This window comes from Procambarus clarkii, chromosome 68 (genome assembly GCF_040958095.1).
Source record: "Procambarus clarkii isolate CNS0578487 chromosome 68, FALCON_Pclarkii_2.0, whole genome shotgun sequence".
In the NCBI taxonomy this organism is placed as follows: Eukaryota; Metazoa; Arthropoda; class Malacostraca; order Decapoda; family Cambaridae; genus Procambarus; species Procambarus clarkii.
Genome location: NC_091217.1, coordinates 3,939,994 through 4,012,082, shown reverse-complemented (window position 1 = coordinate 4,012,082; position 72,089 = coordinate 3,939,994). Strand labels below are relative to the sequence as shown.

General features: G+C 44.9%; 1 protein-coding gene across 1 annotated transcript; it reads left to right on the top strand.

The window, feature by feature from the left end:
- Positions 1-13,166: 13,166 nt before the first annotated feature.
- On the top strand, positions 13,167-65,250 carry LOC138355612 (pinin-like). The gene is made up of 4 exons (XM_069310926.1): positions 13,167-13,172; positions 16,201-16,776; positions 52,701-53,681; positions 64,246-65,250. The coding sequence occupies exons 1-4, from the start codon at positions 13,167-13,169 to the stop codon at positions 65,248-65,250; spliced, it is 2,568 nt and encodes an 855-aa protein (XP_069167027.1).
- Positions 65,251-72,089: the final 6,839 nt, after the last annotated feature.

The following is a 72,089-nucleotide window of genomic DNA, read 5'->3' as shown; positions in this document are numbered from 1 at the left end:
CCCCGCAAGCACAATTAGGTGAGTACAATTAGGTGAGTACTGGTTTACATTAACCTTAACACCAGACACTGTAACACTTAGATTATACTCTACACTTAGTCACTGAACTCCGGTAACACTTGATTGAGGTAAAACCTTGATAATACTAGTTTTTTTTTTTTTTTTTGAGATATATACAAGAGTTGTTACATTCTTGTACAGCCACTAGTACGCGTAGCGTTTCGGGCAAGTCCTTAATCCTATGGTCCCTGGAATTCGATCCCCTGCCGCGAAGAATCGTTTTTTCATCCAAGTACACATTTTACTGTTGCGTTAAACAGAGGCTACAGTTAAGGAATTGCGCCCAGTAAATCCTCCCCGGCCAGGATACGAACCCATGACATAGCGCTCGCGGAACGCCAGGCGAGTGTCTTACCACTACACCACGGAGACTGCTTAAGACGGAGTTATTGAACACTGATAATTTGTATGTAATGTAATATGTTCTGACATGTGGTGTTCCACTAATGTTTACACCACCGGAACCAGTGGTACCTTTCCAAGGAAATGCTACACAGAGATGAAACTTGTTAACTACTCTGCCACCATCCTGTCATGTTGAATATTAAATCAATTGAAGTAATGATACAGGAACCATTACTGAACGGAAAGAGTACTCTGTGTAATTACTAATTGACCGTAGATTAACTAAATGATGCTGGAGACCTTTCAGATGGTACACAAGTCCCTGAGGGACATCCCCGGGAGAGGACACTAAAGGGGGGGGGAGGTGGGGCAAATGACACTTAGATGACAAATTTATCAAGAGTTTATTAGGACAAAATTATGATATTCATCAAAGTCCCCTACCCCTAACACAGGCAATTGTTAAGACATCCTACATGGACCAAAATCAAGGCTCACACACATTACCTATTACATCTCACCTTTGTAAATGTACATTAATGACACTATGTAAAAGACACATCGAACACTTTATGTAAGGCATACGTAAATCTGTGTATCTATGTATTTACGTATGTAGGTTAGCTTAGCATTTTAAAAGCACCGACTCACCTTCTGTGGGGTATTGTTCAATAAACCCTTGAAATATATGTTTAACACTTCTCTAACCCTGTCCATGGAGGACAGACAAAAATGTATATATGCTGGTTAGCATTGTAAATGTGTGGCCACGTCAGTGGTAGAAAATAATAATAATTATAATAAAAATTACCTTCTGGATACTGCTCTTCCACCGGATTCTCTGCCTCTCCCTTTGACCGCGTCTGATGACCTGTGGTGTTGAGGAAATAGGAACAAAAGCTGTGAAATAATATTCTTAGAATGGAGAAAGAATCTGCGAAAACGGAAAAGGGACGGGATAGAAACTGTGCATGGAAGGGTTGAAAGAGAGTGGGGGGGAGGGAGGGGGAGGGAAGAGCTGGAAGAGGGATAAAGATAGGGATAGGATTACCACTGTGTAGTAGCGAGGATGTAAGAGAAGCAAGGATAACTCTTGACCAATGAGGTCTACGAATCCAAATAAACAGATATTTATCACAAATGAATTGGGCTTACAATGTCTGGATCTACTATCCAACAAAAAGAGTCAAATCGGTCGAAATAGATAGTAGCCCCCCCCCTTCAGGGGCACAGGGATCACACCCCCTTCCCCCTTTACAATGAAACCAAGTTAGTCTGTCTCCTATCCTTTTTTCCCAGGAAAGAGGCTTCAAGAGTTACATTTAACTGCTTTCCTGACCGTGGGAGCATGCAGCCCCCTCTCTCTCCCCTTCCCATTAAAAAATATATTGTGGGAGAGGCGCTTGGGAGAGAAACCTGGAAGAGTGTCGAGGGGTTTGAGTGGAGACTTGACCACTAATGACCACTCGTGTGACAAGCAAGGCTCGGGGAGAACTGGTGAGAGCCTGAGAGAGTTTGGTGGAGTTGGATGTGTTAGAAAACTTTGGATGAGAGATGGTTGTAAGAGTGATAGGGAGAAATGGAGAGAATTGTAATAAGTAGTTTGGGGGAGGAGATGACACCACTAATAATGACCGCTGGGGTAACTACCGAGGCCCGAGGGAACTGGTGAGAGTCTAGGAGAGTTAGCTGGGGCTAACGAGTGTCGGGAAGAAATGGAGAAAATTTTATAGAAAATTGAGTTGGAGATAAAATCGGAATGGTCGTACAGCGCCAAAAAGCTCCGGGTAGGTCACGAGAAGAGAATGAGTCGAATGGGTAGAGATTCGTCGGAAATCAAGATATCTGGTAGAAAGATATATAATAAATATGAGGTCATGAGAGAGAGAGAGAGAGAGAGAGAGAGAGAGAGAGAGAGAGAGAGAGAGAGAGAGAGAGAGAGAGAGAGAGAGAGAGAGGTGGAGGTGGGGGGGGGGGGAGTGCAATATAGGAAGGGAAACAACATGAGAGACTCATCTCTCCCAGTGCAAGATTTGCAAGCATCATAGCAGCATCTTCAAGAAGCAGCATCTTCAAGAAGCAGCATCTTCAAGAAGCAGCATCCTCATCCTCGCTAAGACTCCAGATATCATGTCTATAAGGGTTCTCACGAGTACACCTGTCTCCTCAATAATCATGTTCAAGGACGTTAACATGTCTCTCTCTAGTATACTCTACATTATTAGTTTACCCCCTGATATTTTCCCTCATGTGTTTGAAACCCTTCAGTATTAGTTTACCCTGAAGTCTTCTTCGTGATGTGCTTCGGTTTCCTTGAGTATTCAACAGTTTACATTGAGCTCTCTCGCCCCTCCTGGTATCCCTCGACCCTCACCCTTGAAGGAAAAATTGAGACGTGCTTCCCAGTAACAAAGAGTCGTCCCAACTTCTGAGCATTTCACTTAATTTTTTATTCCCACTGTCGTTTTCTAAGGGGGGGGGGGAGGAAGGGAGGGGTTAAGGAGGATGGGAAGGGAGAGGATGGGAAGGAAGGAAAGTGAGAGGGAAGGGAGGGAGGGATTATTTAGTGCTATCCATGTCCCTCTTTGCTCCTTCGTTGCTTGTTACTTCTCGTTTTAACATTAAGGATGGAGGAAGCGACTATTATTCCTCCTTCTAGTTTGTGCCACCTCCTTACTGCCCTTAAGGTGATGATCTAGTTCCTCAGAACACGTGTGACTCGTCCCGGCATCACCCTTCTATGGATGACAGATATGTGTATATATATGTGTGTGTATGACAGTGTCAGACCACGGAGGAAAATTGAAACAGGAATTTCCTTAAGTACTTTCGTATATTAATACATCTTCAGAAGGAGTCTGAAGTACTTTCGTATTAATATACGAAAGTACTTAAGGAAATTCCTGTTTCAATTTTCCTCCGTGGTCTGACACTGTCACATTTTTAATCACGTGTTTATTTTCGTGATATACACACATGTGTGTGTATGTATATATGTATATTTGTGAGTGTATGTACTTAACTATTTACTCAGTTCGTGCTGGTTAGGATCAAGCTCGAGCTTTTGGTCCCCGGCTTTCCAGCCTGACTTGTCTTCTTTCATATTTAGTTTGAAAAGTGTGTGTGTTTTGGCCTTATAGCTCCTGCTCCTCCTCTTCCTCCTCCTCCTCCTCATCTCTTTCATTCCTTTGTGGCTCATTCGTGTCTAGTATCCGTCCTCAGTCTTTCGTTCTTTCTTGTAACGTCTTAGCTTCGTGAGGCTCAACTTCTTAAGACTTTCTTCAGTTTTCTTTATAGACTTCTTGAGGTTTCACGCTGGGGGGGGGGGGGACTGCACATTCCAGGACTGGTCTCACGTAGGTAAGTTCTGCGTTCTGAAGGTCCTTCCAATCAAGGATCCTGAGGGGTGACCCGATGTTGAACAATTTCTCCTCTGGAGTTTGAAATTGGTATTTTTTCTTCCTCAACCTGTATGCCTTTTTTTTCCTGAATTTTTCAAAAGGCTGTTTTCGTTCATAGTGTATTATGTTGCGGGTTTCTTGTGCAAATTTCCTCGCCTAACAGGTACTGATTTTCAATTGTAGCAGCAATTTATCGGACTAAATCTGTATGTAGCCTGTCTTCCTACAGTATACTGTAGTCTTCGCCTGTTCTGATACTTGTATTTAATTTGCATCACATGCCAATGTTGACATGTAGAACTCATCCCCCCCCCCCACCACCCCCCATGGTTAGATCATTAGCATATGACAAATATTCAAGACAGCTATTTGACCCTTTACAAATATGAGTTATTCTCCCTGGCTGTGGCTGAATTCTGTTTCCTGTCTGTTGGGCATGACTGTTTAGTTTCCTGTCTGTTGGTATGACTGTTTAGTCTCCTGTCTGTTGGGTATGACTGTTCAGTCTCCTGTCAGTTGGGTATGTTCTCACAGAGGCCAGTCTTGTGCCAGGCATTATCCCACTTTATTCTCAAGACGGGAGCAATTAGTAATAGCTAATGAGGAATTGCTAAATAAAGACTTCTTTGGCCGCCTAGTCTGTCCGTTCTACTTTGTTCTGCAAAGTTTGTGGTCAACGTGCCGTTAAAGCCATTGAAGGCTAGTCTGGCACGATTTCTATTCACTAAAGAAGTGTTAGTGCTTGTTAATGTACCTCATTTCTCTCGGGATGATTTGCTAGTCGTATCCTTAGTACTCTTTTGAGTACTTTCATGTTATTTGGGCCAGTGACAGTGGTGTTTGTAATCTAGTACCTCTTCCCGCCCCCCCCCCCTTGTGCCCAACCACTTGGGCTGGACGGTTGGGCGATGGTCTCGCTTCATGCAGGTCGGCGTTCAATCCCTGAGATCGTTCAAGTGGTTGGGCACCATTCCTTTTCCCCCCGTCCCATCCGAAATCCTTATCCTGATCCCTTCCAAGGGCTATATAGTCGTAATGGCTTGGCGCTTTCTCCAAATAGTTTCCTCACTCCCTCCCGGTCCCCCCCTAATATACTACTATTACGTAGTAGTATAATTTACATCTTCAAGCTGCCGGGCAATTCCCCCCTCATCACCGCAAGCATTAAAATCCAATGCCCGAGGTACACAAAGGCCAGGTCGATATATTTTCTTCTCTCATCCACAACGATGTGTTTTCGGGTTCAACAGGTTGCGTTTCCTTGAGTATCCCCTCTGGTTGTCCCATCTCTGGTTGTCCCACCACCTCTATACCACCTCTGGTTGTCCCATCACCTCTATACCACCTCTGGTTGTCCCATCACCTCTATACCACCTCTGGTTGTTCTATTACCTCTGTACCAACACCGGTTTGCCTGGAACTGAAGTTAAATCCACACAACAACACGTTTCCTGTGAACATAAGAACGGCTCCCCCTGCATAATATTCCCATTTTCTGTTGCTTCTGCAAGACGGGGCAGAATCTGGGGAGTTCGACCCGCTCCCCTGAGGGAAATATCTCCAGCATATTAATTAGCCTCTTTAATTTTGTGGAGTCTGTCCTCTGGAGCACACGGGGGCGCCAGGCTCTCTGGGAGAGGGGGGGGGGAGCAAGACCAAAACCAGCTAATGAGTTGTTTGCGTGTTTAAGAATGAACAAGTGTAGTTCAAAGGTAATCTAACTCCTAAATATTTGTATGTAATTTGTTGAAGATATGGAATCTTTTTATTTTTTAAGAGTCTCTCATGGTTTTGTAATACACACACACACAACCCAACACAATACAACACACGCACACACACATACACACACACACACACACACACACACACACACACACACACACACACACACACACACACACACACACACACACACAACCCAACACAATACAACACACACACACACACACACACACACACACACACACACACACACACACACACACACACACACACACACACACACACACCATCCACCTGTGTAAATGGTGACTCCTCCCGACAAACACACGACTAAACTACGACGTTTCTACAACATTCTAACGCGTTTTAACACCTAATAACCAGCTGTAACAACCAATATACCAAGTTGTTACAACATTCTAATACGTCATAAAAACGCTATAACAAGACGTAACAACTTTCTTACAAGTTAAAATAAGCAGAAATCAAGGACAGTTACGTTGCGTATTTACAGGGTTCGAACCCCAGCATTAAATGTGAACCAGTTGTTGGCACAGTTATAAGACACTGTTTTAATTATAATAATTATAATTTTGAGGTGCGTCACCTGATGCTAATTTCTCCTGACTTTCTTTCCACGTAATTGTAATCTTTCTGGGATTACTCAGATGATCATTAACTTCTTTATTGACATCAATTAATCTACAATTTGGTCTAATTGGAGTAATTCATTGGGTCTTATTGCAGTGAGGATGCTGCTCATATTCACTGCTATTCACTGCCACTCATGACAGTGAGGATGCTGCTCATATTCACTGCCACACAGGACAGTGAGGATGCTGCTCATATTCACTGCCACTCAGGACAGTGAGGATGCTGCTCATATTCACTGCCACTCAGGACAGTGAGGATGCTGCTCATATTCACTGCCACACAGGACAGTGAGGATGCTGCTCATATTCACTGCCACTCAGGACAGTGAGGATGCTGCTCATATTCACTGCCACACAGAACAGTGAGGATGCTGCTCATATTCACTGTCACACAGAACAGTGAGGATGCTGCTCGTATTCACTGCCACACAGGACAGTGTGGATGCTGCTCATATTCACTGCCACTCAGGACAGTGTGGATGCTGCTCATATTCACTGCCACTCATGACAGTGAGGATGCTGCTCATATTCACTGCCACACAGAACAGTGAGGATGCTGCTCATATTCACTGCCACTCAGGACAGTGTGGATGCTGCTCATATTCACTGCCACACAGGACAGTGAGGATGCTGCTCATATTCACTGCCACTCAGGACAGTGAGGATGCTGCTCATATTCACTGCCACTCATGACAGTGAGGATGCTGCTCATATTCACTGCCACACAGGACAGTGAGGATGTTGCTCATATTCACTGCCACTCAGGACAGTGTGGATGCTGCTCATATTCACTGCCACTCATGACAGTGAGGATGCTGCTCATATTCACTGCCACTCAGGACAGTGAGGATGCTGCTCATATTCACTGCCACACAGAACAGTGAGGATGCTGCTCATATTCACTGCCACTCAGGACAGTGAGGATGCTGCTCATATTCACTGCCACTCAGGACAGTGTGGATGCTGCTCATATTCACTGCCACTCAGAACAGTGAGGATGCTGCTCATATTCACTGCCACTCAGAACAGTGAGGATGCTGCTCATATTCACTGCCACACAGGACAGTGAGGATGCTGCTCATATTCACTGCCACACAGGACAGTGAGGATGCTGCTCATATTCACTGCCACACAGGACAGTGAGGATGCTGCTCATATTCACTGCCACACAGGACAGTGAGGATGCTGCTCATATTCACTGCCACACAGGACAGTGAGGATGCTGCTCATATTCACTCTCATACCTCTTTCCTTATGTCCTCTCTCCCTTTGCTGTTACTCTCTCCCACCTTTCTTCTTCCCTATTTCCCTTTTACCTTCATTCTCATCCTCCACCTTCTATCCCCTTCTTCCCCTCCCTTTTAGTCTTCCTTTCCTCCCCCTTCCCCATCTTCCTTCACCTGTCCCACTCCCCTCATTCTGCTCTCAAACCACCACCACCAATGCCTGTGCTTCAACCCGGTAGAACTCAACAGTGCCAGAGGACCTCATAAAATATTTAGTGAGTGTGTCGGAACAGTGTAGGTCGGAGGCTTGGGTTGTTGTTGACCTCGGGAGACCTAATGGTTTCTGGGTGTTGCTGGGTTGGGTATAGGTGAGCAGGGTTGGTGTGTGTGTGTGTGTGTGTGTGTGTGTGTGTGTGTGTGTGTGTGTGTGTGTGTGTGTTCACCTATTTGTGCTTGCAGGATCGAGCATTGGCTCTTGAATCCCGCCTTTCCAGCCATCGGTTGTTTACAGCAATGACTTCTGTCCCATTTCCCTACCATACCTAATTTTTAAATTATGAATAGAGTTTGCTTCCACAACCTGTTCCCCAAGTGCATTCCAAATGTGTGTGTGTGTGTGTGTGTGTGTGTGTGTGTGTGTGTGTGTGTGTGTGTGTGTGTGTGTGTGTGTGTGTGTTTACTAGTTGTGTTTACTAGTTGTGTTTTTGCGGGGGTTGAGCTTTGCTCTTTCGGCCCGCCTCTCAACTGTCAATCAACTGTTTACTAACTACACTAACTATTTTTTTTTTCTCTCACACCACACACACACACACCCTAGGAAGCAGCTGACTAACTCCCAGGTACCTATTTACTGCTAGGTAACAGGGGCATTCAGGGTGAAAGAAACTTTGCCCATTTGTTTCTGCCTCGTGCGGTGTGTGTGTGTATGTGTGTGGCTGGGCGCAGCTCTGAATGGCTGGGTGTGGCTGGATGCAGAGCAGGACTAAAGGAATGCATAGTTTTTGAAATGAATCATAGTGGATGCAAGGAATAATTTCTTTAAGACACGCGTCTCTTACACTGACCTGAAAAAAAAACAAGAAGGCAGTTGGGGCTATTGCAACATTGCAATAGCCCATTGGCGGCTATGTGGGGCTGAAAGTATCTTTGATTGACTGAGTGTGATAGTTTGTAGCGCTGAAAGTGGATAGACGATGATAAAAGAGGCTGGGGTTATGTCATCGAACTCAGGAACATATTGGGGAAAAACAGCAGTTTTCTTGAATTTTAAGAAGAAAGAGGAAACTAAACACAAGTTAAAAACGTAGAAGAGCCTCAGTCTTACAACTGTTCAACAGAAGCACCCAATGAGATTCTAACTTGATTTTTATCCCTGACAAATTATAACAGAAATTAAAACACTTCCATTCACACGAATAGGCTGTTTGGATTGAGCCTGAAGCGCCATAACGGTAAAATAAATAAATGAATATAACTAAGCCAATCATATTTAAACACTATAATTGGGAACACCATTTTTTGTTTCACTAATTTTTGCCGTGTGTTGCCGTGAGCGTTGCCAAAATATTTTGCCATGTTGACCAGACCACACACTAGAAGTTGAAGGGACGACGACGTTTCGGTCCGTCCTGGACCATTCTCAAGTCGATTGACTTGAGAATGGTCCAGGACGGACCGAAACGTCGTCGTCCCTTCAACTACTAGTGTGTGGTCTGGTCAACATACTTCAGCCACGTTATTGTGACTCATCGCCTGCATATTTTGCCATATCTTGAGATCTTGAGGTTATCTTGAGATGATTTCGGGGCTTTAGTGTCCCCGCGGCCCGGTCCTCGACCAGGCCTCCACCCCCAGGAAGCCAGCTGACTAACTCCCAGGTACCTATTTACTGCTAGGTAACAGGGGCATTCAGGGTGAAAGAAACTTTTGCCCATTTGTTTCTGCCTCGTGCGGGAATCGAACCCGCGGCACAGAATTACGAGTCCTGCGCGCTATCTACCAGGCTACGAGGCCATGTTTATATTTCATTCACAACATTCAAGTTGCCACAGATTTTGGTGTTTGTTGAGTGAATCCATTCACCTGGGGGTTGTAGGAGTTTCGAACCATGGGCGCCTCAAAGTGAGGAACGAAGCCTAAACCAATCAGCCTCTCTCACAAAGCGTGAGTCAGGCCGATTTATCTTTTTGGCCATTGATGTTTACAGTGATGTTTACAGTGATGTTTACAGTGATGTTTACAGTGATGTTATATCACGGTTATTTTCTTGTTTATATCTCGTTTCAACTGTTGTCTGTTGACATGATGTTATCTTGCGTTTACTAACAGCCATTTCAGGAAGAAATAGAGCAGCCAAACCATGCGGGTTAACTTGGTGACGAGTCAGTCACGTACAAGCGGTAGAGTACGCGACTTGCAGTGCTGGGGTCCAAGGTTCGCGCCCACCTCACAGCCACATCCGCAGCCACATCCATCCACATCCACACGTGGCGTCCACATCCGCCAAACCCTGGCGGATGTTCTCGCGGAAATGAGAAATGGACTTATCCCTTCTCCCTTCCTCAAATAATGAGGAGTGGACGAGGAAGAGAAGTCCAGTGCAGTTTAAGTCCAACACGGCCTCGCTCTAACGTAAACGAGGGTCACAGTCAAGGACTTTTGGCTTTGGTGTTGGACTTGCCAACCAGCAACTAGGTCAGTAGTTGATGAACAACCAGTGAGTGTTCTTCATCCCTGACCATAGTTCAAGACTAAATGAAACTCAGAAAAAAAAGTTTTTTTTTTTTTTTTCCTTCAATCACCTTCTGTGGTTGAGTGTTCAATAAACCTTTGAACTATATGTTTAACACTTCTCTAACCCTGTCCATGGAGGACAGAAGAAAATGTATATATGCTGGTTAGCATTGTAAATGTCTGGCCACGTCTGTGGTAGAAAATAATAAAAAAAAAGAGGTGGTAGGAGAAGTGAACACTCATACGTATTTAGAGTTAAATGGCAAGTTATTCTCTGAATGCTCGGTATTCCCTTCTCCGAGGCTATGGGTCCCCGACAATTGCTCCAGAGGTGGTATCCCTACATATATATATATATATATATATATATATATATATATATATATATATATATATATATATATATATATATATATATATATATATATATATAATGTACACTGGATGTAGTAGTTAACTGACTTCGGCAGAAAGAAACAAGAAAGTATCCACTTTGTGTCCACAGAATCCAAGTTTTTTAATCCCAAGATCCTGCGATCTCTGTTATGCTGGGTGAATGCTCAAGCTGATGGGGGGGAACTTTAAACAAAGAGAAGTATTGATTCTCTTCGTCTAGGAACAAAAAGCTTTTGATGAGTACATAACAGCCAACATCTCGAGGAAGAGGGAGATGAAGAGCTGATGAGATTATGACAGGCATCACGTCCGCATCTCTACTGGTTTTGATGATTTTTTGTTTGTTGATAAGATTAAGGCATGGCAACCTCTGTAGGATTATTAAGGCCACTGCAATGGCTTGACTGTTGATCTAGACGTTAATCCATGATCATAGCTTACTTTCAGGGAACATTCACCCCCTCCTGAGAAATGGGCCACATCTCTCAGTGTGTGTATGCCTCTGTCCTCATCTGTCTGTTGCAATAAAATCAGATATGTGATGTTAATTTTAGGTCATAGTCTTATTTAGAAACACTGTAGAGGGACCATAGATTACAACTTTCTCACAGTATGGACCTATAAGTGGGTATACACACTGGGGCATTTCGTACACACTAGGGGGGGCATTTCGTACACACTAGGGGGGGCATTTCGTGTAATAGGCACTATTGTGGACTATAATTTAACTTCGTGGAGTATAGCGAATACATCCATTGTATCCAGGACGAGCAGTTGCAAGTCATGTAGGCTGATCTGTGAGACACCGATGGATTTAAGTGTGTCAGATCCATCGTCTGACAGTTCTTGAGGTTATCTTGAGGTTATCTTGAGATGATTTCGGGGCTTTAGTGTCCCCGCGGCCCGGTCCTTGACCAGGCCTCCACCCCCAGGAAGCAGCCCGTGACAGCTGACTAACACCCAGGTACCTATTTTACTGCTAGGTAACAGGGGCATAGGATGAAAGAAACTTTGCCCATTGTTTCTCGCCGGCGCCTAGGATCGAACCCAGGACCACAGGATCACAAGTCCAGTGTGCTGTCCGTTCGGCCGACCTGCTCCTCATGGAAAAGTTTCCACAATCACAGTTCAGCTCTCACCTTAAAAGTTCATAAACCTCTCACGTTGCCACTGTTTGTGGGGTTACTCATGCCCGTGCCACCTCTTGTGGTGGCTGAATTTTCATCAACCAATCGTTTCCACCGCCTTGCGTGTCCTGTATCATGTGCCAGAGCAAGTAGCATTACTGACGGCAGCACCTGAGACATTATTCTTACACAAAAAATCTTCACTTTACATTTCCATACTCGCGAAAGTTTCTCTGGACAATATCCATTACTCTTTTTAAATCCAAATCTGGACCTCTTCCCTCCTCCTGCTGATCCTGCTCCTCCCTCCTCCTGCTGCCCTTCCTCCCTGCTCCTGCTGCCCCCCCTCCTGCCCCTGCTCTCCCTCCTCCTCTCTCCTCCTGCTCCTCATGGAAAAGTTTCCACAATCACAGTCTGTTTCCTGCCGAGTCCAAAATAAAACCCACTGCAGCATTTCTCACAGTGAAGAAAAGAGGAAAAGCTTTATTATTTTTTTTTTACTTAGGCTTATGACAAATAAATGAAAGTCGCTGGAGAAGGCAGAGAGCTACAAAGAAGGTAAGCATCACTTGGGCGCATCACAGTGCCGGGCTCACGCCGTCCTCAAAAGCCCAGCGACGGTGTAGAGAAAATGAATACTTCTTTGGGGCCCCTCACACTTTTCCCTCTCACGATTCTGGGGGTTCTGACTGGTTTATTATATATATATATATATATATATATATATATATATATATATATATATATATATATATATATATATATATATATATATATATATATATGCAACAGTAATCACAAAAGCACTGATCCAAGTATGCAGAATAACCACATGTGAAAAATAGAGAATGCTTAACGCGTTTTCGGCTAATTCGCCTTCATCAAAGCAAAGTAGAATGAAGATCAATGATCAGATAATTAAAGAATGATCATCTTCATTCTACTTTGCTTTGATGAAGGCGAATTAACCGAAAACGCGTTAAGCATTCTCTATTTTTCACATGTGGTTTATATATATATATATATATATATATATATAACGTTAACTGGAGTGTGTAAACCGCTATTTCTTTCTTTCGAAGACTGTTACATCTAAGAAAGTCCAGATTGTCTTTTACTCTCCATTTCATAAGGGAAATCTAAGCAAGGAGAACGTGTTTCCATTCATTTACCTGCATTAGACGTCAGGTTTAAGTTCCATGTCAACTTGAACTTTCTCATCTATTGTACCTATATATAAAGTAATAAATAGTGTACTAATGGGGGTAAACCATCTATTAATACATGAAACCATTAGGTCTCGGGAAGGGTGATTTATTTTTTTTGAAGGGGGGGGGGGAGAGATGCCGCTTCGACAGATGAGTACAAATTGGGTTTCAGTGAATTTTGTCCACTAGATATAGTGATATAGATGACTTACTGTAAATATGTATTTGCTATGTGTGTGGATGACTCTATTTGCTATAGATATAGCAAATAGAGTCATCCACTGGAACGTAGATGAAGGTAAACTCAACAGTAAGCAGTGATTCCCTACCAGATCACTGTGAATCCCCACAATACATCGAACAGGTTTCTCTGGCGAGTTAAGACTGGATTCATATGAGACGAATATGGACTTAACAGAGTTCGAGGGAGTTTATTTATTGTAGGGTACAAAGGAATCTGGTATGGGGGGTCATTAATGGGTATCAACACTGAAACAAAGGAATCTGGTATGGGGGGTCATTAATGGGTATCAACACTGAAACAAAAGAATCTGGTATGGGGGGTCATTAATGGGTATCAACACTGAAACAAAATCCATAAAAATCTGTACTAAGACCCATATTGTTCCAAATGTCCATATTGAGGAAATAAGTTCATTCGAATTCATTCTGATCATGATCACACCAGAGGAAGACTCCTGAAGTACATTGTTTAATTAACAAGCTAATGAGTTGGTCTAAGAAATGGCTACTGGACATTAACTTAGAGAAATGCAAGGTTATGGGAACACCAATAGGAGTAAGAAAACCTCACATTATTGATGGGAGGAATTTCCGGTATTTTATCCTTAGTAATAAGAAAGATTTCCATATCATACAACGTGAGTTTCGATTTATCTCTAAATGGCTCAATTTTACTACAGTCTAAGATACAGTGTTCGAGTGTGTGAGTTCCTGTCTTTGTCCACACACTTTACACTTTACTTCATCTAGATCCCCATACAAGCCGAACTGCCAAAGATACTTGTAGCCAAGTCTTATTCGAGCTGTGACAACATCTGTTAGTCTAATTGCTTTGTTAATTGCCCCATACACATGTTTTACTTCACACATTTCATTGTAATGAACAATGGACCTGCTAGTTCCAGTTTGCACTGTTCTACTTTCTTCAAATCCATCCAGGAGTTCTCGTCTAATGACACTTTTAAGGGACCTATTTGATAACTCAAGATTCCGTTCAATACTGTCTTTATTTACTGCAGCCTTAGCAAGGGCGTCAACTTTATCACGTTCCTGCAGGCCAATGTGAGAAGGAATCCAAAACATGTTTATATATATACTCCCTTGTTAAGTGTGCTTGTATATCTATGTCTGGCTTCGGAGACAAGCACGTTATTACTTGATTACAGACGTACATCTTCCTGGGTGCTATGCAGCTCTTGCCAGACCTGCTCTCTTGTTTAATACGTTGTTACGAAATCGACCAATCCGCTAAAAATTAGACGTATTAGTCAACATTTAATCACCTTATAATTCAAGTTTTTTCTAAGCATCGCCCACGATAGGTTAGGCGAGCTGCATGGGTTTGCACGTTTCTGGTTAGGTTAAACAGTCGTATTTTGAACATAGAGTTGCAACTCGGGCGAACCTATGTTCCTCAGGGAAGCCAGCGTGCAGGCGATCGGACGATCCACACGAACCCAGGAACGATCTCAAGAATTCCATGAAGGTGGACTTCTATAGAGAACCAAATATTCGCAGAACGAACTCGTTCGCACCCCCGTGTGTTGTGCGAACCGGTTCAAGGAAAGAATGAGTGCGCGGTGCACGCTATTTCCATTTAAATACACACACACACACATATATAAATATGTAAATTTCTGTTTTAGCAGCCACGTGTGTACTATCACATATCAGAAAGTTTAAATACGTCGAAAGAGAGGTTGTACGAGGGGTTTACCGTCAATGTAGCCTACCAAATAACCTACATGTAAACCATACACAAATAAAAAAACAAAACACTGCTTTAAAACAAATCATCAATCCTTAAAAATATCCCCAATAAAGAACCAGGAGTCATCACATGAAACGAACAGCTTTATTAACACTTCTGATTCTTCCTCGCGAACGGCTCTCAAGCTTCAGAAGCTTGAGAGCTCTATGCCCCAATAAAGAGCATAGAGCCAGCACATAACCCCCAGTAAAAGGCTCCGCATGAAGCCCTCCCACATAACCCCCTCCCCACACCCCTTCCACCCCCCCCCCCACCATTGCGCTTCAAGAGCTCTCAGACACAACCCCTGCAAAGAGCATATTCCTCGAGCACACCCGAGGCTGAGTTCGAGCGATCTTCAAAGCCCATGAAAGGACTTGAGAAAATTAATTGCTCTCTTTGAGTTAATACAGAGCGTCTTCCTTGTCGGTGTGTGTATGTGTGTGTGTGTGTGTGTGTATATATATATATATATATATATATATATATATATATATATATATATATATATAATATAATAGTTATACCTAATTACTCGCTTGGAAGGAATGTTGTTGTAGCTGTACCGAACGCCTGTAGTGTATTACAAAGTCTACAGGAAGAAATACAGTTGAAATGTATATGATGAGGCCTTGTGTATTACAAGGACTAACTGAAGAAATGGGGTAACTATTGTTCTTTAAGACACCAGGAATGCATTATACATGAACAAATACAGTTTCTGCATTGGGTTTATAGTATTCATATTACAGGCTTACATGAAGAAATGCTGTAGCTGAAACGGACTCCTACAGTGAATCATGCTGATTACCTCATGATGGCTACCTCATGGGGACCACCTCATGCTGACCCCACATGATGACCCCGCATGCTGACCCCCACATGCTGACCCCACACATAGTGCCAGCATGCAAGCGGGGGGTCTTAGCTCCAAAATTCCGTCCAATAGTGTCTTGGCTTCTGGCACCCTGTTACTCCCTCTGGCACTCTGTGACTACCTTAGGCACCTTCTATAGATCCTCTAACATTTCGATGGTGTTCCACACCCTGATGGCTTGGTGCTGCAGTCTGATGTTTAGTGGCTGTATGTTCAGGAGTTCCTGGAACTCCTGGATTGTCTGATCATATGGTGGACGGTGTTTTGCTGCTCTCCTTAGCGCCTTATTTTGCACTGCTTGTTAGTTTTACATGTTAGTTTTCCTTAAGATGTGTAGTGGTACTACATATAGGGATAATAGGGTCCGGGTTTCTTTTTTGCAAATGTGTATTATCTGGAACTTTTGTTTATTTGTGCTTATTTTCCTTTGCTTCTGAAAGTTGTTTATGATTTCAGATTACCACCAGTCCTGCCCCACCGCAGCCCTCACCTACCACCAGTCCTGCCCCACCACAGCCCTCACCTACCACCAGTCCTGCCCCACCACAGCCCTCACCTACCACCAGCCCTGCCCCACCGCAGCCCTCACCTACCACCAGTCCTGCCCCACCACAGCCCTCACCTACCACCAGTCCTGCCCCACCACAGCCCTCACCTACCACCAGTCCTGCCCCACCACAGCCCTCACCTACCACCAGCCCTGCCCCACCACAGCCCTCACCTACCACCAGCCCTGCCCCACCGCAGCCCTCACCTACCACCAGCCCTGCCCCACCACAGCCCTCACCTACCACCAGTCCTGCCCCACCGCAGCCCTCACCTACCACCAACCCTGCCCCACCACAGCCCTCACCTACCACCAGCCCTGCCCCACCACAGCCCTCACCTACCACCAGCCCTGCCCCACCACAGCCTTCACCTACCACCAGTCCTGCCCCACCACAGCCCTCACCTACCACCAGCCCTGCCCCACCGCAGCCCTCACCTACCACCAGTCCTGCCCCACCACAGCCCTCACCTACCACCAACCCTGCCCCACCACAGCCCTCCCCTACCACCAGCCCTGCCCCACCACAGCCCTCATCTACCACCAGCCCTGCCCCACCACAGCCCTCCCCTACCACCAACCCTGCCCCACCACAGCCCTCACCTACCACCAGCCCTGCCCCACCACAGCCCTCATCTACCACCAGCCCTGCTCCACCACAGCCCTCACCTACCACCAGCCCTGCCCCACCACAGCCCTCACCTACCACCAACCCTGCCCCACCACAGCCCTCACCTACCACCAGCCCTGCCCCACCACAGCCCTCACCACCAGCCCTACCTTTACCCAACATGTAAATGGCAGTAATCAAACGCTCAGGTCAAACGTTCTAAGAAGCCACTGATCAAGAGGCTTCTCGCTAGAGCGGCCGCTGCCTCCTGACAAGTTGTACAAGAACTTCCCCGAAGCTGTGAAGATTCTCCTCCGTCTGCCTCAAGTTCCGGGAAGCTGTCTCTCTCTCTCTCCTCGCTTCTCTGGCTGGCTACTTGGTGTTCTGAGTAGTGATGCTGGGAAGGTGTAGAATTTGACAGAGAGAGAGAGAGAGAGAGAGAGAGAGAGAGAGAGAGAGAGAGAGAGAGAGAGAGAGAGAGAGAGAGAGAGAGAGGGAAGCAAATTAAATTCAAATTTCCACGGTTATTGAAATGTCAAAGCATATTTGACATTTTACTATTAATTTCCAGACTAATATCATGTGAGGAGAGTAGCTTGCAGGTCCCTCTGCATCTCTGGTGAAGCTAGGAACCCTAGCCAACCATCCATATCCATCCATATCCATCCATATCCATCCATATCCATCCATATCCATCCATATCCATCCAACCCAACTTGTGTTGCGTGTGTTCGATTTGGAACCATCCAGGCTGAACTGGCGTGCTTGACTGGGCACACACACTCACCAGTCTGAACATATACACCAGGCTGGGCATTCATAAGACAAAAAAAAAAAAAATCCACTACGGGCTCACCATAGCCCGTGCTACTTGGAATATTTTGTTCCCAGGTAGCGAATCTTAAACAGCAACAACAACAACAATTATAAGACAAGGCATATACCTGGCGTGTCTTACGGCAAAAAAACATTGAAGTGTAAAAAAAAAAAAAAATCCATCAGGGAATCCGATACCATTTTGTTTTAAGTGTTGTTTATACAGGGTCAACGACCATCTTGGTTGAGCGTCCCCCCGGGGGGGGGGGGGGTGTCGAGGGGGAGGGAGGGGGGGATGGGGGGGGGGAGGAGATGTTTACATGTTGGTCAATTGCCTCAATCATTCCTTCCCTGCTTCCATTTCTGTCCTTTACTCCTCCTTTCTGTATTCTTTACTCCTTCCACAATCCTTCCTCTTTGTACGTCTCTCTTATTCCTTTTTTCTACCTCTGGTTTTCTCCTCTCACGCTCTTTTCCCCTCACTCTCCTCTCACTCTCACTCTCCCCTCACTCTCCTCTCCCCTCACTCTCCTCTCCCCCTCACTCTCCTCTCCCCTCACTCTCCTCCCCTCACTCTCCTCCCCCTCTCCTCTCCCCTCACTCTCCTCTCCCCTCACTCTCCTCTCCCCTCACTCTCCTCCCCCCTCACTCTCCTCCCCCCTCACTCTCCTCTCCCCTCACTCTCCTCTCCCCTCATTCTCCTCTCCCCTCACTCTCCTCTCCTCTCACTCTCCTCTCCCCTCACTCTCCTCTCCCCTCACTCTCCTCCCCCTCACTCTTCTCTCCCCTCACTCTTCTCTCCCCTCACTCTTCTCTCCCCTCACTCTCCTCCCCTCACTCTCCTCCCCTCACTCTCCTCCCCCTCACTCTCCTCTCCCCTCTCACTCTCCTCTCCCCTCACTCTCCTCCCCTCACTCTCCTCTCCCCTCACTCTCCTCCCCTCACTCTCCTCCCCCCTCACTCTCCCCCCTCACTCTCCTCTCCCCTCACTCTCCTCCCCTCACTCTTCTCCCCCTCACTCTCCTCCCCTCACTCTCCTCCCCCTCACTCTCCTCTCCCCTCACTCTCCTCCCCCTCCCCCTCACTCTCCTCCCCTCACTCTTCTCCCCCTCACTCTCCTCCCCTCACTTTCCTCCCCTCACTCTCCTCTCCCTCACTCTCCTCCCCCCCTCGCTCTCCTCTCCCCTCACTCCCCCCCCTCACTCACCTCTCCCCTCACTCTCCTCCCCTCGCTCTCCTCTCCCTCACTCTCCTCTCCCCTCACTCTCCTCCCCTCACTCTCCTCCCCTCACTCTCCTCTCCCCTCACTCTCCTCCCCTCACTCTCCTCTCCCTCACTCTCCTCTCCCCTCACTCTCCTCCCCTCACTCTCCTCTCCCCTCACTCTCACCATGACCGGATTTTGCAGATTAAATGAAATAGAAAATAATAGTTTTACTGATGCTGGCAAGCAAATTGGCTCAGGTGGCCAGGGTGTGGTAGGAGAAGAGAGAAGAGCAGTTAAATTAGGGAATAAGAGGTCGAGAAAGAGGAAAAGGAGAAGAACAAGCTAAAGATGAAGGGGAAGATTAAGCTAAAGAATGAGGAGAAAAAGCAGCAGAGGGAAGAAAATGAGGTTAAAAGGGAGAGAGTGAACAAAGATCACAATTTCCTCTTCATAGCATGAAGTCTGTTAATTAAAGCCCCCCTCACCCCCCCCCAAAAGCCCCCCCTCACCACCCCCCCCCAAAAAAAAAATGTTAAAGGGTAAAGAAACGCTAAACAGAGAGAAGAAAAGGGAACTCTGAAACAGGACGGTAAGAAGAGAAAAAAAGGGTAAAGTTATCTGTATGATGAAAGGTTTCTGAAAAGGAATAGGTAAAGAGAATACACATAATGTGCTGGAATTCGTCAACATTAGGAGTAGAGAAGAGAGAGAGAGAGAGAGAGAGAGAGAGAGAGAGAGAGAGAGAGAGAGAGAGAGAGAGAGAGAGAGAGAGAGAGAGAGAGAGAGGAATTAGAAAATAAGGGAGAGGGAGGAATTAGAAAATAAGGAAGAGGGCTGGAGTAAAAGGCAGGAAACAAAGGGAATGGAAAAGGAATTAAGGGACAAGAACGAAAGATGAGAGGAGGCAGAGAAGCAACAATAGGAAAAAGGGCGTAGACATAAGAATAATAGGAAAAACAGATATGAAAGAGAGGAATAGAAAAAGAGAACAGAGAAGGTGAGGGAAAAGAGGGGGAACCAAAATGGAAAAGGAGAGAGTAAGCGAAGAGAAATAAGAACGGGAAAGGGAGCTTGAAATCGGACGAAAATGGGACAAATGGTGGAATTAGTAAGGACGAAAATAGTAGATGGAGAGAATCGGAATAAGAAATAGGAATAGACAATTGAAAGAGACGGGTAAAGGAATGGAGGCAGATGAACAGGGAAAAGAAGCTGGGAAGAGACAAAATGGAAGAGAAGGAAGAGGAGTGAAAAGGACAGGAGGGAAGAGGAAGGGGGGGACCGTGGAGATCAATGATTTTCCAGAGTGGAGGGTTAGTGGACTCCCCCTCCCTCCTCTCTCCTCCCCTCCCATCATCCCTCCCCTCTCATCATCCCTCCCCTCCCAGGGGCTGAGATCTGTAGATTGTGTACGTATGTGGGAGTGCGTGGGAGTGTATGTGGGTGAGGGAGTGTGTTGGTCAGGTGTGGGAGTGTGTGGATGGGGGAGTGTGTTCGTCAGGTGTGGGAGTGTGTGGGTGAGGGAGTGTGTTGGTCAGGTGTGGGAGTGTGTGGGTGAGGGAGTGGGTTGGTCAGGTGTGGGAGTGTGTGGGTGAGTTAGTGTGTTTGTCAGGTGTGGGAGTGTGTGGGTGACTAGGGGAGTGGCTGTGGGAGTGTGGGTGGCTGTGGGAGTGGGTGTGGGAGTGTGTGGGTGGCTGTGGGAGGCTGTGGGAGTGTCTGTGTGGGTATGGGAGAGTATGGATGGGTGATGCCCAGGATGCTGAAGGATTCCATGCCCATTTAGTTGAAGGATTCCTTCTATTGGTTCGTGAAGGCTTCCTTCTTTAGGTACGTGTAGGAACGTCCTGTATGGCACAATATCGAAGGTTTTCTGCATGTCCTGGAAGATGCAGTGAACCCTTCATTCTACTTCCTGCCTCATCACGGAAATTTTGTTATAGAAGTTTAGGAGATCCGATAGGCAAGATTTTCCTTCTCAGAACCCATGTTGTTGTTTTGTTATTAAATTTGTGGTGATGGAGAGTATGTGATGGTGAAGGTATGTGGGTATGATAGTATGTGTGGGAGTATGTGTGTGTTTGGGGGGGGGGGTGCGGTATGCATATGGGTGAGTGTGTATTCACCTAGTTGTGCTTGCGGGGGTTGAGCTCTGCTCTTTCGGGCCGCCTTTCAACTGTCAATCAACTGTTTCTAACTACTTTTTTTCACACCACACACACACACACACACCCCAGGAAGCAGCCCGTGACAGCTGACTAACTCCCAGGTACCTATTTACTGCTAGGTAACAGTAATAGGGTGAAAGAAACTCTGCCCATTGTTTCTCGCCGGCGCCCGGGATCGAACCCAAGACCACAGGATCACGTGCCCCAGCGTGCTGTCCGCTCGGCCACCGGCCCCCAGTGTGTGTGTGTAGAAGAATATGTGGTTATCTTGAGGTTATCTTGAGATGATTTCGGGGCTTTAGTGCCCCCGCGGCCCGGTCCTCGACCAGGCCTCCACCCCCAGGAAGCAGCCCGTGACAGCTGACTAACTCCCAGGTACCTATTTACTGCTAGGTAACAGGGGCATTCAGGGTGAAAGAAACTTTGCCCATTTGTTTCTGCCTCGTGCGGGAATCGAACCCGCGCCACAGAATTACGAGTCCTGCGCGCTATCCACCAGGCTACGAGGCCCCTCAGATTGTGAGCAAGTAAGATTGTGGGAGTAAGATTGTGGGAGTAAGATTGTGGGAGTAAGATTGTGGGAGTAAGATTGTGGGAGTAAGATTGTGGGAGTAAGATTGTGGGAGTAAGATTGTGGGAGTAAGATTGTGGGAGAAAGATTGTGGGAGTAAGATTGTGGGAGTAAGATTGTGTGTATTTGGGAAAATATGCATGGGAGTGTGACTGTAAAGGTTTAACATAACTTTCCCAGAAAATTTCTGACCATCCTTTTCTAACTTTTCTAAACAAATTTTAAATAAATACAATAACACTGATAATTGTATTCGATGCCTCTCCCTCGAGCGGAGTCGCTTTGTTAATTCTATTATCGTTTGACTCATTTGCACCTCTATCTATCAACTATCTATCATATCTATCTATCGACTCCCACACCCCTTCCTTGTTCTATCTTTTTGGTCATACCCCATTCTCTCGGTAGTGATTCTGTTCCTTTCTCTAATAGTCTTACTTTTCTCGGTCTTTTTCTTTTACGTGGGAATGAAGTAATCACTCGAGCACTCTCACGCCTCCCCACGCACTCTACCGCGGCTGAGTGTGTGAGACGTGAGTGCGCGCAAGAGTGTTATTTTTCCGTTCAACAACATGTATATATAAGGTCAATATTAGTCCTTATTTGTAATCATCACTAAATATGCTCTCATTATCAATGTTAAGTGATTGCTATATGCTTGTGTCACTACCGACTGTGTATCACTATATACTCGGACACACACACACACACACACACACACAAGACAGAAGAGTAAGGGGGGACATGATCACAACCTACAAAATCCTCAGGGGAATCGACCGGGTAAACAAGGACGAACTTTTCAACACTGGTGGGACGCGAACAAGGGGACACAGGTGGAAGCTGAGTACCCAAATGAGCCACAGAGACGTTAGAAAGAACTTTTTCAGTGTCAGAGTAGTTAGCAAATGGAATGCATTAGGAAGTGATGTGGTGGAGGCTGACTTCATTCACAGTTTCAAATGTAGATATGATAGAGCCCAATAGGCTCAGGAATCTGTACACCAGTTGATTGACGGTTGAGAGGCGGGACCAAAGAGCCAGAGCTCAACCCCCGCAAGCACAATTAGGTGAGTACAATTAGGTGAGTACACACACACACACACACACACACACACACACACACACACACACACACACACACACACACACACACACACACACACACACATTAAGAATAACGTCTGCGATATATGCGAGGCTGGCTAACATCAGAACAGCCTTCAGGAACCTATGTAAGGAATCATTCAGAATCTCCACATATGTAAGACCAATCCTGGAGTATGCGGCCCCAGCATGGAGCCCGTACCTTGTCAAGCACAAGACGAAGCTGGAAAAAGTTCTAAGGTATGCCACTAGACTAGTCCCAGAACTAAGAGATATGAGTTACGAGGAAAGGCTGCGGGAAATGCACCTTACGACACTGGAAGACAGAAGAGTAAGAGGAGACATGATCACAACCTACAAAATCCTCAAGGGAATCGACCGGGTAGACAAGGATAAACTGTTCAACACTGGTAGGAAGCGAACAAGGGGACACAGGTGGAAATTGAGTACCCACATGAGCCACAGAGACGTTAGAAAGAACTTTCTCAGTGTCAGAGTAGTTAACAGATGGAATGCATTAGGCAGTGATGTGGTGGAGGCTGACTCCATACACAGTTTCAAATGTAAATATGACAGAGCCCAGTAGGCTCAGGAATCTGTACACCAGTTGATTGACGGTTGAGAGGCGGGAACAAAGAGCCAAAGCTCAACCCCCCGCAAGCACAAATAGGTGAGTGAGTACACACACACTAAGGATACCAGCCCAAGGAATCTTAACCTCATGGCGATCTATTATTCATCAAACCATCACAAGACTTACGATACATCCGACCTCCACAAATTAAAAGTTTTCCTCACTTTTTAATTATTTTTTTTTTGGCTTCCAAAATTTTTTTTAGCGAAATAGATTAAAGTCTGTTCACTTGTTCTGACCAAAAAGTGAATGAAAGAAAAACAGTTCTGATTAGCCAATTAGAAATTTAAAAGGTGGTTCGATAGTTAATTTTCCGCCTTGTGCTTCCCTGCTGCTCGTATCCAGGTATAATGGGTGGATTAATAGAGACCTGGATATATATATATATATATATATATATATATATATATATATATATATATATATATATATATATATATATATATATATATATATATATATATATATCCTTGTTCAGGGGATATCGATATTGTGGCGTGGATTACATATAGTTTAGATTAAGCTGTTAATCGTTTTAATGGTGGTGATTAGGCTTGAAGGATTTACAGGGGAGGGGGCCTATGTATTTTCGACGTCTGAAGCTTGAAGTTTGGATCATGGGAACTGGGCTGTGTGTGTGTGTGTGTGTGTGTGTGTGTGTGTGTGTGTGTGTGTGTGTGTGTGTGTGTGTGTGTGTGTGTGTGTGTGTACTCACCTAGTTGTGTTTGCGGGGGTTGAGCTCTGGCTCTTTGGTCCCGCCTCTCAACCGTCAATAACACACACACAATGTGTGTGTGTGTGTGTGTGTGTGTGTGTGTGTGTGTGTGTGTGTGTGTGTGTGTGTGTGTGTGTGTGTGTGTGTGTGTGTGAGAGAGAGAGCAAAGGCCAATGGTACACGTGTACTGGTATCTCGATCTGTCTGATTCACCGACGGTTCGATACCCGTCTGTGCTGACCCACAGACACGGCAGTACGCACCCTCGAGCGTCCACAACGTCTCTAAACTGATGTGCCAAATTACCCGAACTTAACCTTACCGAGGACCTGCGGATAGAAAACGGAACATCACGGGAATTTTGCGAGCCGCTATGATTAGTTTTTGGCCTTAGGTGGAATTATACGTCAAAATACGGTGTATTAACTTCATCGAGCCCAATCACTCACCCTACGGCCTATATCACCCTTCAAACATCCCCTTCCCACCCTAGTCAACCCCCCTATAACCCACCCTATTTCCCACTTAGCCCATCCTATCACCCTCTTTTTTTTGGTGGAAAATGGGAAATGGGGAATAAATGTGAAAAAGACTTAAAATATATGTATTTCCTATCTTAGAAATGGAAAATATAACATGAGTTAAGATAGGAGGCGGGCTGTCCGCCTTGCTGACACGATGTGTGTGTGTGTGTGTGTGTGTGTGTGTGTGTGTGTGTGTGTACTCACCTAGTTGTACTCACCTAGTTGTGTTTGCGGGGGTTGAGCTCTGGCTCTTTGGTCCCGCCTCTCAACCGTCAATCAACAGGTGTACAGATTCATGAGCCTATTGGGCTCTGTCATATCTACACTTGAAACTGTGTATGGAGTCAGCCTCCACCACATCACTTCCTAATGCATTCCATTTGTCAACCACTCTGACACTAAAAAAGTTCTTTCTAATATCTCTGTGGCTCATTTGGGCACTCAGTTTCCACCTGTGTCCCCTAGTACGTGTGCCCCTTGTGTTAAATAGACTGTCTTTATCTACCCTATCAATCCCGTTCAGAATCTTGAATGTGGTGATCATGTCCCCCCTAACTCTTCTGTCTTCCAGCGAAGTGAGGTTTAATTCCCGTAGTCTCTCCTCGTAGCTCATACCTCTCAGCTCGGGTACTAGTCTGGTGGCAAACCTTTGAACCTTTTCCAGTTTAGTCTTATCCTTGACTAGATATGGACTCCATGCTGGGGCTGCATACTCCAGGATTGGCCTGACATATATGGTATACAAAGTTCTGAATGATTCTTTACACAAGTTTCTGAATGCCGTTCGTATGTTGGCCAGCCTGGCATATGCCGCTGATGTTATCCGCTTGATATGTGCTGCAGGAGACAGGTCTGGCGTGATATCAACCCCCAAGTCTTTTTCCTTCTCTGACTCCTGAAGAATTTCCTCTCCCAGATGATACCTTGTATCTGGCCTCCTGCTCCCTACACCTTTCTTCATTACATTACATTTGGTTGGGTTAAACTCTAACAACCATTTGTTCGACCATTCCTTCAGCTTGTCTAGGTCTTCTTGAAGCCTCAAACAGTCCTCTTCTGTTTTAATCCTTCTCATAATTTTAGCATCGTCCGCAAACATTGAGAGAAATGAATGTGTGTGTGTGTGTGTGTGTGTGTGTGTGTGTGTGTGGATGTTGGCAGCTAAGCTGAGCTTGCTGTCTCTTGTCAGGGAGCTGTGAATGTGAGGTTTTTCACGTGTATTTCATCATATATGAATGTCTATAGATGAATACTGTGTAGTATTTACATATCAACTAACCTATCTCCCACCCAACCCACCCCATCTCTCTCCCTTGCAGCCCCTTTCTCTGTACACAGGAATCATAAAATTGAAAACTCTTTTTACCAAGCAGGGAATCCATCCAACAATCAATACCCACACACACACACACGTGTGTGTGTGTGTGTGTGTGTGTGTGTGTGTGTGTGTGTGTGTGTGTGTGTGTGTGTGTGTGTGTGTGTACACTGTGTGTGTGTGGGTCTGGTAGCTGAAGGTCTGGTAGGTGAGCGGACAGCGCGCAGGACTCGTAATTCTGTTGCCCGGGCTCGATTCCCGGACCAGGCAGAAACAAATGGGCAAAGTTTCTTTCACCCTGATGCCCCTGTTACCTAGCAGTAAATAGGTACCTGGGAGTTAGACAGCTGTTACGGAGCTGCTTCCTGGGTGTGTGTGGGAAAAAAATTAGTTTGTAGTTACAGTTGAAAGGCGGGCCTAAAGAACAGAGCTCAACCCCCGCAAGAACAAATATGTGAATACACACACACACTCAGGGGGGGGGGGGCGGTGGCTGAGTGGACAGCACGCTATACATGTAATCCTGTGGTCCGGGGTTCGATTCCCAGCGCCGGAGAGAAACAATGGGCAGAGTTTCTTTCCCCCTGATGCTCCTGTTACCTAGCACTAAATAGGTTCCTGGGAGTTAGACAGCTGTTAAGGCTGTTTCCTGGAGGAGTGTGTGTGTGTGTGAGAGAGAGAAAGAAAAAACAATTTAGTAGTTAGTAACAGTTGATTGACAGTTGAGAGGCGGGGCGAAAGAGCAGAGCTCAATACCCGTAAGCACAACTAGGTGAATACACACACACACACAAACACCCACAAACACACTACGAGGAAAGGCTAAAGGAGCTGAACCTCACGTCCCTGGAAAACAGAAGAGTAAGGGGAGACATGATAACCACCTACAAAATTCTCAGGGGAATTGACAGGGTGGACAAAGACAAACTCTTCAGCACGGGTGGAACACGAACAAGGGGACACAGGTGGAAACTTAGTACCCAGATGAGCCACAGAGACGTTAGAAAGAATTTTGTTCAGTATCAGAGTAGTTAATAAATGGAATACTCTAGGCAGTGATGTGGTGGAGGCTGACTCCATACACAGTTTTAACTGTAGATATGATAGAGCCCAATAGGCTCAGGAATCTGTACACCAGGTTCGGACCAAAGACCCGAAACTCATTTAAATACGCACCTCCTTCACCCGTAAAAATCCTCACCTTTCACCCTAACTTCATTACTCAAGCAGAATAACTTGAAACTTCTGTCCAACGCGGACCCAAAAAAATCTAATCTCACTTTTACCTTTCAGTTCCTTGTGCCTCTCCCTAATTATGTGTTTCAGGTCAAATTCCAACTTCAAAGTGGATTAATGGAATGAACGCCGGAGGGGAAAAAAAAAGTGTTTGGGGAAGTTGGATTCTCGACAAGCTACCCATTTCCCCTCTCATGCCAGTTTCCCCTCCCCACTTACCCTCCCTCCCTCCCTCCCTCCCTCCCTCCCCTTCCTTGCAATTTCCCTTCCCTTCATCATTTCCCTTCTCCGCCCTCCCTCCTGCATAACCTTCCTCCCCCACAGGGACCCCGGTGAGGGGGAAGAGCGCTGGGGAGGATTGGGGAGTTTATTGCTGCCAATCACGTTCATGGGAAGACTTTGTGATGGAGAGGAGGGCAACGCTCTACGCTGATTGGACGAGGCATACTAGGGGAGGGAACGAAGAGAAATGACTGGTTATTGACCAAGCTGAGGTACAAGGGAGGAGAATACCCAGGTAGATTGACTGGTTATTGACCAAAAACAAATTGGGATAAATCATTGTATTTCCTATTACTTTGAGCAATAGTCCTCCATTGGGTAGCGAGGCCTCACTTCAGGGCAAGATAAAGCACATGGAAGCAGTTATAACATTGATGTACAAAAGCAGAGTACACATGTACAAGCCCAGAATACACAGCTGGGCTTGATGTATAACATTGATGTACGAAACCAGAGTCCAGAAGTCCAGCCTGACGTCAACGTTTAAGGACATCATTCTGGCAGTCAATTGATTGCTGTTCATCTATGCCCAACCAGCTCCACCCCTTCCCCCTTACCCCTCGTCTGTGGCATTCCTAAGGAGCTTCCGTGACGAAATAAAATGGCCTTCGTGAGACGGTGTAAAAGTTCCGTGGGAAAGAAAGAACTAAACCTTGACAAATGGCTTTCGTGGATAGGCCTATAATTTTTCCCCCTCACGACAAAATTCTTCCAGGAATTGTGAAGCTGGTGATTACATTCGCTGAGTGACTTGAGATGTGACAGAGTGATTAATTGCGTATAGGTCCTTATAGATGCACCATATATTGATCAATTATAAGTGTCCTTCCCTGCATCAATCTTACAGTGATCAATATGTTGTCTATACAACAAACCCCATACGGTGGTCAGTATATTACTCAAACATAAACAATACAATGATCAATTATGTACTTCACACATCAACCCGTCCTCTTAAAAATAACGTCAGTTTTGGCTAGTATGCGCGCTATGGCCAAATTTGGACGTAATTTGAAATGAAATCGACTCACAAAAGTGACGTACTGTTCCGTTTTCTGTTTGAATCGTCCGGCTTACTCGGCAAGCTTAGAAGAGGATTCTTTCCATTAACGTTTTTCATACCGTTTTGAAACTTTATGAGAATTTCCTGCCCACCTAACCTATCAGAGGACCCTTAACTTACTGTCGTTGAAAAAAAATCCCAAATTTATATTAATTTTTGTTTTCATTTTTCAAATTACGTCCATATTCGGCCATACGGGCAAACGGCCAAAAGAGACGTTCTTTTTAAAAGGACAGGTTGAGACATAAGCCATACCTTATTTCACAGGCAGGAGCGATATTACTTTCATCCACATCTCTCTTTGCTTGAATGTGTTTCACTCCATTGGGCCAAATTTACTCTACTTATGAGGTGATTACCTTGAAGTTACCTTGAGGTGCTTCCGGGGCTTAGTGTCCCCGCGGCCCGGTCGTCGACCAGGCCTCCTCCCTCCAGGCCCCAGGGTGATGATTGTAGATTAATCCTAGATGTTGCCCTTTTGCTAGTCCTCATTTCTCTTGGGCTGGTTAGTACAGCGAGTGCCAAACTTATTGCAAGGTCGGTGTTCGATCCCCGATGGCGTGTGAAATATGGCACCGTTCTTGCACTCCATCTTCATCTACTCACAACCACTTAGGCTGGACGGTAGAGCGACAGTCTTGCTCCATTCAGGTCGGCGTTCAATCCCCGACTGTCCACGAGTGATTGGGTGCCATTCCTTTCCTCCCCCCCGTCCCATCCCAAATCCTTATCCTGACCCCTACCAGGTGCTATATAGTCGTAATGGCTTGGCGCTTTTCTCTGACGTCCACCCTCATATCCTTCCCAAGTGATATATAATCATCCTCGTTCTCTTCATCATTATTCCTATGGTTCTTTAAGAAGCCTTTCATAGTTATTAACGAGTTGTCTCACATATTAATAAGGAAGGGATGATGCTTGACCCCAAGATGAACAATGGATGACTGATGTCGCTTCAGTGATGCTGGACGAGGTTTTCTCCAATGGAGAAAGAATACAATGGCTGTATTCCCCCAATACAGCACACAATGGCTGTATTCCCCAATACAACCATTGCTTGGCTGTATTGGGCGACCACACCAGACATATTATCTTGAGGTTATCTTGAGATGATTTCGGGGCTTTTTTTAGTGTCTCCGCGGCCCGGTCCTCGACCAGGCCTCCACCCCCAGGAAGCAGCCCGTGACAGCTGACTAACTCCCAGGTACCTATTTACTGCTAGGTAACAGGGGCATTCAGGGTGAAAGAAACTTTGCCCATTTGTTTCTGCCTCGTGCGGGAATCGAACCCGCGCCACAGAATTACGAATCCTGCGCGCTATCCACCAGGCTACGAGGCCCCCTATTAAAGGAATGGTTGATATCAATTATTTCACTGCCACATTATATACGAATTTCAATTTATATTTTTTGTTTTTGTTATTTGAGCATAATTGAAACCCCGCTGAAAATTTCCGTTAAAAAAAAATCATATAAGTTAGCATTCAGTCACAAATTAATATTTCGGTGAAACTTTAAAAGTGAACCTTTGAAAAGTGAAATTTGAAAGTGAACCTTTGTTTCTGGAGGGTTTATACTCACCAGGTGATTGAAGTGACGCCGTAATTAAGCTGTCCGGTCATTACGGCTCCTTTTAGACCAGAGGTCAGGACGAAACAGTCCAGTTTGGGGCTAATTTGGACGATTTTTTGGGGGGTAAAATCGCTTTCAAAACACCGCGGGTATAGAATGCTGTATACCTCGAGTTATTCGGTTACCAAAGTGGCAAATTGTCTTCAGAAGGCGCCAAGGTAGAACGACTATTTACCTCCTTGGGACGTGTCGTACGGTTCCAAATGGGAATGTGTCGTTCGGTTTAACGTTTGGTTGAAAACTTTTTTTCAGCTCTACCGTCCCTTAAACATCATTGCTACTCACAGACCAGATCACCCTACCCACAGACCAGATCACCCTGCCCCAAAGACCAGACCATCCTACCCACAGACCAGACCATCCTACCCACAGACCAGATCACCCTACCCACAGACCAGATCACCCTGCCCCAAAGACCAGACCATCTTACCCACAGACCAGACCATCCTACCCACAGACCAGATCACCCTACCCACAGACCAGATCACCCTACCCACAGACCAGATCACCCTACCCACAGACCAGATCACCCTACCCACAGACCAGATCATCCTACCCACAGACCAGACCATCCTACCCACAGACCAGATCACCCTACCCACAGACCAGATCACCCTGCCCCAAAGACCAGACCATCTTACCCACAGACCAGACCATCCTACCCACAGACCAGACCATCCTACCCACAGACCAGACCATGCTACCCACGCCCACCACAAGGGGATAGACAGAACTTACAACCGGCTCTCTGTTCTTTTCTTCTGATAAAAGCAGTTAATACATCCGGAGCTGTTATTACTTAATCTTTCTATTTCTCCTTTGATTCGTTCTCTCTCTCTCTCTCTCTCTCTCTCTCTCTCTCTCTCTCTCTCTCTCTCTCTCTCTCTCTCTCTCTCTCTCTCTCTCTCTCGTTCTTTCTTAACCCTTCCATCCAAACACTCTGTTTATCTTCCCCTTTTTCTTTCTTCTCTCTACCTTTCTCTGATACCTTTCTTCATTCTCATTCTCCTCTCCCTTACTCCAACCATTTTATCTCTTGTTTATTTTTCATTCTTCTCTCTTCCCCTCAAAGCCCATTCTGTTTCTCTTCTCTTATTCTTTTCCACTTTCCTTCCCTTGCACTACATATCTCCTTCCCTTTCCCTTAGTAAGTTTACCTTCGTTTTTTTCCTTGGGGTAAAGAGGATGGAGACGGCATAGGTGTAGGGAAGTATAGAAGTGGGAAATACAGTGAGAGGTATGAAAGCAGGCGGGCTGTCCACCTTGCTGACACGATGTGTGGGTGTTGGCAGCTAAGCTAAGCTGGCTCCCTCTTGTCAGGGAGCTGTGAGTGTGTGAGAGGTTCTTCACATGTGTTTCACCATATATGGATGTCTATAGATGAATACTGTGTAGCATTCATATATATACACTCCGATGCTTCCACACATGTTGTTCTGTTTAAGGCTCTTTATTTTATTATTATTTATTGATTTATATATGTGTACGTATGCATATTCACACATTATATATATATATATATATATATATATATATATATATATATATATATATATATATATATATATATATATATATATATATACTAAAAAAAATCCAATTATTGGGGGGGATTTCTCAGGACTCTTGGGCCACCAGCTGTGGGAGCGGGGCGTCTCATCTTGGGCCACCAGCTGTGGGAGCGGGGCGTCTCATCTTGGAGTAACCTGTCTAACATTGGGTCCTCTAACATTTTAATGGTGTTCCACACCCCTGATGGCTTGGTGCTGCAGTCTGATGTTTAGTGGCTGTATGTTCTTTGTCGTGACCACTTCTCTTGCGTCTCCCCATGGGGAGAGGGGAGGGCTGTGGGGGAGGGCTGTGGGGGAGGGCTGAGGGGAAGGGCTGTGGGGGAGGGCTCACCGGACCTCACTCTGGCTCATATTTAATAATGGATGCATCGACCAGTCTCAGGGACTTTGATGTGGTAATTGGTATGATAGTCCTCTTTGATGCCACGATCAGCACCCCCCCCCTCCTCTCCCTCTCCCTCCCATCCCATCCCTCCCTCACAAGGCACTCCAGTGCCACAATTTTATGAGTTCGTCAGAGGGAGGTGGAAAATAGGCTATACAGTTATCTGTCGGTCGAGTGACTTGGCTGGGGAGGAAATAGGTCACTGAAAATAGGTTAATTTCCCTACATAGATCTTTTAGGCTAATTCTTGATTTCCCACAATAAGATTTGTGGCTCGACTTTATTCAGCACTCATTTGATTATTTCAAGTGTGTTTAGAGTGATTTAAGAAACAAATTTAAACATTTTTTTATGCTTTGATAATTCATTCTTGTGAAAGCTAATCACACTATTGATGGATATATTAAGATTAAAATCTTAAAAGCCACTTTAGTATAATAGTCAGGTTAATAGATGTAACGCATTGCAGCGACAATTAGCAACGATATGGCGACGGTCTCGTTTCTTGCAAGGAGCCGTCGAGGAAGCCATACCTTAGAGCCCAAGGTCGTACTCCATCTGGGGCCAACTGCCTTGTTTCTACCTATAGCTCCTTGAGCAATTTTTCTACCTCGTCTCGAGAAGGTTCTATGCTGTTCTCTGAAATCCGTGTGTGTGTGTGTGTGTGTGTGTGTGTGTGTGTGTGTGTGTGTGTGTGTGTGTGTGTGTGTGTGTGTGTGTGTGTGTGTGTGTGTACTCACCTAGTTGTACTCACCTAGTTGTGTTTGCGGGGGTTGAGCTTTGGCTCTTTGGTCCCTCCTCTCAATTGTCAATCAACTGGTGCACAGAATCCTGAGCCTACTGGGCTCTATCATATCTATATTTGAAACTGTGTGTGTGTGTGTGTGTGCGTGTGCGTGTTTATGTCTGTGAATATGTTAGGCACGATGGTGTTAGTTTGATAACATAAATAGACTATGGATGTATATGTTTACGAACTCTGTAACTAGTTACAGCGCAACGAATCATCGCATGATTCTAGAAGGCGATTGTAACTTTGGACCTTACTCTCCGGTTGACTCTTAGGCAAGCATCATATCATCACATCACCACTACACAATCACCCTAATATCACCACACATCCTGCACATCCCTATCCCAACCATCATTCCACCAACACCACATTATCAACCCCCCCTCCTCCCCCCCCTCTTCCCACCACTACCACACCACCACACAACCACAACCCCCCCTCCCACCACTACCACACCACCACACAACCACAACCCCCCCCCCTCACACCACTACCACACCACCACACAACCACAACCCCCCCTCCCACCACTACCACACCACCACAACCCCTCCTCTCCCACCACTACCACACCACCACACAACCACAACCCTCCCTCCCACCACTACCACACCACCACACAACCACATTTCTTCCCTCTCCCATCACTACCACACCACCACAACCCTCCCCCCCCTTCCCACTACCTCTGGACCACCTCATTTCACCCAGACCTACATCACCGTAATCAGATGACAGTAAGTGGATGACGTCATCGGAAGGCAATTTTCTGCATTGTGATTGGTTGAGATGTGTCAAGGAGAAGGTGTAGGTGTGAGGAAACGCGCTTGACACCTGATTGACGGCTCATTTAGGTGAACGAGGGGGGGGGAGGGGGGATGGGACAGCATCGGCCTTTGGGCACTGAGATGACTCTTGTCTCAAAAAAAATAAATGCATGTTCACCTATAACTTGATATATATATATATATATATATATATATATATATATATATATATATATATATATATATATATATATATATATATTTATTTATTCAACTTACAACCTTCCTTTCCTCAAGGCTCGAACCCGGACCACCTGAACAGTGCGGTATTATTTCCACTCAACCACTGAGCAAGAAAAAAAAACTAATTATACATGACTATATTTCTTCGACGCATATTTCAGAACAGAACTCGGTCAACGCTGCTCGAAATGTCGATCAGTTTGAAAAGTCTTGAATAGTGACCTGAAGTTGGACCAAATTCTGCAAAGTTCCTTTCGCACTAACCTCGTCAAAATGTTTGAACCTTCTCGGCATTGCCTGCAGGCAGCCTCTGCAACCAGGTTGTCAAGCCGTGCAACATCGACCGTCTTGCCAGTTGACAACTCATTTGCGATAGATTGACGTAATATTTCGCCAACTGTCGACTCTTCTGGAGAATGGACTGGAGGTAGATATTGGACCGTCTGCTGATATTTTTGTTATAAATCTTGTCGATTTTAGAGGCTCTTCATATGATAATTTGGTGCATAGCTGAACTATGCTTAAAAATCCGTTCATAGCTGTCCATTCTGCTGGCGTGTACTCGAAGCTGCAATTGCAACAGTGCCTGTGTAGCGAATCGGAAATTGAATAGAGAGAAAGGATGAAAAGTGGTAAGATAGTAGAAGTAGAAAGTGAGAGTAGAAAGTAGAAGAGTTGAAAGATGCTGCCACCACCGGGAGCAGGTCGGCCGAGCGGACAGCACGCTGCACTTGTGATCCTGTGGTCCTGGGTTCGATCCCAGGCGCCGGCGAGAAACAATGGGCAGACTTTCTTTCACCCTATGCCCCTGTTACCTAGCAGTAAAATAGGTACCTGGGTGTTAGTCAGCTGTCACGGGCTGCTTCCTGGGGGTGGAGGCCTGGTCGAGGACCGGGCCGCGGGGACACTAAAAGCCCTGAAATCATCTCAAGATAACCTCAAGATAACCATCCATTATTAGTCACCAGAAAGGTTATTTGGGACGTCTTTTCCGAACAAATAAGACCTGAATTTGGTACTCAGATGGCCGGAGTGCATCAAGGAGTGGAAATGAGATGATGGAGATGGAGTGGAGATGGATGGCACTTCTTACTAACAGCTGATGTTGGTAAGGAAGACAAAGATGTCGTGTGGTCAAATTAAGTGACTGACACAATACGAAATTCCGGTTCTTGTGATAACTTTTTTTTGGCCCACGAAATGTTGCCAAGATCTGAGCCCTAACAGCAATAACAGAGAGAGAGAAAAAAGCCTTTTACCAAAAAGAGGTGGTTACTAACTGGCTAAATAAAGAAGCAACTTGATGAACTTTATGGATGAGATGAAGTCCTTAATCCTAGAGAAGACCTTCCTGCTATAAGAGGCAATGGAGCACAAAATATATAATCATTTAACCACCTCATTGGCGAACGGGGAGTTGCCAGACCGTTAGAAAACGGTTTATGTGGTGCCATTATAAAAGAAAACTCAAGAAAACTCAAGAAAACAAAGACAGAAAAACCACTGAACATTCCCCTATTAGTTTCTCGGACACTGATTCGAATAAAGCTCGAACATCAATTAGTAAAGTTGATTTTAGTTTCAAAACTTCGACATAGATTCAGCGAAGGAAATTCCAGCTTGGCAAACTTATATTGTAACTTTTACACAAATCTGTCGTGTTGTGATGTTTTAATGTAAAGGTTTGCAAAATATTTTTTTGCTTTCAGAAAGAGAGAGAGAAAAAAAAGGCTTCGGCACAATTACTGGTCTCAGACTTAGGCTACAAATTAGCAAGAAAGATAAGTGGTGTTTATAGGACACGAATGATCTACTTTCCACTCTCTCTCTCTCTCTCTCTCTCTCTCTCTCTCTCTCTCTCTCTCTCTCTCTCTCTCTCTCTCTCTCTCTCTCTCTCTCTCTCTCTCTCTCTCTCAGGCATACCTGCTTCCTTCTGTCAACTAATTTTAAATTTTGTACTTTGTGCTTAAGGGTAATTATAGAGCGGACGCTGATTGATATAGGTGCCGGCCATTCCCTCGTTGGCTAGTGAGGTGGTTATTATATATATTAGGGAGGTAATGATTGGCAGGCGTGCATGCTTGCTGGGGAGGGGGAGGTGGAGGGGGGTGATTCGCTAAGGGAAGTAAGCTGGGGTGGGGTGTTACCTTGCTGGGGGTGTGAGGGAGAGTGGCTGAGGGGTGTGTAGGCTGGGACCGTAGGGAAGGGGGGAAGAATGTAGGTAGCTAGGCCGGAGTTACAAGCTTACAGGGACAGGCTGGCTAGGGAATAGAATGTGGGAGGGGAAGAAAGCTTGTTGCTAAATGCTTGGGAAAGGTGCAAGATGGTTCGAGATGTAAGGTGGAAGGGTAGGTAGGAGGGAAGGGAAGGGAAGGGGTGCATAGCTTGAGAAGGAAGCTCTGCACACTAGAAAGTGACAGAGACTGGGTGAGGAAGGAGCACAGACTGGGATAGAGAGACTGGTGGCAATCGATGCCGTAGAGAGAGACTTGGAGAAAGGAAAGAAGGAGGGAGAAAAGACACAAAGAGGGAACATTTAGAGATAGATAAAAGCTTATCTTATTTTTAAGACGAGGTTTTCACAAACATTTACACTCCAATGTTTCTCAATTAAGAAGGGAAACGCAATCTTTAGTGTCGTCATTTTGGGCGTTCTTCATCCTGACCTTCGTAGATCAAAAGGATATTTTTGTTTTTCTAAGTAATTAAGACAAATAATAAACAAGGGGAGCTTAGAGACGTAATTGACACGCGAGACTTTCTTGACGACGGTTCCTGGCGTGAAGTTTTTATTTTTTTATTTTTTTATTGTTATTTTCTACCACAGACGTGGCCACACATTTACAATGCTAACCAGCATGAGGTGACCGTGCCTACACCCGCGCCTGACCTCAAGTTTCATGAAAACAAATGATTGGTCTAAATATGTTTAAAAACACGTACATAATAAAAAATTACAAACTTATATATGTGTTTTGTGCTCGTCAGTTGTGTATATATATATATATATATATATATATATATATATATATATATATATATATATATATATATATATATATATATATATATATATATATCACTAAGAACTCTTTGACCCGGCCAGGATTCGAACCCATGCCGTCCAGGATCACCCCTAAACGTACACAGTACCATGATCACCGCACCAATGACGATCATTGGTACGGTGGTCATAGTACTGTGTACGTTTAGGGGTGATCCTGGACGGCATGGGTTCGAATCCTGGCCGGGTCAAAGAGTTCTTAGTGATATATGGCTTGCGCGTTCATGCAGCTTTCTCACATATATATATATATATATATATATATATATATATATATATATATATATATATATATATATATATATATATATATATATATACATACATATATTATCCTCGGTTCCTGCCCAGCGTCGGAGAAATTCGAAAAAATCTACAGCCTCTTAGAAATCAACTTCCCCTTATTTCCTCTTAATGTTCACTTTCTGTAACCAATCAGATATGTCACTGTGTAACCTTGTTACAATAAAGTGTACAACATAAATAATAAAAAATGGGTGGTAGGAGAAGTGAACACTCAGTTTGATATTTCATTTTCTGTGGCTTAGGACCTGGAGTACATGAAATAGTTGACCATATAACTCGAATGCACTCGGGCATAGGGTTAAATGAGTTCATAAGGACTCCCATGCTTCTGTAGCGGGTTGGTACAGCGGTACCGCACTCGGCTTTACATCACGAGGGGCGGAGGTTCGACCCCCCAGCAAAGGAATTTGGAACTTTCGTTACGTTATTTTTTACCTGTTACAAATCCTATTAATTATATAGTTCATACAATCCCGAACTTTAATTTATATTATCTAATTCACTGCTTTGTATAAATGAAGATTCAATTACATATCTTTCGCTAATAACTCTTCTTGTCTGTATTTCTCTCGCTCCCGATATGGGATGAAGATAATGATGATGATGATGATGATGGTGAAGGTGATGATAGTGACTAGCCCTTCCAATTCTACAATTCCTTTACCCAAAGGTGGAAAAAAAACTCAATTACAATAGAAAAAAAATCCCACATGGTATTGTCTACTAAGTCTTCTCGTGCGTTATTTTTCTATATATATATATATATATATATATATATATATATATATATATATATATATATATATATATATATATATATATATATATTTTTGTATCCCATACAGCGCTCTCAGCCGTATAATTTAAGCCTCAACAGCGTCAAACAGCGAGATCGTAAACATCCACCGCGTTCGGGGGCTTAATCCTCTCGCGTTACTCCTGCAACATTGCACAGAGCCCCTGTTACATACATACATCCATGCTCTTACTGCTTGCAACGAGGTGCATTGCAATCTGAGGGGGGTCCAAGGATCTGTGGTTACCTGCGTCTGGGGGGAATGATGATACAGCTTCACCAGTTTCGAGGAATGATGGGAATACATCCTTGACTTCTAAGAATGATGAGACCGCTTCACTGGTTTGGGAATGATGAAGCGACCGCTTCACCTACCTGGAGGAATGATAGGACGCTCCATCTACCTGGAGGGATGGTAAGACCGCATTGCTACCAGGCAATGGTCATATGCTCCAGCAACTGAGCCTACTGTTGATGTGTGGATTACATTAGACACGCGACTCGCGAACAGATTACTTTTAAACTTGTTTACGAACAATGTTTCGTTCTGTTACTGCGTTCGAAATGCACGTCAATTCTTCGCCCATGTACATGATAATGCAAATGATTACAAATAGTATTAGAACACCAAAGCAAACCAAGACTAACCTATCCTAACATAACCTAATCTAAAGTAACCTAGGGCTAGCCTATCCTAACCTAATCTAACTAAACCTAGGGCTAGCCTATCCTAACCTAATCTAACTAAACCTAGGGCTAGCCTATCCTAACCTAATCTAACTAAACCTAGGGCTAGCCTATCCTAACCTAATCTAACTAAACCAAGGGCTAGCCTATCCTAACCTAATCTAACTAAACCTAGGGCTAGCCTATCCTAACCTAGCCTAGGGCTAAGCCTTTACTTAGGGCCTATACTGAGGCCTTCATAGGCCTACTAAAATTCTCCTGGGATACATCCCCACAACAGAATCCTAACTACTGGGGTGAGTTTTTTTTTTTTTGAGATATATACAAGAGTTGTTACATTCTTATACAGCCACTAGTACGCGTAGCGTTTCGGGCAAGTCCTTAATCCTATGGTCCCTGGAATACGATCCCCTGCCGCGAAGAATCGTTTTTTCATCCAAGTACACATTTTACTGTTGCGTTAAACAGAGGCTACAGTTAAGGAATTGCGCCCAGTAAATCCTCCCCGGCCAGGATACGAACCCATGACATAGCGCTCGCGGAACGCCAGGCGAGTGTCTTACCACTACACCACGGAGACTAAGTCACTGGTTTGACTTTTGACCGTTTGTACTTTACCGCTGTGAACAGAGTGCCAAATAAAGCGTGCCCAACCGCCTCTGTTCTACCCGGGGATTGAACCCGGGATCCCTGCGGCACCAGCATAGACCTTACCTTGGGATGTTTTCAGGGCTCAACGTCCCCTGCGGCCCTGTCCTCGACAAGGCCTTCAGGCTCGTCCGACCTGAACGAGCACAGTCTGGGGGGGGGGGCCGGTTGGTGGTCTGGCACCGCTGGACGGCACCGCTGGACCTGCAACTTAGTAGTCACCTTTGGCCCGAGAAGTGAAAGTGGGGAACTGCTCTCAGGGGGGGAGGAGTGAGAGGTACCAGAGGTACAGCAGGTGGACTGGTACCTGTTGCAGAGTTACTGCAGATTGGTAAAGGTACACACACACAATGTGGGTGGAATTTTAGACACAGTGGATACAATGCCAGGTACAGCTGAGCGGGTTCCAGTGGGTGAAAAGGGGCAGACAGTTTGGCGAAATAGAATGATACAGAGAGCGGAAAGTGGAGACCCCAGGAGACCGCCCTGCGTGTGAAAGTTAGTCACAGCATGAGGAGAGATGTGTGAGTGGAGAGCGATGAGACTCGAATAGATGAGTGGGTGGAAAGTGAGAATCCTGATGAGTAGATGAGTGGATGACTGAAGGATAGACTCGCGGAATGCGAGCGTCCAGAAGCTCGGCAACATACCTACACTTGCTTCCTTCCTTCCCACCCAACACTCACACACACACACGCACACGCACGCGCGAGCACCGATCATAACCCCCATTCCAGCAGCCAGCCGGTTAGGACCCGAGGATCATATCTTATAAGCTCACCGAGCAGCGTGACTCGACCGTCCTTGGGAGCCAGTTACCGGCCAGCCAGCCAGCCAGCCAGCCAGTCAGCCGGCCGGCCAGCCAGCCAGTCAACCAGTCAGCCCGTGTCTACAAGCCACCACACACCTCATTTGGTCATCTGCGTGACTTAAACCAACACGTTGACACAAGGCCTGTCCCCCTGCATATGATCTCGGGCATTCGACGCGTTCACTGACGAAACCTGTGCATTCTTTGCGATATGTAAAGACGCCTGTACGATATGCAGGCGTCTTAAGACGTAAATGTTTGATAAATCTTGACCCTGATCAGTTAACTGGTTTTAAAGTCATAAGGATTACAGGGGTTAGAGTTGGTGGATTACGGTGCTTTTAATACAGGTGGAAGATGATCCAGTTATAGAAATCTTGGGGCAACATTCACGAAAGCACTTTCGTAAACACTTACGAACCTGTACATCTTTTCTCAATCTTTGGCGGCTTTGTTTCCAATTATTAAACAGTTAACGAGCTCCGAAGCACCAGGAGGCTGTTTATAACAATAACCACAGTTGAATGGAAAGTTTTCATGCTTGTAAACTGTTTAATAAATGTAACCAAAGCCGTCAAAGATTGAGGAAAGAGGTACACGTTCGTAAGTGCTTGCGTAAGTGCTTTCGTGAATCTGGCCCCCTGGCTGGAGTTGTCCAAGCCCTTAATGATCTCTCTCTGGTGTTTATATGCAACCCGTTCTCGCACTTTCTTTAAGTCAATATTGACTTATTAAATAAGTGCATATGTTACATACTAATTTATTGTGGATATTTTTGTTTACCCTGAAAAGCTTCATAGAAAACACCGACCTTACCTAACCTTCTTAGTATGTTAAGATAAACATCTTATTGCTTCGTAATTACAATTATTACTTAACCTATTATAGGTATAGGTTAAGTAATAATTGTAATTACGAAGCAATAAGAGGCTTATCTTAACATACTAAGAAGGTTAGGTTAGGTCGGTGTTTTCTATGAAGCTTTTCAAGGTAAACAAAAATATCCACAATATATTAGTATGTCACATATGCATTTATTTAATAAGTCAATATTGACTATAAGAAAGTGCGAGAACGGGTTGTTATATGTTGCAAGGTTGCTCTAGTTATGTTTCTTACTTGCTAAAGGCGTATACTCAGACCATCAATACGTAGACTCATATCCTAGGTGACTCTACCCATCCTTAGTTTACATGATAAACTTGCTATGTGATGTTTGTTTCAATTGCTGAAGAACTATCTTGCGTTAGATCTCCATTAATGATGTACCCAGCAGTTGATAATTCTCACGGTCAACTGTTCAATACCTCCTCATCATCTCAGTAAAACCTCACCTATGATAGGCTTTCCCTTGGTCTCAATTAACTCGACTTCTGTCATAATTTTGCCAAGTTATAACTCCTAAAATTCTATAATTCAGCTCTAATGGCGGTATATTAATTGTATTTCCATTTCCAGTAATTATATGGTTCATTTTGCTAGATATATATCTTCCACATGTGCTTGTGAAAGCAAAATCGCGTCCTCGTCTCCCTGCAAAATAAGGGAGACTGCACAGTGTTGTTGTATTCGACAAAGACACGGCGATTAGTGGCTGGTCTCACTCTAAGACGGAATATACAACTCTGACTGCAAGAACCCACTAGAAGAAGAGACAAATAGGTACCTGGGTGTTAGTCAGCTGTCACGGGCTGCTTCCTGGGGGTGGAGGCCTAGGTCGAGGACCGGGCCGCGGGGACACTAAAGCCCCGAAATCATCTCAAGATAAGACAAGGGAGAGAAAGGGATGCCAGGGATGAAAGCGTTGGCATAATACAAGTTGAATTTGTGTATAGGTTTCATCTATTTGACATAAATTTACAAGAGCTACTGAGAGCTCTCAATGCACCTGTGTTGCTAAGAGCACTCAATGCAGCTATGTTGCTGAGAGCTCTCAATGCACCAGTGTTGCTCTCAATGCACCAGTGTTGCCGAGAGCTCTCAATGCACCTGAGGTGATGAGAGCTTTCTAAACCCCTTTCCAGATTGAGAGCTTTGTGGCAAAGTGACTTAGAACCGCTTGCTTCAGCCGGCAACTCTGCCACACACCCACAAGAGAAATTAACCAACCTCTGGAAAGCCAAACTCAAATATTTGATAACTGTTATATGTTTTGTTGAGATTTAAGCCTGTGGCTAGATACTGAAGCCGCCAGGTTATCCAACGCCGAGTTTGTTGTTTTGTGTGTGTGTGTGTGTGTGTGTGTGTGTGTGTGTGTGGGTGTGTGTGTGTGTGGCTGAATGTACAATGTGTGTGTGTGTGTGTGTGTGTGTGTGTGGGTGTGTGTGTGTGTGGCTGAATGTACAATGTGTGTGTGTGTGTGTGGCTGAATGTACAATGTGTGTGTGTGTGTGTGGCTGAATGTACAATGTGTGTGTGTGTGTGTGTGTGGCTGAATGTACAATGTGTGTGTGTGTGTGTGTGTGGCTGAATGTACAATGTGTGTGTGTGTGTGTGTGTGGCTGAATGTACAATGTGTGTGTGTGTGTGTGTGTGGCTGAATGTACAATGTGTGTGTGTGTGTGTGTGGCTGAATGTACAATGTGTGTGTGTGTGTGTGGCTGAATGTACAATGTGTGTGTGTGTGTGTGTGTGGCTGAATGTACAATGTGTGTGTGTGTGTGTGGCTGAATGTACAATGTGTGTGTGTGTGTGTGTGGCTGAATGTACAATGTGTGTGTGTGTGTGTGGCTGAATGTACAATGTGTGTGTGTGTGTGGCTGAATGTACAATGTGTGTGTGTGTGGCTGAATGTACAATGTGTGTGTGTGTGTGTGGCTGAATGTACAATGTGTGTGTGTGTGTGTGTGGCTGAATGTACAATGTGTGTGTGTGTGTGTGGCTGAATGTACAATGTGTGTGTGTGTGTGTGGCTGAATGTACAATGTGTGTGTGTGTGTGGCTGAATGTACAATGTGTGTGTGTGTGTGTGTGTGGCTGAATGTACAATGTGTGTGTGTGTGTGTGTGGCTGAATGTACAATGTGTGTGTGTGTGTGTGTGTGTGTGTGTGTGTGTGTGTGTGTGTCGGAGAGCATCCCAGGCAGCGTCTGGGATGCTCTCGGACGCAGGTTCGAATCCTCGTCACGGCTCCTTGTGGATTTGTTCTGTATGGCTTGCCTACTAGCGCAGTTGCACCTGTTGCATTGCAAGTTAACTGTTCTGTCGTGAGATAGGGAGAAGGGTGGCTTGGGTTAGTGTGTGTGTCTGCAGGATGGAGCTGTTAGCTCATCTTGAGGTTATCATGAGATGATTTCGGGGCTTTAGTGTCCCCGCGGCCCGGTCCTCGACCAGGCCTCCACCCCCAGGAAGCAGCCCGTGACAGCTGACTAACACCCAGGTACCTATTTTTACTGCTAGGTAACAGGGGCATAGGGTGAAAGAAACTCTGCCCATTGTTTCTCGCCGGCGCCTGGGATCGAACCCAGGACCACAGGATCACAAGTCCAGCGTGCTGGACTTGTGATCCGCTCGGCCGACCGGCTCTTGGACCCCGCCTTTTTCAAACCGTCGGTTGTCTAAATGTGCCTATTTCTACACCGACCTATTTTCCTCGGTCATATATTTATCTGTTGTATCACATTTCAAGTCCATCGTATCCGCACTGCTGCTCGTGTTGTGCGGCTAGTCTCCTGTCCTACCCTCCTATCCTCCTCCTCTCCTATATCCTCCTTTTCTCCTACCTTCCTTCTTTACTATCTTATACTTTCCTTCTACCCTATTACCTTTCTGCCTTCCTATCCCCCCTCTCCCATTCTCCCTTCCATCCGTCCCTCCTTCCGTTCTATCCTTCTTCAATCCCTCCTCTCATCATTCCATCTTTAATTTTCTTCTATCCCTTTGTCCTTATTTTCTTCTTTCATTCCTCTTTCCTTGCTCCCATATATCATTTATGCCATTTCCTTCAATCTTTTCTTTCCTCCTTGCTTTCGTCTTTACTGTATTTCCTTCCTTCACTTCTCTCTTCACTTCACTAGGGGAGCCGGTCGGCCGAGCGGACAGCACGCTGGACTTGTGATCCTGGGTTCGATCCCAGGCGCCGGCGAGAAACAATGGGCAGAGTTTCTTTCACCCTATGCCCCTGTTACCTAGCAGTAAAAATAGGTACCTGGGTGTTAGTCAGCTGTCACGGGCTGCTTCCTGGGGGTGGAGGCCTGGTCGAGGACCGGGCCGCGGGGACACTAAAAAGGCCCCGAAATCATCTCAAGATAACCTCAAGATAACCTTTCGCAGCATCCGGCACCCATAAGAGACACAACTCAGCATCCTGCTAAGTACATCCCCTGCAGTACAATGGGATCGAACCTATGTCGTTGGACTCCCAAAGGCTAACGCCCTGTACCGTCACGTTCCGGTCGGTAGAGTGCGTGTGTCCAAGGCGTTCAGGGTTCTATCCCATTCAACAACTTTAATGTTTTATTGTTTCTTCGTTGTTTCGCAAGTCATCTTTGCAAGGCTCCCATGCATATTTGCAATGACAAAAGCAACAACTATAGCTACCACCACCACCACCACCACCACCACTACCACTACTACTAACGTATCTAACGTAACTGGTGAAGATAATCTAGAAATATCGATTTTTCAACCAGGAAAAAACACTTATCTGTGCCTATTCCACCCCATTCCATTCCAACCCATTCCATTCCAATTTGTTGAGTCCAACTCAACAAATTGTGGATCTGTTGAATATGGTGCGCCTTTGTGTCACGGTACTGCTAATCCACTCAGTCATCCCCTTCCCTCACTCTCGATGATGCTGGATGCTGCAACGGCCTGACCTACATCTCTTCATCTCCCGCTCTGGAGAAACGCAGAGCTTCGTTGCCGACTCCATTGGAAACTGGGGTTTTCTTTTGGTCCGCGAGCGAGTGATCAGGCATTTCGACGCACTTGTCAACGAGACATTAGACGTCCTCGTTAGCGAGATATTAGACGTCATGGCAACTGCTCTTTTTTTGGGCTGTAGTTGGTCCAAAAGAAAGTCTTGAGCACCTTAACAGTTTCTGTCTCTGGTCCGTGTCAATGATCCGTGTTTCTGGTCCGTGTCAATGGTCCGTGTTTCTGGTCCGTGTCAATGGTCCGTGTTAATGGTCCGTGTCTCTGGTCCGTGTCTCTGGTCCGTGTTGCTGGTCCGTGTTGCTGGTCCGTGTCACTGGTCCGTGTCAATGGTCCGTGTCACTGATGCAAATTTGTTATCGAAAATTCCGTTGAGATCAGGTTGGAGGCTCTGTGGAGGGCAAGACGGAGCTACAGGTTATAGGCGCATGGGAGTCTTATAGAGTCTTATCAATGTAGTCTACAGTACGTAGACAGAGCTAGCGTGAGGCCCAGTGTGACCTGGGCCCCCTAGACGTTTGTGGGCCCGGTGTGGGACCCCAATCCTGGATGGAAGAGCTTTCTTCGGCTTATCGATCTCCCTCAAGGCCAACTGCACAGTCCATCCCTAAGATGCCGCCCACTACAGTTACCTTGTTGTCGCGTAGCTTTACTGCTACGTAAATAGAGGCATCAATTGCAAGTCATTGATCCTCCCAGATGAACGCTGTTGAAAAAAAACACGACCTATGGAAGACTCCCCGCGCGCAACTCAAGCACTGGGCATACTGCACAGTCCGGTTAGATTGAGTAATATTGCAGTATTGAAGATATGAAAGGTCTCAATACCAGCATGCAGGCTTCACTAGGCGGTCTCACCGTCTCGTGTGAGCCAATAGGGTCTTCTGTAGTTGACTTAATTCAATAAGATGCTATGTTTACTTAATAAATGACTTAATTAAATCGTTGCAACATCGTTACAAGTAGGCACGGAACCACCTGCAGATCTGAAAGATTAAACAGCATACACATAGAGAAATGCATAGTAAACGAACAGTTGAAGACAGACAGCCACAGCCACCATCCGAACACGGCAAGAATATATACATTGAACCTCAGAATGTCGAGAAAATCGGCTGAAAATCCCATTTATTTTTCTCGTTTGTTATTGAATGAGTGAATAGCATAAGGCTTATGACGAACTAATGAGGGCTTGGAGAGAAATCCACTTGCGATCAAATGAATCAAAAATCAACGAGAAAGAGAGAGAGAGAGAGAGAGAGAGAGAGAGAGAGAGAGAGAGAGAGAGAGAGAGAGAGAGAGAGAGAGCGAGAGTTCCAGATGAATGACGTCAAGTTGTAATTAGCACGTGATTGGCCAGTCAAACAGAGCTCTCAACCAGTTCAGTGGGAAGATGGCAAGGCAGGGTAATACAGAGGTAGAGAGAGAGAGAGAGAGAGAGAGAGAGAGAGAGAGAGAGAGAGAGAGAGAGAGAGACTTGACTTTCACTATCATACCCTGATTGAACTGTACCTCTGACAAGACGCTTCCTGCACCATGGCGCAACAGGGAACTCCACCCTCATGTCCTTGGAGAATAAAGTCGAGCAGAGAGCGAGACACAGCACCGTGATCTACGCCCTTAAAGCCCCGCTCCAGTTTGTATAGCGGCTGCCAGCAGGGTTACCAAGGCCCACGAGTGAACACAGGCAAGAGAGGGCTCATTTTACGATGTCTCTTACGTGGAAATTTTTTTTTGTTTCTATTATGCATTATGTAAACAAACAAAAACGCCATATTGGGTCTATATCGTTGAAATTTCTTAAGGAGGAGATAAGGGCAAGAAGGTAACCCTTATGGCTGGAGGAGACGATTATCTCGATAGACTAGCTTCTATTTCACATCTTCACACTGGAACATAAAATAGTTGGTTTGAAAGTCTTTTAAACAATGGGGGGATACACATGCTGCGTTTAATAATGGGGGAAAGAGTCTGTTGTAACTTTTGACAATGGGAAGCCAGATCCATTACCTTAAATATCTAAAATAATTCAGAATTTTGAACTCTTAGTTTAAAGAAAGAAGAAAATATTTATTAATATTAGTAATAGGGGAAGCACTATTAATTATATTAATAGGAAGGAACCGATTTAACATTCGTTTGCAGACAACTTTTGTTCAATTTATATTCGAGTAGATTTTTCTTGTTTTATTCAGGTAAAACATACATTTTCTGTATTTGTAAATGCATTCTAAAATACAGATTTCCTGTAACGGTACAGACTATTCCTTCAGTTTTGGGCTTTATTAAAGCTGTCCGCTCGCTATGGCATTAGACTCTAACTTCCCGGTCGTAAATAATCATTAGTTTTGTTGGGGGACAGGTGTATATATATATATATATATATATATATATATATATATATATATATATATATATATATATATATATATGTCGTACCTAGTAGCCAGAACGCACTTCTCAGCCTACTATGCAAGGCCAGATTTGCCTAATAAGCCAAGTTTTCATGAATTAATTGTTTTTCGACTACCTAACCTACCTAACCTAACCTAACCTAACTTTTTCGGCTACCTAACCTAACCTAACCTATAAAGATAGGTTAGGTTAGGTTAGGTAGGGTTGGTTAGGTTCGGTCATATATCTACGTTAATTTTAACTCCAATAAAAAAAAATTGACCTCATACATAATGAAATGGGTAGCTTTATCATTTCATAAGAAAAAAATTAGATAAAATATATTAATTCAGGAAAATTTGGCTTATTAGGCAATTCTGGCCTTGCATAGTAGGCTGAGAAGTGCGTTCTGGCTACTAGGTACGACATATATATATATATATATATATATATATATATATATATATATATATATATATATATATATATATATATATATATATATATATATATATACACCTTAGGCTTTCATCACAGTTCCTCCTTAGGTCGACCTACTGACCTTTCCCACGTTGTAACCCCCACAACAATTGCCTAACTCCCGGGAACCTATTTTCTGTTAGGTGAACAGAAAAGAATTGGGTGATAGGAGACGTGCCCAACCTATTCCGTCCCTCGACTCGGGATTCAAACCCGGTATCCCCGCATGTGAATCGAGAATGTAACCGGGATCCTACGAGACCCCCATTGACGTCCTGGTCCCCCTACATATAGGTATGATGGATGATAATTCGATAAATGATGATATATGTATGTATATATATATATATATATATATATATATATATATATATATATATGAATGAAAACTCACACCCCAGAAGTGACTCGAACCCATACTCCCAGAAGCAACGCAACTGGTAACTACAGGGCGCCTTAATCCGCTTGACCATCACGGCCGTCAAAAGGAAGTGATAGCCGAGGCTATTTGAGCCACTTCCCCGACGGCAACTCGGATGGTAATCTTGGGCATAGCATTTCACCAAATCACCTCATTCTTTGGGGCACACGTGAGGAACACAAATGCGAACAAGCCTGAATGGTCCCCAGGACTATATGCGAATGAAAACTCACACCCCAGAAGTGACTCGAACCCATACTCCCAGAAGCAACGCAACTGGTAACTACAGGGCGCCTTAATCCGCTTGACCATCACGGCCGTCAAAAGGAAGTGATAGCCGAGGCTATTTGAGCCACTTCCCCGACGGCAACTCGGATGGTCAAGCGGATTAAGGCGCCCTGTAGTTACCAGTTGCGTTGCTTCTGGGAGTATGGGTTCGAGTCACTTCTGGGGTGTGAGTTTTCATTCGCATATAGTCCTGGGGACCATTCAGGCTTGTTCGCATTTGTGTTCCTCACGTGTGCCCCAAAGAATGAGGTGATTTGGTGAAATGCTATGCCCAAGATTACCATCCGAGTTGCCGTCGGGGAAGTGGCTCAAATAGCCTCGGCTATCACTTCCTTTTGACGGCCGTGATGGTCAAGCGGATTAAGGCGCCCTGTAGTTACCAGTTGCGTTGCTTCTGGGAGTATGGGTTCGAGTCACTTCTGGGGTGTGAGTTTTCATTCGCATATAGTCCTGGGGACCATTCAGGCTTGTTCGCATATATATATATATATATATATATATATAAATATATATATATATATATATATATATATATATATATATATATATATATATATATATATATATATATATATATATATAATACACACACACAATTACTGAAGTCCAAATTCATTAACCCAGCATCCTAATATACTACAATAATAATATAGCACAGCACATACGTTGTTAAATATACCGCATATTCCACGATATTTACTGTATCATTTAACACCTCGGGGCGAGTTTAGTGATAATTCTGGCAAAATTTGATGTCTGATTGATGATTATGGGTCTAACGTGATTATATTCAGGTTAATATTTTAGGCATGAAATGGCTGCCAAAATGGTAATAATTGTCGGGGTATATTTGTGGAGCGAGACAATGCAATCAGCAGATATACTGTAATGATTCAAAAATTTAATTTAACATGATTTAATAACACAGTCTCTTTGTGGCAGAAAGTCTACACATACTACGATTTTCACGACAGGTATGTAGTGATTTTCATGACAGATGTTTATAGTGATTTTCATGACAGGTGTTTATAGTAATTTTCTCGACAGGTGTAAAGTGATTTTCACGACAGGTATATAAACAGTGATTTCATACAGCCAAACATAAAAGCAGAGAGCCCGAGACTGTTGCCACAAAAAATGAGCTCTTGCTCTTCATAGGGGGTGCAGAAAGAGTTCAATTTCTTTGTCGTATCTGATTGTAATGGTGTGGATGGTGAAGGTGGTTCGCAGAACTAATTCGTCCAGCGCATTTGATGACCACTCGTACCGGAAGCGGTTCATCAGCCGGGTTGTAGCGAATATATATATGTATATGGTCGTTCGAAGCAACAGCCTTGACAGATCAAGTAATCACTAAACAGGCCTAACCCGACTGCAAGCCGGACTTGGGGAAGTTGAACTCTCGAAATGAACTACAGGTAAACAACAGGTAATTTATATATGGTGGCAGGCAGATAAAATATACCTTTATCAATCTTCCCTTAGAACGAAAATGATTGGCTTGTTATAATTATATATTTAGTTAAGTTCGCTAAGTTAATAATAATTATAAAGTACATAAAGTTATTATTAGTTAAAATAAAGTTACTATTGAATATAATAAGGTAAAGGCGCCAGTGTAACACACAGAGCAACACACAGAACAACACACACAATCAACAGGAACCTGTACACCTGTTGATTGACGGCTGAGAGGCGGGACCAAGGAGACGAAGCTCCACCCCCAGCAAATACAACTAGGTGAGTATACACCGCTGAGGTGAAGGGCTCCATTGACCGCCAGTTAGAAAAAGAGTTTACCGTGACTGCCAGATACAATCAGATCAGAAAAGGTTATAACCAGTAAACTCAGCAGACTCGGGGTTAAAGTTGTCTCTGCTTTCTAATTCAGGAATTCTTGTCTTTAAACGCATTTAGAATTAGAGAATTAGAAACTTGATTCAAACGCCTCTCGGGTATCTCTTAAGAGCGGAATTTAATCTATAACAGGGAAGGTTGGATATGAGAGGGGAAGGGAGATATGAGAGGGGAAGGGAGATATGAGAGGGGAAGGTAGATATGAGAGGGGAAGGTAGATAGGAGAGAGGAAGGTAGTTAGGAGAGGGGAGGCAGCGAGGTCTGTCCCTGAATTCCAAGGGATGGGATATGAAGCGAGACTGAAAGAACTACACCTGATGACGATAAAAATGAAGTTTCTGCCCGAAACACTGCACGTACTAGTGGCTTTACAAGATTGCAATTACTATACTTTGTATCCTTACAATCCCAATGTACCTTCTTGTATATATATAAATAAATAAATAAATAAATAAAGAGATGGGGAGGGAAGACATGATAGAGATGTATAAAATATTTAGGCGGGATAGACAGAGTGGAAAAGAAGAGGAAATGTTCACAATGAACACTAGTAGAACTAGAGAGAATGAATGGAAGCTGTAGGTTCAAATAAGTCATAGAGATGTTAAAAAGTTTTCATTTTTTAGCTTAAGTGTAGTGGGAAAATGGATTGAACTAAAGAAGCAGGCTGTAGAAACAATCCCTATTCTTAATTTTAAAAGCAGAAACGATAGAGAAATAGATCAAGAGTCATTTCACTAGTCAACCCGAGTCTGGTAAAGCGGCCTCCTAGAGTACATGCTCGATAATGCAGGTACAAATAGGTGGGTTAGTACACACACACACACACACACACACACACACACACACACACACACTCACACACACACACACACACACACACACACTAAACACTCACTAATAAGAGCCATTCACCAGGTCCCACGACGATAAAATGCAAAAGGCCAGAATTTTATTGCCTCACACAGGGCTAAAGTCGAGCTGAGAGGAAACAGCTGCCAGGGATCAATACGGGTCACAGCAGAGTGCATGACGGGTGGATCAGAGTGCATGAGAGGGGGGATCAGAGTGCATGAGAGAGGGGGGATCAGAGTGCATGAGAGGGTGGGGATCAGAGTGCATGAGAGGGGGGGATCAGAGTGCATGACGGGGGGATCAGAGTGCATGAGAGGGGGGATCAGAGTGCATGAGAGAGGGGGGATCAGAGTGCATGAGAGGGGGGATCAGAGTGCATGAGAGGTGGGGGATCAGAGTGCATGAGAGGGGGGGATCAGAGTGCATGAGAGGGGGGATCAGAGTGCATGAGAGAGGGGGGATCAGAGTGCATGAGAGGGGGGGATCAGAGTGCATGACGGGGGGATCAGAGTGCATGAGAGGGGTGGATCAGAGTGCATGAGAGAGGGGGGATCAGAGTGCATGAGAGGGGGGGATCAGAGTGCATGACGGGGGGATCAGAGTGCATGAGAGGGGGGATCAGAGTGCATGAGAGAGGGGGGATCAGAGTGCATGAGAGGGTGGATCAGAGTGCATGAGAGGGGGGGATCAGAGTGCATGACGGGTGGATCAGAGTGCATGAGAGGGGGGATCAGAGTGCATGAGAGGGGGGATCAGAGTGCATGAGAGGGTGGGGATCAGAGTGCATGAGAGGGGGGGATCAGAGTGCATGAGAGGGGGGATCAGAGTGCATGAGAGGGGGGATCAGAGTGCATGAGAGGGGGGTATCAGAGTGCATGAGAGGTGGGGGATCAGAGTGCATGAGAGGGGGGGATCAGAATGCATGAGAGGGGAAATCAGAGTGCATGACGGGTGGATCAGAGTGCATGAGAGGGGGGGGATCAGAGTGCATAAGGATGAGTCTGAGTGTATGATGGGCGAGTCAGCACGGCAGAATATATCAAGGTAAATTAGAGTTCTAATCAGAATAAACTAGTTCCAATCATACAAATTAGAGTTCTAATCAGGATAACCAATCCCGTTATCAACAGCACCCGTGTTTTTGTTGAGTGTTTTTGTTTACCTGTGTTTTTGTTCACGCTTGTTTTTGTTCGTTTGTTGGCTTAAAAATACGCGTGTTTATAACATTTAAATGTTTTTTTTATCCATCGGCATTTTCCAAACAGTAAATAAGTTGAGCATTTGGAGGTAGAAGCTCAAGGAGCATTTGGAGGTAGAGGCTCAAGAGCATTTGGAGGTAGAGGCTCAGGAGCATTTGGAGGTAGAGGCTCAGGAGCATTTGGAGGTAGAGGCTCAGGAGCATTTGGAGGTAGAGGCTCAGGAGCATTTGGAGGTAGAAGCTCAAGAGCATTTGGAGGTAGAGGCTCAGGAGCATTTGGAGGTAGAGGCTCAGGAACATTTGGAGGTAGAGGCTCAGGAGCATTTGGAGGTAGAGGCTCAGGAACATTTGGAGGTAGAGGCTCAGGAACATTTGGAGGTAGAGGCTCAGGAACATTTGGAGGTAGAGGCTCAGGAACATTTGGAGGTAGAGGCTCAGGAGCATTTGGAGGTAGAGGCTCAGGAGCATTTGGAGGTAGAGGCTCAGGAGCATTTGGAGGTAGAGGCTCAGAAGCATTTGGAGGTAGAGGCTCAGGAGCATTTGGAGGTAGAGGCTCAGGAGCATTTGGAGGTAGAGGCTCAGGAACATTTGGAGGTAGAGGCTCAGGAACATTTGGAGGTAGAGGCTCAGGAACATTTGGAGGTAGAGGCTCAGGAGCATTTGGAGCTAGAGGCTCAGGAGCATTTGGAGGTAGAGGCTCAGGAGCATTTGGAGGTAGAGGCTCAGAAGCATTTGGAGGTAGAGGCTCAGGAACATTTGGAGGTAGAGGCTCAGGAGCATTTGGAGGTAGAGGCTCAGGAACATTTGGAGGTAGAGGCTCAGGAACATTTGGAGGTAGAGGCTCAGGAGCATTTGGAGGTAGAGGCTCAGGAACATTTGGAGGTAGAGGCTCAGGAACATTTGGAGGTAGAGGCTCAGGAGCATTTGGAGGTAGAGGCTCAGGAGCATTTGGAGGTAGAGGCTCAGGAACATTTGGAGGTAGAGGCTCAGGAGCATTTGGAGGTAGAGGCTCAGGAACATTTGGAGGTAGAGGCTCAGGAACATTTGGAGGTAGAGGCTCAGGAGCATTTGGAGGTAGAGGCTCAGGAACATTTGGAGGGATAACAGTTCACTGTTCCATCAAATTATTAGCTGACATCTCCAGTCTCACTCATAATGAAAGTGGCAGCTATCACTCCTCCCACCTCTCTCACACTCTGTGTCCGCGGACAGGTAACCTTTCCCACCGTCCATCCACGTATAGGTGACCTCTGTCTCACCGTCCTCCCTGGAAACACAAACTGAAACTGTCTCCATTTTCCGCTTGTTACAACTTGTAATAAAGTTGTTACATCTTGGCTTAACGTGTTTACAACGTATTAGAACGTTGTTACAACATGATATATTGGTTGTTATAACTTGTTAGGAGGTGTTAAAACTTGTTCGAACGTTGTACCAACGTCGTAGTTTCAGTGTGTGTTTGGCGGGCTATAGGTGACCCCTGTCTAATTGTCTACCCTTGTGGCGGTTTCGGAAAATGGCACAATTCCTCCAGGCTGATCAGCTCAACTGTTATTCCATCCAGCTATTACATCAGCACATTGCATTTGCGACATGTAAGAAGAGCCACACACATATCTGTGGATCATCCAATAAATTCACAAGACTCATAGATGTCACTAATACTCAGCATAGGCTCAGTTAACTATGATCGTCTGAATCACCCATCCATACATCAGTAAATAGTCCCATGAAGCCCCTACTCCTCCCATGAAGCCTTCCCCCACCCTTCAAGCCCACCCTCCCACGTACCTGTTGTTGTTGTTTAAGATTCGCTACCTGGAACAGCAGCACGGGCTATGGCGAGCCCGTAGTTCTATATATAATTTACCCCCACGTACCTTTAAACCCTGCCCATTCAGTCCACCACACGCCCACAACTAGGAAACTCTCCCATGATCCAAACCAACATCAAATCGTTTATATGTTGCAGTGTTCCTTAAGTCAAATAGTTACACACATGACAGGTAATTGGACAATCAGCCGGTTCAACTAAACTGCAGTTTCCCGGGACACTCAAAGTTGCGTAATCATAGGGGGCAGCGTTTGTCAAAATCAGTCGTTTATTTGATTTAGAAACTGTAATATTTTGAAACATACAAGAGGGTGCAATTTCAATTATTCGAATGAATTAAACTGCCGTTTTCCTCCGTATATATAAAATTATATAATTCCTATGATATACGCAGTGATTAATTATATATGTGTTTCCTTCGAAGGCTAAAGAGAAGATTTAAAAATAAAAGATCTTATGGGGTAGATATGAGAAATTTATATCTAATCAAGTCATTAATTAGCGTAACATCGTAAGCTATTTGTGATAAAGTAAGCGAACTTATCCAAGTCTTACCGGTCTTAACCTCATCTAACCTAATCAAAGAACCTAACCTAACTTACTCTACCTGCCTACTTTAACTTGAGTAAATTCATCTTAGCTTAACCTACCTACCGTACTCTCTCTCTCTCTCTCTCTCTCTCTCTCTCTCTCTCTCTCTCTCTCTCTCTCTCTCTCTCTCTCTCTCTCTCTCTCTCTCTCTCTCTCTATATATATATATATATATATATATATATATATATATATATATATATATATATATATATATATATAGTGAAATTTGTGCCTACTTAAACACAGTAGGTGGCCATGGCTTTTTAAGTAGTTGGGTAGTTAACTATATATATAAGAACCCTTTATAAGGACAAAGAACTCGGGTTGTAATCCTCAAACTACAACCTTTCACTATTTCAAATAATGTTTAGAAAAATATGGGAAAGGGGTGACTACAGGAACGAATATAAACCTTCATTCGAGGGGTCGACCTTCAAGGTCCCCCTCGAATGAGTTTTTATTGTTTCCCTCGAGGCTGTGTCGCTACATGACACCCAGGTGGTGGTACTCTTCATTACTTTATATGTACTAAAAGAGGTACCTGGTGGTACTCTGGTCATGTACTTCTACTCGTCAACCTAAAGAGGTTACTCTCTCTCTCTCTCTCTGGTCTCTCTGTCTCATCTCTCTCTAACTCTCTATCTCTCTCTCTCTCTCTCTCTCTCTCTCTCTCTCTCTCTCTCTCTCTCTCTCTCTCTCTCTCTCTCTCTCTCTCTCTCTCTCTCTCTCTCTCTCTCTCATCATTATGTATTATGTATGTCACTATGTACCATGTATCACCCTATAACAGTATAGTATCACAACCAGTGGCATAGGGTTGGGACACAGGATCACAGTTGACTCCAGAGGTCAGTGTTAGTGTGTAGTGATGGCTGGGTGTGAGAGCAGTGGTGTGGTGTGTATCGAGGGACTGGTGGCAGAGAACTGGGATTGATGACGTCGTAAACATGTATATTTACATATTACGGCCAAAGTATGATAAATAGAATCATTCTGATAATGTTGTGGATATTATTATGTAACGTTTTACTAGTTACCAAGAATATTTTTTTTAATATATATTTTTTAAGAACATTTTCAAGGTCATGATTATCTGAGTCACTGAGAAGTTCATAGGCGTCCTTGATTAGTACCGACCCCGAACCGGTCATGTTGGGCACATACCCAGCACAATTTACATGAAAACACTGAGTGAGACTAACCTTAGCATCTGGCCTCCAGCCTCGAAGAGAAAGAGAAACATTTCCATTTGTATATACTTATATGTGTTGGTTCATATGTATTTGATATATGTGGTTTAAGTGCTCAGGGATGAGAGTCTTCAACGGGGTTGGATACGGTGTCCCTACACAAGAGGTTGTATGCAATCAGGTCACACATTAAAATAAAAAAAATCAAGGGAGCTGTTGAACAATTCCTTAAAAGATGTCCTTGGAAAAAAATGTAAGAAATAGGAAGGAAGTGCATATAATGAACAAACAATACAGGACACCACCTTCCTAAACGGAGCTGTACAACCTCCACCTGGAGAGGAGTAAAGTAAGGCATTTTATTAGAAGGAATCAGTCAAGGTGTATATAGCACTTAGAGGGATACGAGGACGAAGGAGCTAGGATAAGACACAAAGGGGGAGAAGGATTAGAAACATATTAGAGGGAACATCCTAGAAATAGACGATAATACTAGCCATTGTGTAAACTCTTCCCCGGCAGGATCATGGGGGAGACTAAAAGGCCCTGTTAATTTAAATATAAATTTTGCCCCCCGAGGGGCGAGTTTATTGGGCAGCGCCACTCATCCTCATCAGGGAGCCGGTCGGCCGAGCGGACAGCACACTGGACTTGTGATCCTGTGGTCCTGGGTTCGATCCCGGGCGCCGGCGAGAAACAATGGGCAGAGTTTCTTTCACCCTATGCCCCTGTTACCTAGCAGTAAAATAGGTACCTGGGTGTTAGTCAGCTGTCACGGGCTGCTTCCTGGGGGTGGAGGCCTGGTCGAGGACCGGGTCGCGGGGACACTAAAAAGCCCCGAAAATCATCTCAAGATAACCTCAAGATAAGGATCCTGTGAGTGGACACACCGCCATAGCAGCATGTACCACACTCCCCAATAGGAAGAAAACCCAAATATTCTGATCCAAAGAGGGTCTCGTGAACACACAATCCAGGGAACATTCATCTATGAGAAACTACAGCTCCTACTAGTTTGTACTGTAAGGTTCCTTCTCCACTCACACATCGGGAATCCAGGATTCGAATCCCGCGCGAGACAGAAATGGTTTTATAACATTTCTCATCACCTAATGTCGCTGTTCACCTAGCAATTAAACGGATACGCATGAGTTAAGTTATCTGTTGTGGTGTTTCATTCTGTTGAGAGTCAGTAGTTCCATTCTGGGGTGACATCCAAATAAGCCAAATGTATATATAAGTATATATATATATATGTCGTACCTAGTAGCCAGAACGCACTTCTCAGCCTACTATGCAAGGCCCGATTTGCCTAATAAGCCAAGTTTTCCTGAATTAATATATTTTCTCTAATTTTTTTCTTATGAAATGATAAAGCTACCTTTTTCATTATGTATGAGGTCAATTTTATTTTATTGGAGTTAAAATTAACGTAGATATATGACCGAACCTAACCAACCCTACCTAACCTAACCTAACCTAGCTTTATCGGTTAGGTTAGGATAGGTAGCCGAAAAAGTTAGGTTAGGTTAGGTTAGGTAGGTTAGGTTATCGAAAAAACATTAATTCATGAAAACTTGGCTTATTAGGCAAATCGGGCCTTGCATAGTAGGCTGAGAAGTGCGTTCTGGCTACTAGGTACGACATATATATATATATATATATATATATATATATATATATATATATATATATATATATATATATATATATACACTTCCTGTTACTGACAAAAATTAATGATTATAATCCCGTCAGTTCCTCAGTAGAAATGCCGAGCGCGTCTTATTTTGAGTGCTCTTAAAGAGTGCTCTTCACTAGCGTCTTGTCAAAGAAAGAAAGTTCCACTCTTAGTGGCTTCAAGTACCTCACGTCGGAGGGGTTGAGGGAGGGGAGGGAGGGTGAAAGGGACTAGCTTGATGGAAAAAATAGTACTTTTCATGCCAACTTCATTGGAATAAAAGAACATAAATCAGCATTTTAGGAGCCTTCTGACACGACTCAAAAACTTCAAACATAAATACATAGATACACAGAGTCTGCCCTACATAAAGTGGTCGATGTGTCTTTTTACATAGTGGTTAGATTAGCATTTTAAAAGAACTACAATCACCTGTGGTTGATTGTTCAATAAATCCCTGAACTGTATGTTTAACAAATTTCTAACCCTGTCCATAGAGGACAGAAGAAAATGTATATATGCTGGTTAGCATTTTAAATGTGTGGCCACGTCTGTGGTAGAAAATTATAATAAAAAAAATGACTCAAAAGTCTAGATTTCCACTCTAGAGGCATCCAATTTTAACACAAGTGGCACTACTACGGTGAGAGTACCAGCATCAGTCTAACTTGTTTGTAGCCTTTATGAAAGTCTATGAACACTTCCCAAAGTCTGATATAACACTGCACCTGCAACTTTAGCCGCCCAGACTGGCGCCAGGGAGGCTGGCTGGCCGATGCCCCCTTAGGATTCTCGGGCCCTGAACTCTGGCCCACGAATACCCCAACATTGGCCCACGAATACGTCAACAAATTGGTCATATACCAATTCAAAAATACACACATTATACCTACCCAATGCCCCAAATGCTAGTAGCTCATCCTATTATACTTCTGTATCAGTGTACCAGCGTTCGGCTGCATTATGCCTAACAGTACCCGTATCCCCATTGTGTTGCACTGCCTGCCCGTCTGCAACTGCTCAGGTCTGCAACTGCTCAGGTCTGCAACTGCTCAGGTCTGCAACTGCTCAGGTCTGCAACTGCTCAGGTCTGCAACTGCTCAGGTCTGCAACTGCTCAGGTCTGCAACTGCTCAGTGGGTTATTGCAGTCCTCGGTGCATTGCCCGCATGGCTGAGGGTCAACAAGTGAGACCACATGACATCACCAGGCTGTGAGGACCCAGACCAAATCCCCAATTGAGTGTCCGCGACGCTCTGTTTAACACTAGCATTAAATAAATTGCTGTATGTACCTAAGAAGCCGGTCGGCCGAGCGGACAGCACGCTGGGCTTGTGATCCTGTGGTCCTGGGTCGCCGATCCCAGGCGCCGGCGAGAAACAATGGGCAGAGTTTCTTTCACCCTATGCCCCTGTTACCTACCAGTAAAATAGGTACCTGGGTGTTAGTCAGCTGTCACGGGCTGCTTCCAGGGGGTGGAGGCCTGGTCGAAGACCGGGCCGCGGGGACACTAAACCCCCGAAATCATCTCAAGATAACCCCAAGAAGAATATTTCGCTGTATCTTGTTTCAAAATTGAAATGAATGTATCTTGTTTCAAAATTGAAATGAATGTATCTTGTTTCAAAATTGAAATGAATGTATCTTGTTTCAAAATTGAAACGAATGTATCTTGCTTCAAACTTCAAATGAATGTATCTTGTTTCAAAATTGAAATGAATGTATCTTGTTTCAAAACTGAAACGAATGTATCTTGCTTCAAACTTCAAATGAATGTATCTTGTTTCAAAATTGAAATGAATGTATCTTGTTTCAAAATTGAAATGAATGTATCTTGCTTCAAAACTGAAACGAATGTATCTTGTTTCAAAATTGAAACGAAATAATAATAATATTAATTTATTCACTAGATGGTACAATGGGTTGGTGATATTCCATAAGATTGGTATTTGTACATTCTTGCAAAGCCTTTAAAACGCATCTCCAACCACTTGGGCTGGACGGTACAGCGACGGTCTCGCTTCATGCAGGTCGGCGTTCAATCCCCGACCATTCAAGTGGTTGGGAACCATTCCTTCCCCCCCTCCCCGGTCCCATCCCTAATCCTTATCCTGACCCCACCCCAGTGCTATATAGTCGTATTGGCTCGGTGCTTTCCCCCTGATAGTTTCCTTCTAAAACGCATGAAGCGTTTCGGGCAGAATGTATCTTGTTTCAAAACTGAAACAAATGGTTTCAAAATTATGAGTATTATTATTATTATTACCGTGCCAGTATGACACATTGAAACCGGGTTTTTGTTTTTTTGTAATGAGAAAAGAACGTAATATGACTAATGAAGTAGGAGCAATTAAGTTGTTCTTGTGGAAGTTTTTAATCAGCGACTTCTGGAGAGGCATGAGTGCATGTTTTCACTCACCCGTTGTGGCAGGAGGGTGAGTGATAGGTCTTACGCCCAGAGAGTGCGTACACTCAGTCAGCTGTCGTGAGGGGGGGGGGCTGAGAGGGGGGGGGAAGGGGGGGGGGGGGTTAGCTGTGATAGGTCTTACGCCCAGAGAGTGCGTACACTCAGTCAGCTGTCGTGAGGGGGGGTGAGAGGGGGGAGGGAAGGGGGGGGGGGTTTAGCTGTGATAGGTCTTGCCTCCTAAAGAGTTTACCTTCACTCATGCGGTGCAGAGTGGGGGTTGAATCTGTCAAGAAAATGATCTATCTTTGACAAATAGTTCTGTCCTAATTCAAACAATTCGAGGATTTATTACTCTTCTCGTATCAAATGTCTATTTATTTGGGCGCCTGACAGCTGAGTGGACAGCGCTTCGGATTCGTAGTCCTGAGGTTCCGGGTTCGATTTCCGGTGGAGGCGGAGGCAAATGGGCAAAAAAGTTATTCACCCAGATGCTCTGTTACATAGCAGTAAATAGGTACCTGGGAGTTAGACAGTTGCTACGGGTTGCTTCCTGGGGGATGTGTAACAAAAAGGAGGCCTGGTCGAGGACCGGGCTGCGGGGACGCTAAGCCCCGAAATCACCTCAAGATAACCTCAAGGTGGGCACAGTCGCTCAGTGGTCAAAGCCGTATTCGCCACCCTTACCACAGCTTCTGCGGTTCCACTACTTAGCTCTTGTGTCCAGCCCGAACTTCAGTGGATATTTGTACCCAAGACGAATTCTCTCTCTGCCACCCTTTCATCCATAATAATTGGGATTGCCAGCTGGAACCACGTCGTTCAGAGCATACAGGATCACTGATTTGAACGTCTGCCCTCCTTTCCTCAGTTACCTTGTCACTCTGAGGTCACCTGATGATACCTGTAACTTTCCAGAGGTGCTTTGAGGGGTGACGTATTCACGGTGATGTCCTGTAGCGCCCTCAACACATCTGCTCGATCCCCCAATTTCCAACTTGGGAATATCTTGGTTATCTTGAGATGATTTAGGGCTTTAGTGTCCCCGCGGCCCGATCCTCGACCAGGCCTTCACCCCCAAGAAGCAGCCCGTAACAGCTGACTAACTCCCAGGCACCTATTTTACTGCTAGATAACAGAGGCATCAGGGTGGTTATCTTGAGGTTATCTTGAGATGATTTCGGGGCTTTAGTGTCCCCGCGGCCCGGTCCTCGACCAGGCCTCCACCCCCAGGAAGCAGCCCGTGACAGCTGACTAACTCCCAGGTACCTATTTACTGCTAGATAACAGAGGACATCAGGGTGAAAGAAACTTTGCCCTATTGTTTCTCGCCGGCGCCCGGGATCGAACCAGGGACCACAGGATCACGCGTACAGTGTTCTGTCCGCTCTGCCACCGGAAGGAGACCACAGGAATTACTTGCATAACCTTCTATGTTTAGTTAGCATTTTCACAGCTTTCTTGATTTCAGGGACCAACGCTCGTATTTTTACCTTTTTTTTTCCTAAATCCTTGAACAGCTGTTTTTCAATCGGTGCAGATCATTGCACCTTTGGTGTTTGCTTCCATATTAAGAACTTTGTTTATCATAGTTGACCTTTGTACAGTATCTAGGGTGTTGTAGTGATAAGGATTACACTACACTTCTAACTCACGAGTTGTTACATCACAAAAGTGGACTAAATTGCCTGAAACTAACCTATCCGAGGACCCCCACGAATTGAATTCTAAACAGGACTTCAAGTTTGTGATCACCTATTTGACTTATCACATCGTATTTCGGCCGCTGGGGAGTTTATGCATCAAAATGTAATGTACTATCCAAGAGGATATTCTCATATCATGATTGTGGGGGGGGGGGGGGCTGGATGTAAGCCGATTGCCATGTCGTGTTCTAGGGGTGAGGTTAAAGATCTCTTAATTATACAGATCTCAATTACAAGATCTTTATAAGGGGGAAACAGGGTGCAGCCTCCAAAAGATTCCCATTGGTCAATATGCAGACCTATTAGCCCAATTCTCGACCATTGATGATGACCGCAATTCCTTGCTCTATGTCTCTCAGCGTCTTCACCTTACCTGGTCCACATCAACAGTCCTGAGACCCGAGTACTGTCACCACTACGCCCCATCGCTATACTCTTAATAAGTAAACTAATCCAACCTATCCTACGCTGTCCTTTCGTATCCTAATCCAATCTAACGAGAATAAGATTTAGCAGATTTTGTAATATATATATATATATATATATATATATATATATATATATATATATATATATATATATATATATATATATATATATATATACATACATATATATATATGGTCTGTACGTAGAAAGTGTGGGACGTCACTATGTCGTTATAATTCCATGCCGGTTTAGGATTGTACAAGATTTCACCATCACCGACTCGCCAGTCCGAGATTGTGATTGTATTTAACATAATTAAGGAAGGAAAATTACCTGCCCTACAACCCATTAAAGCTGAAAATCCTTTCCACGATGATCTGCAATATTGCTGTTGATTTAGGGGGGTCTGACCGGCGTGCCTCGGCCAGAAGGTAATCAAGGTTATAAAAGGATTGAAGGTTACAAAGGTTTTCCGGTAACAGGCCGGAAAAACTTTCAACCTTTCCGGCCTGTTTCACGCTCTGTGCCCAGTGGTTCTGACGCTCTAGTGGTGCTAAAAACCACCATGAAATATTGGCATCGTTGTTCTTTTAGATTCAGCTACTTGGAACAAAATTTCCAAGTAGCACGGGCTATGGTGACCCCGTAGTGGACTTACCTGATACAGGAGCGGGGCTGTAACTGGAGGATCGAACTACAATATTGACGTTTCCTCGTACTAATAAGGCGTTGATAGGCGAGTCGGAATGCTTTCTTTTCGACAGCTTCTGGGAAGGTTGAGGCCCACTTCAAATGTGACTGTTGTCAGCGCGCCAGACCTGGGTCGCGTTGCTCTGTACACAACACCTTTAATTCCTCTCACTAACTTCTTCCACTAATCAATGAGTGACTAACGATGCCTCCACACTTCAGGCGGGCATGGCACGAGGCAATATTTTTTTTTTATTTCAGCTGAAATTTAAAATAAAAAAATCAGATTGGAAACTTTGTGTTTACATATGGTGACTTTGTCTCTACAGCCACACCATATTCAAGTCTTGGTTCACTATCGTCGATCCCCCTTCAACGACCACACCATCACCGATCCCCCCATCACCGACGCCCCCCCCCCATCACCGACGCCCCAATAACCGACCCCCCTAGTTACGCTGAGGTTCGAAATATATAACGTTTTGATGTGGTTAAACAATTTCTCGTTTTCAATTCTAGTGATGGTTATCTTCGGTTCCCGGATGGTGCAAGACGTCAAACTGCTTTCTCTCTCTCTCTCTCTCTTTCTCTCTCTCTCTCTCTCTCTCTCTCTCTCTCTCTCTCTCTCTCTCTCTCTCTCTCTCTCTCTCTCTCTCTCTCTCCCTCCCTCTCTCTCTCTCTCTCTCTCTCTCTCTCTCTCTCTCCCTCTCTCTCTCTCTCTCTCTCTCTCTCTCTCTCTCTCTCTCTCTCTCTCTCTCTCTCTCTCTCTCTCTCTCTCTCTCTCTCTCTCTCTCTCTCTCTCATGTCAGTGTGTGTGTGTGTGTGTTTGTGTGTTCGCTCCTCGTTCTGCCTTCAAGGGATGAGCTTCAGCTCTTAATCTCCGCCTCTCAACCTTCATTCGATTGATGTTCAGGTTCTCACATTACGGCTTAGTCATATCTACATTTGAAGTTGTTCATGAAATCCTCCTCCGCAAATTTTGTTGTTCCACCCTTTGTCAATTACTCTGAGCATCTTGTATGTCGTGATCATAGCATATCAAATCCCGACTCTCAGCTCCCGAGATTAGTTGTTATATTTCTAGATCATTAAATTGTAATTTCTGCGGTAGGTATGGATTCTACGCTGCTCCAGAACCAGAACCAGGTCCAAGAACAGCACTAGAACCAAGTCCAAGAATAGAACCAGGTCCAAGAATAGAACCAGGTCCAAGAATAGAACCAGGTCCAAGAATAGAACCAGGTCCAAGAATAGAACCAGGTCCAAGAACAGAACCAAGTCCAAGAACAGCACTAGAACCAAGTCCAAGAACAGCACTAGAACCAAGTCCAAGAACAGCACTAGAACCAAGTCCAAGAACAGCCCTAGAACCAAGTCCAAGAACAGCACTAGAACCAAGTCCAAGAACAGCCCTAGAACCAAGTCCAAGAACAGCACTAGAACTAAGTCCAAGAACAGAACCAAGTCCAAGAACAGAACCAAGTCCAAAAACAGAACCAAAGTCCAAGAACAGAACCAAGTCCAAGAACAGAACCAAGTCCAAAAACAGAACCAAAGTCCAAGAACAGAACCAAAGTCCAAGAACAGGACCAAAGTCCAAGAACAGAACCAGGTCCAAGAACAGAACCAAAGTCCAAAAACAGAACCAAAGTCCAAGAACAGAACCAAGTCCAAGAACAGAACCAAGTCCAAAAACAGAACCAAAGTCCAAGAACAGAACCAAAGTCCAAGAACAGGACCAAAGTCCAAGAACAGAACCAAAGTCCAAGAACAGGACCAAAGTCCAAGAACAGAACCAGGTCCAAGAACAGAACCAAAGTCCAAGAACAGAACCAAAGTCCAAAAACAGAACCAAAGTCCAAGAACAGAACCAAAGTCCAAGAACAGAACCAAAGTCCAAAAACAGAACCAAAGTCCAAGAACAGAACCAAAGCCAAGAACAGAACCAAGTCCAAGAACAGAACCAAAGTCCAAGAACAGAACCAAGTCCAAGAACAGAACCAAAGTCCAAGAACAGAACCAAAGTCCAAGAACAGAACCAAAGTCCAAAAACAGAACCAAAGTCCAAGAACAGGACCAAGTCCCTCGCCAGAACCTGTGGATGAATAATGGATAAACAGCCCGACCATGAAGAAAATAATGGGAGTGAACTGCAAGAGTTAGGAAGATTAATAGTTATGTCTACAGCGCGGGCACGGGAGGCAAGTCAATGGGGAAATACAACCACTAGAGCTTATAGAGTCTATATAGAGCTTGTAGGGGTCTGTATAGAGCTTGCAGGGGTTTATATGGAGCTTGTAGGGGTCTATATAGAGCTTGTAGGGGTCTATATAGAGCTTGTATGGTCTATATAGAGCTTGTAGGGGTCTAAATAGAGCTTGTAGGGGTCTAAATAGAGCTTGTATGGTCTATATAGAGCTTGTAGGGGTCTATATAGAGCTCGTAGGGGGTCTATATGGAGCTTGTAGGGGGTCTATATAGAGTTTGTAGGGGTTTTAAAGAGCTTGAAAGGTCTATATAGAGCTTTTAGGGTTCATGTATAGCTTGTAGGATCTTTCTAGAGCTTTGAAAGTCTGTAGTGTGACTCTGTGACCACACCCCAGCCACACCGGGTACCTAGTGTGGCTCTGTGGCCACACCGGGTACCTGGTGTGGCTCTGTGACCACATCCCAGCCACACCGGGTACCTAGTGTGGCTCTGTGGCCACACCGGGTACCTGGTGTGGCTCTGTGACCACACCCCAGCCACACCGGGTACCTGGTGTGGCTCTGTGACCATACCCCAGCCACACCGGGTACCTGGTGTGGCTCTGTAACCACACCCCAGCCACATCGGGTACCTGGTGTGGCTCTGTAACCACACCCCAGCCACACCGGGTACCTGGTGTGGCTCTGTAACCACACCCCAGCCACACCGGGTACCTGGTGTGGCTCTGTAACCACACCCCAGCCACACCGGGTACCTGGTGTGGCTCTGTAACCACACCCCAGCCACACCGGGTACCTGGTGTGGCTCTGTAACCACACCCCAGCCACACCGGGTACCTGGTGTGGCTCTGTAACCACACCCTAGCCACACCGGGTACCTGGTGTGGCTCTGTGGCCACACCCCAGCTACACCGGGTACCTGGTGTGGCTCTGTGGCCACACCCCAGCCACACCATTCCTCAAGTTACTCCTGGCCAGGTGTTGACAGGTATACCGCGTCGCTATTGATTCCTGGGGAGAGCAGCAGCCTCAACCCCCCCCCCTGCCCCCTCCCCCCTTCTCCCCCCCCCCCTTGACCCAAACATCACACACACACACCCCTCTCAACACTCCTCTCAACACCCCTTTCAACACCCCTCTCTCTCCACTACCTCGTAGACACGCCCACGACACGCTTTTGAAAAGGCGTCCCCACCCCCTTACCCACCAATCACGATCATCATTAATGGTCATCACTATATCATCATTATCAGTTGCAAATGTTTATCCTCAGCATGCAAAATCTCACTATTAACATCTTACCCCAACCCCCGCTCTCGATATATGCTGCCTTCACCATCCTGGCCCCACAACTATCGTTTTAAATCACCACTACCACTACCATCAGCTGTAAGTATCAGGACATTTAACAACTGTCGCCATTTGACACTTATACCATGTTGCCGACATCCACAATACTAATATATCTTTACCTACCACTATCACAACCAAACTACAACACCTCCACTACACACCACAACACCACCACAACACACCACCACAACACCACCAGCTCGCCGAGACACCCACCTACAACACATCAGATGATAAGAGATCTAGTTAGAGATGCAGAGGACTGGGAATACATGTGCTTGATTAAAGCAGAGACACCCACACACACACACACACACACACACACACACACACACGCACACACACACTTGAGAATTCAACATCTCTCTCTCTCTCTTCCACGATTGGAAAACAATTTTCAGCCATATACTCTCCGAGACCTCGGGAGCCTGGGGTATATGTACACTTAAAGGAGGTGGTGGGTGAGGAACTCATTAGGCAAACTAGAGACTCAGGAGCGGCCAGTTTCCTGTTCCAGCGCCTCAGTGTCGCGATCCAGAGAGGAAATGCTTGCTGTATCTTGGGCACGCGCCCTACCTCCTCCGAAGAACTGGATAAGATCATCGAACAGTGATTGTTATAAATATATATATATATATATATATATATATATATATATATATATATATATATATATATATATATATATATATATAACTTGTGACGGTAACGCGTTGGTGTTCGGCTGTTTAAGGCTAGGGGTATGGCCTCGTCACATAGTTATAAAAAAAATAGAAAAACTGGAACTTCGTCTGTGGTAAGGTAAGGAGAAGACACACAAAACACAAGTAAAACTTTAACAATGAAATTTTAATTACGTTAAATAAATCAAAACATGAAAATAATGCACAAACAAATTCTTATAATAAAATCAATGAATCAAAATAATAAGAATACTTAAATGACAAAATGAAAAGTTACGTTAAGGCAAAATAACAAGTGCAATACAAAAGTTAAGTGGAAGGTGCTGGAATATTGGCTTAAAGCCACCACCTCTCTCAGTACACGCTAGAGTCTAGCTGGGAGGTGTGATGGCCACGAAAGCACTGAACATTCTGAGGACTGATGTTGGGGCGACCCCAGACATCAGGTAGTATGGGGGGCGAGTGCAGGTGCAGCCAGACCGGCGACCAATCAGCGCAGCCGGCAGCGATCAACATGTAGTTTGGTGATTTGGGTCCGAACAGGTGGCTGGCTGCATACGTTTTTGCTCACCCTGGCAAGCCTTGCTGGTGTTGTTGTCGTTGTTGGACATTTCTTCCATAGTCTTTTTATATAGTTGTGAAGACGTAATTATGGAGGGAAGAGCAGGCTCAATCTCTTGAAGGAGATTATCGTCACAACTCTCCCCCGAAGCCTGCGGTTCTGGAAGAAGTACGTCGTTATGTGGTGGAGTAATGGATGGAGTTGCTTCTACTTCATAAACTCTGGAGAGATCATGGGCTAAGATGTTGTCAGACTCTTGGTATAGCGTGTCTCCAGGTTGAATTTCTGCAGTTAGCAAGCCCATAGTAGAAGACGTTGAGATGAGAAGTGGGCGTGCTGCAGGAGGTGTAGGGTGGTGTGGTCCGTATTGATGGTGGACCGAGCACTTTTCAGGTGTGGAGTGAAGTGCTGAAGCTTCAGGATGAGGAAGAGTAGCTCCTTGCCAATTGTTCCGTCGTTCCTTGTAGCAGTAGTCGCTGACAGGTGTATTCTTCTCGCCTCGTTGCTGCATCACGACACCACCATCGTCGGTACCATTGGCGTCGACATGGAGGATGTAGGGCTTATCTGACGAGGTGAGAGTGGAATTAGAAGAGGGCATAGGAGCACGAGTATTATCCTGAAAGCATTTGGGAAGATCATTAAGGATTTTGGAATTAGAAAGCGCCGACTCCTTGTCAGTGCTTTCGGGAGAAGAAGCCGGGATGGTCTCACTGTGGATGTAGGGTTCTGTGAAGGTAGAACAATTAATCAAGACAGTGGGAGGAGTACCATTATATTGCTTCAGGAGGTTGACGTGGCACAGCTGGGTCTTCCGCCGCCTATCTGGAGTCTCTATGACGTATGTGTTGTTGTTTCTGCACTCTTTGACGCAGTAGGGTCCTGAAAATTTGTTTTGTAAAGGTGAACCTGGGATAGGGAAATAAGCAAGGACGAAGTCTCCCGGCTTGAATTTTCTTACTTTGCTGGTCTGGTCGTAATGAGTCTTCATTCTCACCTGGGCTTTCAATAGATTATCATGGGCAAAGCGGTGGACTCTCTCTAGAATGGGTTGAAGGTTTTGAAGAAACTGGGGCACATTCTGATGCTCACTGAAGGTGGCATCTCTGAGAGAGTCTTTGAAAGCCTTAAGGGGAGTACGGCACTTACGGCCGTAGAGCATCTCATAAGGAGATACTCCTAGGGACTCATTGGGGAGACTTCTGAAAATACACATTATTAGGTCAATCTGCTTATCCCAATCCTTCGAGGTTTCACTACAAAACTTTTTCAAGAGTGCTTTGATGGTCTGATGACTACGTTCAAGAGAACCCTGTGAAGCAGGATGATAGGGGCTGGACAATACCTGTTTGATGTTGAACTCCTCCAGTGTCCTTTTGAAGAGATCACTGGTGAAGTTAGTGCCACAGTCACTTTGAATCTCCCTGGGAAATCCGTATTGAGTGAAGATCTTCAATAGATGTTTGATAACCGTAGCAGCCGTGATGTTCTTCACTGGAACTGCTATGGGAAATCTGGTGGTAGGACACAGGATGGTTAGGATGTAGGCGTTACCTGAACTGGTCCGAGGTAAAGGACCAACACAGTCTATTATGAGTCTGTGGAAAGGTTCCGCAGGCACCTGTATGGGAATCAGTGGTGCTCTGGGAATGGAGACGTTCGGTTTGCCTGCCATCTGACATGTATGACACTGTTTTACGTACTGTTTGACGTTGTTTACCATACCTGGCCAGTAGTAGTCTTGACGAATCCCATGGTAAGTCTTGTTGAAGCCGTAGTGGGAGAATGCTCCGTGGGCCAGGTGTAGAATAGTGGGCCGCAGGCTGGTGGGAATCACAAGTTGTTCGGTGTTGGCCCAATCGTCCTCCTCCTTCAGTTTACTGGGTCTATATCTGCGGTAGAGCAAGTCGTTCTCTAGGAAGAACCCAGGAATACTGTCGGGTTGAGTCTCAGCCTGGAAAAACAATGGTGTTAAAGTAAGATCTTCCCTCTGCAACTTACGGAACTCCAACTTGGTCAGATGCGGGGGTAGTTTCTGAGGGTCTTGAGGGACAGCGGTAGCAGTAGAGTCAGCTGGCTGTGGACGTGCGGCTTGTGCACGGGTGGTCACGAGAACCGGAGGAGAAACTTCACTCTCTTGAACCTCTGCTGGAACATACTCAAGAATAGGGTTACTTGGCACAGAGTTACACACCTGGGGTTTGTCCATGACGATCAGGTTGGTCGGTTGCAGGTCTTCTGCCAAGTCGTTGCCTAGGAGAAGTTGCACTCCAGGCATGGGAAAAGGCATTTCCCTGACGGCGACTTGGACTTCCCCGTTCACGTAGGGACAATCCAGGTGGACTCTGGCGAGAGGGTATGGAGTGGTAGCAGTGAGGTCAGTGATGAAGACTGTTTCCCCGGTGTAGACTATGTTGGGCACAGCCGACTTCAAGATGATCGATTGTAGAGCCGCTGTGTCCCTCAAGATCTTCAATTTGAAACGTCCCTCCGGATTTGAACCGTTGGCAGAGACAGTTCCAGTATACAGGTGGTTACTGAAAAGAGAAAGATCATTAACATCAACACCAACATTCATCACAGGCTTACCGGACTTAGGAGGAGTTGGTTTGGGTCTTTGTTGGTCAGTGGTTCCCTTGTATTGAGACTTACCACACTTGTCTATGGTATGTCCATAGAGTCTACAATACTTGCAGTACAGTTGTGAACCAGCTTGATCGGGGCTCACCTTCTCGTAACTGTACCACGACTTCTTACTGGAGGATGGTTCAGGTGTCAGCCGGTGGATGAGGCTGTAAGTGTCAGCCGACTTAGCACACTTCAGGTAGTCGGTTTCTTCTTTATCTGCTAAGTAGAGGCGGACAGGAGGCGGCACACGTCTCAAGAATTCTTCAACAAGCATCAGGTTGACGAGTTCTGTAAAAGTAGAGACATGTGCTGCTTCCAGCCATTTCATGAAATACCTCCGTTTCGTGTTAGCAAACTCGAGGAAGGTAGTGGTACTTGCCTTCAGGTGGTCACGGAATTTCCTTCTATAACTTTCAGTAGAGAGGAGGTAGGCGTCCAACACTGCTTGTTTCAGAGTGTAGTAGTCATTCTCAGACGCCAAAGTACTGAGTGTGACTGCAGCTCTACCTGTAAGATGGACTCTGAGAAGTGTTGCCCATTGGTCGACAGGCCAACTGAGTTGATTAGCAAGGGTTTCAAAGGTGGTAAAGAACACATCAACTTCTGCTTCTACAAAGGATGGCATTAACTTACTTGCATGTGATATATTAAAACTGACGGGAAGATTGGCAGTAGCTTGCTGGCGTTGAGTGAAGTGGGAAGTTTCCAAGGCGATTTCACGTTGACGACACTCTAGAGCCAGAGTTGCTTGTTGCTTGTCATGTTCACGTTGCATTTCCAACTCGCGTTGTTTGGTTTCAAGCTGTACTCTTTCCCGCTCACGGAGCATTGCAAACTCACGTTCCTTGAGGGCGATCTCTTCCCTTCGTATGGCAGCTGCTTCCCTTTGCTGTTCGCGGGCTTCCCTTTGCTGCTCACGTTCAATCTTGGCCAGCTCTAGTTTAAGTTTCATCGTTGCCAAGTCAGTTTTCTCTGCAATATAGTAAGTTTCATGAGTTTCAGAGTGTATCTTACCTTGCTCTAAATAGTAATCCAGCAACAGGTTGTGTAGGTCATTTTTGTTGGCTTGGTAGGGAACTTCTAGTTGATACTCATGTGCAAGAGTTTGTAATTCAGTCCTCTTGGCACGACTTAAAGTCCCTATTTCACCTGCTGGATTTGCACGGAAAGTTTGGAGACGAAACATGGTGAAATTAGCAAATAAAGGTACACGAATGTTCAATAATGAAATGTCAGAAACAGGACAACGTGGCAACTGGCACCTATCCTGTGTGATCTTTAACAATTAACGTTAAGTGAAAGATATTAAATGATTAAATTAAATCAAGGGCGCAGGAAATCTTGTACCCGGTACTCATGTAAGAGAATAAGGGCAAGAAAATCCTACTAACAAATGAAACAAAGTTTCGAAAACAAATGAAACAGTCAAATGCTTCAAAAGTAAAATTGGTAGTCCAAGGATGTAGGCATACCTTGCCAAGTCTCTATAGGACATAAAGCAAGTTTTTCCTACTGAATTTA

Bases quoted from the DNA above. Each gene is read 5' to 3' on its own strand.
- LOC138355612 (XM_069310926.1), top strand. The intron at 16,777-52,700 runs GCCCCACCACAG...ATTTGGAGGTAG, and splicing joins CCTCACCTACCACCAACCCT to AAGCTCAAGGAGCATTTGGA. The intron at 53,682-64,245 runs GTAGAGGCTCAG...TTTCTGCGGTAG, and splicing joins AGGCTCAGGAGCATTTGGAG to GTATGGATTCTACGCTGCTC.